This window comes from Zingiber officinale, chromosome 1B (genome assembly GCF_018446385.1).
Source record: "Zingiber officinale cultivar Zhangliang chromosome 1B, Zo_v1.1, whole genome shotgun sequence".
NCBI classification, from domain to species: domain Eukaryota; kingdom Viridiplantae; phylum Streptophyta; class Magnoliopsida; order Zingiberales; family Zingiberaceae; genus Zingiber; species Zingiber officinale.
Genome location: NC_055986.1, coordinates 139775243 through 139845311, shown reverse-complemented (window position 1 = coordinate 139845311; position 70069 = coordinate 139775243). Strand labels below are relative to the sequence as shown.

Below are 70069 nucleotides of genomic sequence, written 5' to 3'. Positions count from 1 at the left end.
ACTATAGAGTCGTTGAAACTACATGTAAAAGTGAAGCACCAGATAGAATTTGGAATTAACTGTGCTCAAGCACAATTATCTAGATTTTCTACTAGCGGAAATAGTGATTCTAGCTTATTTTTGTATTCTGATAATAAATTAAGAGAAACATTAGTTAGATTTGTTTATGTAAACCATCTTTCATTTACTTTTGAATCTAAATGCACTTTTGAAGATTTTTATAAAGAATCTCTTCATCCACCTGCTAAATGTATTCCTATTGTTGGTGCAGATTACACTAACGGTCTAACTCAGATTTTGATGAATGACAAAGTAAGTTAAGTTAGAATTAATGTGATCTAACGATTTACCTAAGTGTGCAAGAGAAGTCCAGATAGGCCAATGAGCTAACCAGATATCTGGTAAGAAATCCAGCTAGGTCGACGGGCTGACTAGATAGCTGGTACGAAGTCCAGCTTAACAGGCTGACCAGATAGCTGGCATGAAGTCCAAACATGTCGACGGGCTGACCGGATGTCTGACAAAGCGGTAATTTAAAGTAAGTCACTGGAGGAGAGTGACTTGATGAGGACGCGTTCCCCGTTTGAGGGAACAGTAGGTGTCGATCCAACTTAGATCCATTTGAAAAATCTAAGTTGAGATCTTGAATAGATTCTGGTCTCGAGGAGACATAATTTAATTACTACTCTTGACTATAATTGTGCTAACACTTGTTTTGCAGGGTAATATAAATTCTATTGTCTCAGACTAACTTCATTTTGCAGGAAATAAAGGCTACTGGAAAAGTTGGTCCGGACACCCAGAAGGGATCCAAGCGTCCGGAGTGGTCTGAGCGTCCGGAAGTGGTCCGAGCGTCCGGAATGCCTAAAATCTATCTTGTCGCTAGCTTAGAGCGTGTTGATTGGATGGCTGACGTCATGGTCCAAGCCCCCGGAAGGGATCTAAGCACCCGAAATTGTCTATATAAGCAGCCTTCTACCAGGAGCACAACAGATAACTTCTCTCTGTAACTGCTTTCTTGTGCACTGCTTCAAAAATGCTTCTGCGACGCTGTGAAGCTTCTTCGACAATCTGCGACTCAGTTTTTATTTTCCTTATTGTCGGTAACCTCATTTTATAGTGCTTGCACTTATTGTACAACTCTTTTGCTAACTATTAGTGGATTGCCCAACGAAAGCATTTTCACGTGCGGGCCTTGGAGTAGGAGTCAATGAAGGCTCCGAACCAAGTAAAACTTGATGTGTTAACATTGTTTTCGTTATTATTTTTCGTTGCGTACTTTGAATTGATAATGATTTTTCAACGATCGCTATTCACCCCCACCCCCCTAGCGTTCTTTTCTATTCAACCCATATAACTATATTTATAAAAATAATTAAAAGATTAGTAAAATAAGGGGGGGGATTAATTAAAAATTTTAGTAAATTAAATAATAAAGTTGCTTTATGCTCCAATATTTGGAATGATCATTGGCAAACATATTTATATATGGAGTGACTTGTCATTGAATCAATAACTCCTAGAATATCCAAAAAAGATTGTTCTTGATAAATCACATAATATTTACAATATCTTATAGTTATTATATTTAATTTAGAAGAATATAGATTAATTCATTAAATATTTTAAATATCATTTGATAATGCTAGTTTTAATACCACTAGTATTGAAGAATTTAAATTTATATGTCAACATGTTATTAGTGATTTATTTTTTTCATATTCATTGTATTTGTCATGTTTTAAATTTATATGTTCAAGATAAATTAAAAATTTTAACAAATCCTATTGAACCAATTAGAAATGTTATTTTCTATTTATGGCCGCATCCCTATATAATACAATAACAGAGTAAATTTTATAAAATTAATGGAATGTAGTGTATCACTACGTTGGAATTCAAGATATCAATTATTACAAGATTTATTTTAATATAGAGAATTATTATATTTATTTTTTACACAAAATATTTATAATGCTAATATATATTTATTTTCACAATAGTGAATGAATTTTTATCATCTTGTATATTAGCAATAAAAATGAAATGGAATTTTTTTTTCATATTCCTGAAAGTTATTTAGTTACAATTGCTTTAGAACCTAAATATAAATTAGAAGTTTTATAAGAAATATTATGTTTGTATTATGATGCTTTAATTCCATTTAAAAATTCTTCTTCTCCTCCTTATCTAAATAATATTATATATAGTATTATAAATTATTTATATAATATTTATAAAGAATATAATATAAAATATGAAATACAACCTAATATTTTTAAAATACAAAATACTAGTGAAAGCACAAATTTTATTAAAAGAATGGATGAAATGTCTATAAGGATCCTCAAGTCTCACACAGGAACTTAAGAATTATTTGACGATTTTTTTTTTTATTTTTAATGAAGCAGATAGCAAAGTAGATTTCAATATCCTAAAGTGGTGGTCACAGAAGACTCAAATGTTTTCCGTCCTCTCTATGGTTACCAAAGAATTTTTTATTTGTCCAGTGTTAATAGTTGTTATGGAATAAACGTTCTGTACCTATAGTAACATATTAGATGAACAACGATCAATTTTGTCTCCCGACTTGTTAGAAGCCTAATCATTACTTGATGATTTGTCCAAAGCCAAAAAAAGAATTCAATGCAACTTTCAGATAACGAAATAGAAGAATTTGATACCAAATGAACAAATTCTACGGGAATAGAAAATGGAAGTGAGTAACAACGTCACTTCATAAGGTGAAAGGGTAAAAAGATAAGAGAACTATATGGGTTTTGAATTCCCTATACCCTAAGGGGATACGTAAGTAACTTAAATAAGTGTAAGGCCTTTTTTTAATGAATTTTTAATTTTTTTAATATAATAATTTTGAATTGTAACGAACCGTGAACCGTGATAAACCATGAACCAGCAGTTCCAAACTGTAAGTCGTAACCATCTTAGACAGTTAAGGTTAAGGGTTAACCCCCAGAAACCGTCAACCGTCGATTACGAACCATCATAGATTACAAACTGAGGTCGGATCTAGATAGGTATAACCACCCTTGCTTGACTTCCGACATACTTGGACTCCGAGGTCGACGCCATTGCACGTAACCCTGACCTTAAACAAGCCCAACCCGCATTTCGAAATCACAGCCTCATGTAGGAACCAAGCTCAATCAGCACGTTAGAGATGGAGCTAGAGGCGGGGCACCTCAGCCACCCACTGCACCTCTTCATCCTTTAATTTGTAATACCAAATTATTTACTCTTTAATTTTTAATATAAATTTTAAATAATTTTTTCTTACAAATAAAAATAAAAAAGGTGAGATTGAACCAAAGTTGGAAACGCCAACCCATCCAACACTGAAGCCCCAAGCCCCAGCGGCGATTATGTTGGTTAAACCTAGGAAAATGTACCGGTTTCACTGTACAAAAATTTTTGTACAAGTGTCGAACCTTTCCTTAAATAACCTATTGTGTTCTTTAGAAGTTAAATAAGGAATCGCAGACGGAACTTAACATCATTGATTCCAAATTTAACTTATCTGTTCTTAATGGTTTAGATTTGAATCGCAAGCGGAACTTAACACTATTGATTCAAATCTACCTAGGTTATTAATTCCATAAATATTAATTTCCAAAATTGGCTTCCAGGACTGCATGGCGAGGCACATGGTCTTCTTGGATATGGGAGCAACCACCACCGCCTAGGCAAAGCCTTTTAAGGAAAGCTAATATTTATTTCCTTAAATAACTCTAGGTTAACCAAAAGGAACAATCGAATCACAAATTCGAAAAAGAAGAAAACACAAAATCGAAAAATAAATTCGATAAACTAGATCTAATTGTCTCTTGTATTTAGAATTCATACAAAGAAAAATAACTAGTATGATGCAAAAAAAAATACTAGTTATACCTTCTCTTTGTAAGCTGATGACCTCGAGATCTTCTGCCGTATTCCTCGCCTCGCCTTGGACGTCGTGTGGGCGACGATCCTCCAAGATGAACACCACCCAAAAGCTTCCTCCTTCTTCTTATAAAATCCGGCCATCACCACCACCAAGGAGAAGAGAGCAAAGGGAGAGGAAGAAGGGAGAGGGTCGGCCACACCAAGAGATCACTCAAGCAAAAGAATAAGAGTTGTATCTCATGAAGCCCCCTCATCCCTTCTTTTATATTACTTGCCCAAGGCAAATAAAGAAAAACCTTTTATAAAAAATAAAATCATCCAAGAGTTTTTCCTTTTCCTTTTTTATTTTTCCTTTTCTTTCCTCTTGATTGAATTAATCATCAATCAATAGTTGAGATCAATCCTATTTGGTTTAGGATTGAATTTGGTTTAATCCTATTGGCCGGCCCTTGCTTGGGCACCAAGCAAGGTGGCCGACCACAATTAAAAGGAAAGGAAAAATAATTTTTTTAAAATTTTACAAGAAGAAATCCTCTTATAAAATTTATAAGCTCTCTTTCCTAAAGTATGAGTTAAAAAAGAAAAGTTTCTAAAAATTAAAACCATGTTTTAAAATTTAAAAACTCTCTTATAAATTTTTTTTTTTTTTAACATGGTGATAGAAAATTTAAATTTTAAAACTTCTTTTTCTTTTTTTCTTAAACCATAAGGATGGTTAAAAAAGGAAAGTTTTAAAATCTTTTAAACTCTCTATTTAAACATGTGACCTAATTCAAATAAAGAAAGTTTTAAAAATTTAAATCTCTCTTTTAAAACTTATAGTTTTCTACAAAGAGACAACAATAACAACAACAACCAAGCCTTTTCCCACTAGGTGGGGTCGGCTGTATGAATCCTTTTACGCCATTGAGCTCTATCTCATATTATATCATCATCTATATTTAAATAAATTTTATCTTGTTTTATTGTTGCTAACCAAGTCTTTTTTGGTCTTCCTCTTCCTCGTTTGATATGCATGTTTATCATAGTTTCACATCGCCTAACTGGAGCATTTATTGGTCGTCTAAGTACATGTCCGTACCATCTTAAACGTGTCTCTCGGAGTTTTTCCTCAATAGATGCAACTCCGACTTTCTCTCTAATGCTCTCATTTCTTATTTTGTCCATCTTTGTATGCCCACACATCCACCTTAACATCCTCATCTCTGCAACTCTCATCTTCTGCTCGTGTGCTCGAGTCATAGCCCAACATTCAGCTCCATATAACATAGCAGGTCTAACTGCGGTTTTATAGAACTTACCTTTAAGTTTAAGAGGTACTTTGCGGTCACATAAAACACTCGACGCTCCCCTCCATTTCACCCATCCTGCTTGTATTCTATGTAAAACATCTCTCTCAATCCCTCCATCATTTTGTAAAAATAATCCTAAATATTTAAATCGCTCGGTTCCAGGCAACTCGTCCTCTCCTATCTTAACAATCGTTTCATTACTTCTAATATTGCTAAACTTAAATTCCATATATTCTATCTTTAATCTACTAATCTTAAAACCTTTCCCTTCTAGTGTTTCCCTCCAAGATTCTAGCTTAGCATTTACTCCTTCACGTGTCTCATCTACCAAAATAATATCATCTGCAAACAACATGCACCACGGTACTGTGTCTTGAATGTGTGCAGTGAGTTCGTCCATAATTAGTGTAAAAAGATAGGGACTTAGAGCTGATCCTTGATGTAACCCTATCTTTATTGGAAATGCTTCAGTTACTCCGCCTGAAGTCTTTACTCTGGTCGTTACATCCTCATACATATCCTTAATTAGTTCAATATATGTTACGCTAACACCTCTCTTTTCTAAAATTCGCCATATAATTTCTCTTGGGACTCTATCATACGCCTTTTCTAAGTCAATGAATACCATGTGTAGATCTTGTTTTTGCTCCCGATATTTTTCAATTAATTGTCTAAGAAGATGTATAGCTTCTATTGTCGACCTTCCAGGCATGAACCCAAATTGATTTTCTGTCACTGTTGTCTACTTCCTTAATCTTTTTTCTATTACTTTTTTCCAAAGTTTCATAGTATGACTCATTAGTTTAATACCCCTATAGTTTGCACAATTTTGTATGTCTCCCTTATTCTTATATAAGGGAACTAGAGTACTTATCCTCCATTGATCAGGCATTTTTTTCGTTTTCAATATCATGTTAAATAATTTTGTAAGTCATTCAATACCTTGTTTCCCTAAGCACTTCCATACCTCTATTGGAATATCATCTGGCCCAACGGCTTTTCCATTGTGCATCTCATTTAAAGTTTGTTTTACTTCTGAAGTTTGAATTCTACGATAAAAATTAAAATTTCGATGCTCATTTGACCTAATTAAATTACCCAAGTTAAGTTGGTCTCCTAAACCTTCATTAAAAAGTTGATGAAAATACCTCTTCCACCGCTCTTTTATTTCTCCATCGCTTACTAATACCCTATTACATTCATCTTTAATACATTTTATTTGGCTAAGATCTCTTGTTTTTCTTTCTCTCACTTTAGCTATTCTATAAATGTCTCTTTCCCCTTCTTTTGTATCCAATTTTTGATATAACCGTTCAAAAGTTTCATTTTTTGCTTCACTCACCACTTTTTTAGCTTCTTTCTTGGCTATTGTATATTTTTTTAAGTTTTCCTCATTCTTACAAATATATAATTCCTTATAAGCTATTCGTTTTTCCTTCACTTTCTCTTGTACTTTCTCATTCCACCACCAAGATTCTTTACTTAGCGGTGCATGCCCCTTTGACTCACCGAGGACACTCTTAGCTACTATTTTCAACTTTGATACCATCTTATCCCATGTTGTATTAGAGTCATCGTATATTTCACCTAATGCTTGTACTTCTACCTTCTCCTTAAATATATGTTGCTTCCCATCCTTTAACTTCCACCACTTAATTCTAGGAATTGTATATATTTTCTTTCTATTGATACTATGTTTAAGACATATATCCAACACTACTACCCTATGTTGGGTAGTTAAGTTTTCTCCATGGATGACTTTGCAATCTTTACAAATCTTTCTATCCTTCTTCCTAACCATAAGAAAGTCAATTTGTGATTTATTATTCCCACTTTTGAATGTGACTAAGTGTTCTTCTCTTTTCTTAAAAAACGTATTAGCTAATATAAGGTTATATGCTATCGCAAAATCTAATATAGTTTTCCCTTCCTCATTCCTCGTTCCAAACCCATAACTCCCATGTACTCTCTCATATTCCTCATTTTTCACTCCGACATGTCCATTTAGATCACCTCCTATTAAAATCCTTTCATTTGGTGAAATATTTTGTAATATTTCATCTAAGTCCTCCCAAAACCTTGATTTGGTAGCTTCATATAATCCTACTTGTGGTGCATATACGCTAATTATGTTCATAGTTTCTTTCGCCACTATTATCTTAAGGGCTATAATTCTATCCCCTTTTCTAACTACTCCTACAACTTCATCCTTTAACAAACTATTTACAATAATACCCACTCCATTTCTTGTTTTACTCTTTCCAGTGTACCATAATTTAAAACCCGTGTTCTCTATCATCTTTGCCTTCTCACCTGCCCATTTTGTCTCTTGTACACACAAAATATTAATTTTTCTCCTAATCATCATATCTACTACCTCCATTGATTTACCAGTGAGAGTTCTTATGTTCCAAGTTCCAAATCTTAGATTATTAGTTTTCCTATCATATTTGTTCTTATCTAACCTATGGTGTGAGAACTCTTACCTATTTAACACTACACCCAAGTTCTCATGGAGATGTAGCGGTCCTTGCTGAGACGTTACAGTCGGACCCTGTAACGCGAACTCTTGCATATTTATCACTACACCCGAGTTCTGGAGATGTAGCGGTCCTTGCCGAGACGTTACAGTCGGACCCTGCAACGCGTTCCTTCCGGGGAACAACCTAGCATTAGCACAATAGTTTAATGGATTCATTCATGAAATATTTGCCATAGTTTGACGCTGGCTGGCAACCTAACGCAACCCTCCTCCTTTATCCGGGCTTGGGACCGGCCATGACCGGTCTTAAAAATTCAAAACAACCCTCCCTTTTTGAATTATTATGGCCGACCCCTACAAGCTTGGTCACCAAGCTATAGGGGCGACCCTTTTCAAGAGGATGTGGCCGGCCATTGCTTGGTCACCAAGCAATGGTCCGGCCCCCTTCTTGGAAACCAAGAAGAGCCTTACATTTGGATGGACTTAAGGCTATAATGAGGCTATGATAGGGACCTAGAGGAGAAATTGATTTTGGCCTTCCGTTGAGCTTGAGTATCCCGTGTTCGCCCCGAACACACAACTCAAGTTCATCGATAATAACTCATTCCACTAGAGAGTTATTACTGCACTACCGCACCAATCCCAAATTACATTATGTGCTCCTTCTTATCATGAGTGTGTTAGTCTCCCTGTGTTTAAGATTATGAATGTCCACTAATTAAGTAAGTTACTGACAACTCACTTAATTAATATCTAGCTCCAAGAGTAGTACCACTCAACTTTATTGTCATGTTGGACTAGGTCCACCTGCAGGGTTTAACATGGCAATCCTTATGAGCTCCTCTTGGGGACATTCTCAACCTAGATAACTAGGACACAGATTCCTTCTATAATCAACAACACACACTATAAGTAATATCATTTCTCAACTTATCGGGCATATTGATTTATCGAGCTAAACCTCACCCTTTGATAAATCAAAGAAATAAATATTAAATATATGTGCTTATTATTATATTAGGATTAAGAGCACACACTTCCATAATAACTAAGGTTTAGTTCTTTTACTAAGTCAGTACAAAAAGAACATACCTAAATGATCCTACTCAATACACTTAAAGTGTATTAGTGTAATTTATTAGTCAAGATAAACTAATACTTAATTACACTACGACTATACTGATAGTTTGTTCCTTTCTATCTTAGTCGCGAGCAACTGTTTATAATTTATAGAGAACCGACAACATGATCTTCTGAGTGTGACACTACACTCCATGTTGTCTACTATATAAATTAATTGAACAATTACATTTAATAAATAAATGCAGATATTGACCAATATGATTCTTTTATTTTAACAAATAAATGTTTACAAAAGCTAGGCTTTTAGTATACACTCCAACATATTGAACTTTGAAGCTTTCATCCGAAACACCGAAGCCCCAAGTGTTCGATTGATGCTTCATCTGAAATGTCAAAGCCCTAAGCAGAGATTGAAGCTTCATCCGAAATGGTGAGGAGGAAAAAAAATTGGAAACCCTAGATCAATTTTTGTATCCATTTTTTTCGATTGGAGCTTCACTCAAAATAATAATTTTTATATCTATTTTTTGATCTTACAAATTATATTATAATGATTAAAGTAGTTTTTTTTTGTTATTTTTGTTGCAACCGAAGATGCTATTAAAACTTTTGAAATTGTACATGTTGTTTCTCTTCTGTGTGAGTTATTTTAAATTTCAGTTTTATTTTGGAATGGTAGGTAGTATTCTATTTTTATATAAGTTGTTTTATATTATAGTTTTATTTTAATATTTTTCATTATATTAAGTTAAATTATCATTATTTTTATTAAAAATTAGAATATATGTGTCTAAATAGAAATATTATTATTTCACATATTTATAAAATATATTGTTTTATACTTAGAGCATCCGCAACGCCGCGTTAAAGCCGCGTTATAACCGCACTGTAGCTTTAACGCGGCGTTGCAAGTTCTCGCGTTAAAATTAGAGCATCCACAATGCTCTAGTGTTATAACACCCACCCCTCATCAAAAAGCGTGGGGCCCATTGTCACATACTCGTTATAACAACATCCTTCTTTCACCCATATTCCTTTTAATGTTAATACTCATTATTCATGGGACACACCGTCCACTCATTTTAACATTATACAATATTAAATAAATATGTTTTAAAATATTTAAATTATTATTATTTTTTTAATAATAATCTTACATTTAAAAATATAATTTTATTATTTTTCAAAAATAATATTAATTTTTAAATATATTTATTAAATAAAATAAATGTTTGTGAGAAAACGAAATTACAATGTTAGGAAAACGAAATTATAAAGTTGGGAAAACGAAATTACAACTGAACACCTAAAATTATAAAGTTGGGAAAACGAAATTACAACTGAGCGGCTAAAATTACAAAGTTGGGAAAACAAAATTTATTTTAAATATTAATTCACGGACTGTTGTTGTATTGCCCCCAGATATGCTCAACTAAGTCGGCGTGAAGTTGGTGATGAACTTGAGTGTCACGTAGCTCAGAATTTGTTCGAAGATAATCCTGAAATCCTCGGTTTGAGCCATGGATAGGTTGTGCGAGTTCGTCATCTTCTTCATTGTACCAATTTGTCACGTGACCTCCCTCATCCTCAACAATCATATTATGCAAAATAATGCATGCTAACATGATTTGTTTTAACTTTTTCCTATACCAATACCGAGTTGGACCTCTGACAATCGCCCATCGAGATTGGAGCACCCCAAATGCCCGTTCAACATCTTTTCATGCAGACTCCTGTCTTTCCTTAAACAACTTCCTCTTGGGATCCTCCGGGCAAGGAAAAGCCTTAACAAAAGTAGCTCACTCGGGATATATTCCATCTGTTAGATAATAGCCCTTCGTATATGCAGTGTCGTTCACCGTGAAATTAATCTCCGGCATATTTCCTTGCTAGACGTCGTTGAATATGGGAGATTCATATAACACATTAATATCGTTACGTGAACCGGTGACCCCAAAAAATGCATGTCATATCCAGAAGTCATGAGACGCGACCGCTTCAAGTATGATTGTTGGTGACCCATGTCCCCTTGTAAATTGACCTTTCCAAGCAACTGGACAATTTTTCCATTTCCAGTGCATACAATCAAGGCTACCTAACATGCCAGGAAAGCCATGTCTCTCATCATGCATTTGAAGAAGACGTTGAACATCATCAGCATTTGGCCTTCTCAAGCACCTATCACCAAATATTTCAACAACGTATTCGCAGAACTTGAAAAGGCACCTGATGGCAGTTGATTCACCCATACGTAGGTACTCGTCAGGATGATCGGCGAGGATTCCATAAGCCAGTTGACGAATCGCAGCGGTGCATTTTTGTAGTGGTGACAACCCTTTTCTTCGTACAACATCATCCCTTTGTTCAAAAAATGCTGAATGATTCTCTAAAGCATTCACTATGTGGAGGAATAACTCTCTTCGCATTCAAAATCGTCTTCGAAATATTTCATCGTGATACACCGGGGTTATAGAGAAATAATCATTGACGAGTCTCTCATGCCCGGCTTCACGATTTCTTTGGACGAACCTTCTTCTGCGCGTGTCCCTCCTCTGATATGCTTTCATAAGTTGTTGGTGTAGGACCGTTGCGGACGGCTAGGAGGGGGTTGGATATCCTGCAAAAACAAAAAGACAAACCCTCCTCGAACTCTTTAAGGTACACTTGTATATATATAAGGTAAGCCAATAAATTGAAAGCATAAAAAACATGAGGTGCAAACTATTTACTTGGTTACAACCGATGTGGTTGTTAATCCAAGGAAGATCAAGCTCACTAAAAATCTCCTTCGGGCGGAGAAGCCTCGTACAGCAATGAAGCGCAGAAAACAGAAGCTTAACTCTAAACTAAAGCGCACAAGCGTTGGAATTACAAGTAATGAGTTCGTTGAAAAAGCTTATGGACCAAGGCTATATTTATAGTCTTGGTCGGGGCGCCTGGAAGGGTTTCGGGCGCCCTGGGGGGGATAAAACTTTATCCCCCAACTCCCCCAACGTCCAGATCGAGATTGACTCAATCTGGTCAAACTTCACGGTTCGGGCACCCAGAGGGGTTCCGGGCGCCTCGGAGCCCAAAGTCAATAGACGTTGACTTTTTGGTCTGGGACCTCTTCTCTGGTTCAGTCCCGCCTCGGTCCGGTTCTTCTCCTCCGGATCCGCTCGCTTAGGTGATCTCTGCCATCCGGAAAAGGGCTCACCCGAACCCAAGTTCCGGTCTTCTCGAGCGGGCTTCCCTCAGGCTTCTCGTCCCTCGGAATCACCGCGTGTTTCCTTCTCGTCCGCCGGCGTACTCATCCGCAGTCTTCGTCCCTCGGACGCACCGCGTGCCGTCCTTCTCGCTAGCTGCGTCTCTTGCTCCTGAGCAATCTTCTGCTCCGGCTTTCGTCCCTCGGAACCACCGCACGCTTCCTTCTCGTCTGCCGGTGTACTCTTCCGCAACACCTCGTCCCTCGGACTGCCATCCTTCTCGCTAGCTGCGTCTTCCGCTCGAGTACCTGTGCTCCTAAGCTCCTGCACACTTAGACACAAGGTTAGAAACAACGCAGGACCTAACTTAACTTGTTGATCACACCAAAACAACCTTGGGGTTCCAACAATCTCCCCCTTTTTGGTATGATCAACCCAAGTTAAGCTAGGGTCAAAACTAGACAAAAAATTAAAACAAGTTATTGCAATAATGTGCAACAAGATAGAAAAAATTAAATTTCAAAAATTTTCAATTTCTACCTCCCCCTAGACTTATACTTTCCTTCTCCCCCTTTGATCACACAAAAATGGGGTTCAAAGCAAGATCTAAAGGTTAATATAATGAAAATATATTTCAATGATTTTCAAGGAAAATATTTCTAAGTCAAAGAAAAAAAAAACTTTTGAAAAATTTCTTAGTTTTCGCCATAAAAATCTTTCTAAGCCCGAAACTTTATGCAAGAAAGTTTAAGAAAATTGATAACATTAAAAAATTTCTATGTATTTATTTATTTACTTTATTCTAATGCTTTTATCAGAAAGTTTTAAATTTCCATTTTAATTTATCATAATTTCTTAACTTTGAAGGAAGAAAATTTGAACATGTAGAAAAATGTAACAATTGTAACATGTCATTTTCTATTGTATTTTGAATTCCTAATTCGCAAAAATATTTTGATAGTATAAATTCTAACTTAATAAAAAATTTCGCCAATACTTCTGATTTGCAAACTTCGTTCGACAAAAAATTTTGTAATTTGCCAAAGTATTTTGACAACATAAATTTTAATTTGCAAAAATCTGTGGATAATAAATTTTCTACTCCGAAAAACTCTTTTAATATTATCTCTAATTTGCAAGCTTTGTTCGAAAAAATATTTCATAATTTGCAAGATTCTTTCGTCAAAACATTTTGAGGTTCGAAAAACTCTTTCGATAATATTTCTAGTTTGCAAGAATCTTTCGTCAAAACATTTTGTAATCCAAAAAATTCTTTAGATGATTCAAATTCTGGTTCGCAAATATCTTCAGGCAATTTTTTGATTGATTGAGCCAATTGATCAGAGGTTCGAGTCCATACCTTACTTACCTCGTCGGTCGTTGGTTCTCCCCCTGTTGAATTACTTTCTCCTGAAGATTCTCCCCCTTCATCGATCTCGGGATGTACTTCGGTTGTTGGAGTTGTCTCGGTAATTTCTTCCGTCTCGGATTCTGATGATGGCTCGATGCCTATTGAGGGGACGGCTTCAATCGGTTCTTCGTAGAGTTTTAAGAACTTTTCCCAAAGTTCTTTTGAGCTGTTGTATTCGCCGATTCTTTTGAGATCTTCATTTGGTATCATGGTTAGAAGATGAAATTTTGCCCGTCCGTTTGCCATCGATTCGTTACGTTGCTTTTTGTTCCAGAGGCGTAGATCGAGTCTTTCTCCGTTCATGTTCTTCGGTTCTTCATAACTAGATTTTAAAATTAAAGAAATACCAAGGTCTGAGTTAAGGTATACCTCCATTTGTTTCTTCCATGAAGAAAACTCCCCCTCGAATGCTGGTGGATATTCGCTAGCTCCGGCCATCGTTTTGTTGCTTCAAACGGCGGTTAGTCCTTCTGAGGCGTCTCGGCTCTGATACCACTTGTAGGACTATTGCGGCCGGCTAGGAGGGGGTTGGATATCCTGCAGACACAAAAAGACAAACCCTCCTCGAACTCTTTAAGCTAACACTTGTATATATAAGGTAAGCCGATAAATTGAAAGCATAAAAAAAAATGAGGCGCAAACTATTTACTTGGTTACAACCGATGTGGTTGTTAATCCAAGGAAGATCAAGCTCACTAAAAATTCCTTCGGGCGGAGAAGCCTCGTACAGCAATGAAGCGCAGAAAACAGAAGTTTAACTCTAAACTAAAGCGCACAAGCGTTGGAATTACAAGTAATGAGTTCGTTGAAAAAGCTTCTAGACCAAGGCTATATTTATAGCCTTGGTCGGGGCGCCTGGAAGGGTTCCGGGCGCCCTGAGCGGATAAACTTTATCCCTCAACGTCCAGATAGAGATTGACTCAATCTGGTCAAACTTCACGGTCCGGGCGCCCGGAGGGGTTATAGGCGCCCCGGACTGCTCCGAGCGCCCCGGAGTCCAAAGTCAATAGACGTTGACTTTTTCGTCCGGGACCTCTTCTCTGGTTCATTCCCGCCTCGGTCTGGTTCTTCTCCTCCAGATCCGCTCACTTGGGTGATCTCTGCCATCCGGAAAAGGGCTCACCCGAACCCAAGTTCCGGTCTTCTCGAGCGGGCTTCCCTCCGGCTTCAAGTATGATTGTTGGTGACCCATGTCCCCTTGTAAATTGACCTTTCCAAGCAACTGGACAATTTTTCCATTTCCAGTGCATACAATCAAGGCTACCTAACATGCCAGGAAAGCCATGTCTCTCATCATGCATTTGAAGAAAACATTGAACATCATTAGCATTTGACCTTCTCAAGTACCTATCACCAAATATTTCAACAACGTATTCGCAAAACTTGAAAAGGCACCTGATGGCAGTTGATTCACTCATACGTAGGTACTCATCAAGATGATCGGCGGGGACTCCGTAAGCCAGTTGACGAATCGCAGTGGTGCATTTTTGTAGTGGTGACAACCCTTTTCTTCGTACAGCGTCGTCCCTTTGTTGAAAAAATATTGAATGATTCTCTAATGCATTCACTATGCGGAGGAATAACTCTCTTCGCATTCAAAATCGTCTTCGAAATATTTCATCGTGATACACCGGGGTTATAGAGAAATAATCATTGACGAGTCTCTAATGCCTGGCTTCACGATTTTTTTGGACGAACCTTCTTCTGCGCGTGTCCCTCCTCTGATATGCCTCCATAAGTTGTTGGTGTTGTTGAAGAACCAATAACATCAGTTCTTCACTCGGATCATAAGCTTGCTCATCAATTTCAACATGGACTTTGTCTTCGCTTGTCGAGCTGGAACTTGAGCTAGAGCTGCTTGTAGAATGAGACATTTTTGGAGGAAACACGCTTTAGTATGTGTTTGAGAAATGGTATGATGGTCTATATATATTGTTTTTCTCATGCAACGACTAGTTTGTAATGACTAGTATGCAACGTCGCAATGCAACGACTAATTTGCAACGGTAAGTTTGTAACGCCTAATTTGCAACGGCTAGTTTCCAATGGCTAGTTGTAACAGCTAGTTTCCAACGGCTAGTTGTAACAGCTAGTTTCCAACGACTTGTTTATAACGACTATTTTACAAAATTATAATAATTAAAAATCACATTAATCGAAATGAGAAATACAATAATTAAAAATTACAATCACTCGAAAATATAATAATACTATAAAATGAACGTTAAGTAAACAATTTAGATATTCCATCTTGAACTAATATCTTTGCATAGACATTCATGTATGATAAACTGCTCCTTTGTCATCTACAAGGTGTCTTTGTTCAATATTTCGTACTCCTTCAACTTCAAGCGACGATTCTTAGCTTCAGATTTGGACAATGCAGCTTTTGCCTTAATCTCTACTTCGAGTTGTTTTTGTTTCAAATCGACTTCAGACTTTTTCACACTTGTTTATTCAGTGAACTTTGTGATAATATTGTTGTAGTTTACTGTCAGGTCCTCCATAGTCGATTTTACTTTTTCTTTTCCCTTTCTTTTTGCTGCCTTTTGCCCCATTGGATGAGTATCTTCATAATCCATGTCTATACTCACATCTTGGTTGGAGGAGGTGTTGCTTGCTCCCGACTCTGAGGTCCTCGTCTTCTTTGTGGCCACAAAGTGATCAGTGGACTGTGGAGTAAACATTGGACGATCTTTGACAATTCTCCACACATGTTCGAGATTGAATGCAACACCATTGTTTTCGGATAGATATTTTTCGTACGCAAACCTCAATATATCTTCATCACTGTGACCACTTCGATATGAACTATAAATACTATTGTAATTTGCGTTGAATCGATATACCTTCTTTTGGATTGTATTGTGCCAATGTGACCGTATAACATTTGCACTTCTGGTGTTTGAACCTAAGGAAAAATTCTCATTGTAGTAGCTTGCAACTCGTCCCCAAAAAGCATCCGCCTTTTGATCATTGCCGATTATTGGATCATCATTGATAGTGACAAAACTTCTCGCTAAGACCTTGTCTTCAACCTTTGTCCAACTTGAATGCTTTCTTATACCCTCAGCATTTGAAACCGTCTTTTCTAAATTGACCACCTCAATTGGGGATTCACGGTCGGAAAGTTGAGTCTCTGGGACAAAAGTTGGAGTTGCAGGTTCATTCGACATCGAAAGAGTGAAAGACATACCAGTTGTGTGCGGGGTACCAACCGACGGTGTGAAATATGGATGACTCATGTTTTGCCAATATTCGGCTGGAATCGGTTGATATGGATCTCGAGGGGCATAATTCAGATGATTCATAGAATTTCCAAAACCTTGGAAATTTTGAAGATTTTGTGGAGGAAACGACATATTGGGAAATGAATATGGGTATTGATAATTTGGTGGAATTTATGGATTTTGGGAAGATGAATATTCTTGCGAGTTATTTGTAGAATTCAAGAAATTTGTAAAAAATGTCCTATTATTTTCATCCATTTCGGATAGAAAATAAGATGGTAGGAATTTGAAAAAAATAGATGGTGAGAGAATTTAGAGAGTAAAATTGAAAGAGTAATGAGTGAGAATGAAAATATGTGCACATATGGATGAATATTTAAAGTCGAAATTTTAAACTAGCCGTTAAAAGTAACCGTTAAATAATTAACCGTTATTTAATTTTTAATTTAAAAATGTAAAACTGTTATTTTAAAAAGTCATTATTTAAACATTTATATTTTAAAAAGACCGTTGCACTAGCCGTTGTTAAAAAAAAAAAATTTCACATGGGATGGGCCTGCATGAACGCGTTCAAATATTTGAACGCGTTCAAGCGTTTTAACGCCGCGTTCAAGCGTTGTCATCTGCAACGCGGCGTTAAACGCACAGTTGCGTTATAACGCGACGTGAACGCCGCGTTGCAGATGGCCTAACACTAGAGCATCCACGATGCTCTTACGATCTAAAAAAATTTCGTCCTGATCGTATAAGATTTCCTGACTGTCCTTGAGCACGGAGTTATACCTCATCGGAGATCCGGCCAGTTCCTCCACAGCTTTCCAATACATAGCATCGAATGTTCACCAGCTTCAGTTTTGCGACGGGCGACGCCACATGCGGGAGGCACGGGAAGGAGGGGGAGGGGTAAGATCTAAAAAAATTTCGTCCCCATCGTATAAGATTTCCTGACTGTCCTTGAGCACGGAGTTATGCCTCATCGGAGATCCGGCCAGTTCCTCCACAGCTTTCCAATACACAGCATCGAATGTTCGCCAGCTTCAGTTTTGCGACGGGCGGCGCCACATGCGGGAGGCACGGGAAGGAGGGGGAGGGGGTGGAGTCTGAGAGAGAGAGACGAAGAGGGATGTGAGAGGAGGGATGGCGGCGGAGCCGGGGCATAGAAGGGATCATCTGCACAACACGGCCTCCGTTCATGGATCAAGGGAAAGACGATCCATTCCGGTTGCCAGAAATCACGATTAGGGTTTAAAGACACCTTTTTTTTTCAAACAATTAGACTAAATATTTTTGATAGTAATTTTAAAGGTCCACTGACTCTTAGCATGTCTGTATTCCACGATGCTGTCTGGGATCTCCTCGATACGAATCCACGAACACTCGATACATCTTGAAGTTTCAGGCTTCGGATTAGGTGAAAGGAAAATGAAGAACACACGTTGCTTATATATTCTGAATTTTCGCTGATTTTTTATGTATGTTCTGAGCAATTGTTCTGTTTTAGGAATTTGCATGTCGGTGACACTCTTTCTGGAAGTCGGGCTACGGTCGTTCTCTTGTTTGGAGATGCACGCACGGTGATCTGTAAGGAGAGAATGGGGATGGTATTTACACTTTGTAATGTATGTCATACACCATCTTCTTGGCATTATAAACTATGATAACCTTGATATGTATTGCTAATTTAGGGAAAAAAAAGTTCTCTTTGAGCGTTTATTTAGCCAGCCAAATGCTAAAGACAGGGATGTCTGTTGATTATGACATATGCAATGGCAAATGGAAGAATGGGATGGATTCCGCCATCGTCATAAATAGCCTTCTGAAAACAGGAATATACGAAATGCAATTAGGCTTCAGCAGAGGGAATCTATACCGTCGATCCTTATGTCGCAAGGTCAAGCTTGAGTGATGTATTGTCCATTGATGGCAAAAACAGAACTTAGGGGGCGTTTGGTTCTTTCCTAGGAATAGGAATCGAAATGGGAATCATTATATTGTGGAATGGGAATGAATATGAGTATGGATATCACTCTTAAAAGTAATGTTTGGTTAGTTGTATATCTTCTATCGGAATAAATCAAAGTTTCCTTTTTTACCCTTAAAGGAAAATAAGAGAAAAAATTAGATGTGAGAGAAAGATGAATGTGAGAAAAAAATATGATAAAAGAGAATTATGAGAGAGAAAGTATTATGAGAGAGAAAGCGTGATAAGAAAGAATGAAGAGAGAGAAAGTGTGATGAGAGAAAATGAAAAAAAAATGTGATTGGAGAGAGCATGATGAGAGAAAATATGATGTAAGAGAAAGTATGATAGGAGAGGATGAATAGAGAAAAAATATAGTGAGAAAAAATGAGGAGAGAGAGAGTGTGATGAGAGAGATTGAGGAGAGAGAAAGTATGGTGAGAGAAAAAAGAACAGTTAATATGATGGGAGAGATTGAGGAGAGAGAAAGTATGATGAGAGAGAAAGTATGTTGAGGAAAAAAGGAGTAAGTGTGATAAGAGAGATTGAGAAGAGAGAAAGTATGATGAGAGAGAAAGTGTGATGAGAGAGAAAGTGTGTTGAGGAAAAAAGGAGGAAGTGTGATAAGAGAGATTGAGGAGAAAGAAAGTATGATGAGAGAGAAAGTGTGTTGAGGAAAAAAGGAGGAAGTGTGATAAGAAAGATTGAGGAGAAAGAAAGTATGATGAGAGAGAAAGTGTGTTGAGGAAAAAAGGAGGAAGTGTGATAAGAAAGATTGAGGAGAAAGAAAGTATGATGAGAGAGAAAGTGTGATGAGAAAAAAGAGAAAAGATAGTGTGATGGGAGAGATTGAGGAGAAAGAAAGTGTGATGAGAGAAAAAGTGTGATGAGGAACAAAAGAAGGAAGAGAGTGCGATGGAAGAGATTGAGGAGAGAGAAAGTGTAATGAGAAAAAAAAAGAGGAAAGAGTGTGATAGGAGAGATTAAGGAGAGAGAAAGTGTGTGATAAAATGATGAAAGAGAAAATATAATGAGAGAGAATAAGGAGAGATAAGTGATATGAAAGAAAAAATAAATAAATATATTTTGATATTTGATATTAATGGAGAAAAATTTAGTTTTAAGTCAAGGGTATTTTTGGAATAAGAGAATATTTTGATTGATGAAAATAGGGTAATGGCTCATTGAAGGGGAGGTATATGGGAATGAGTCATTACCCAATTTTAAGGATTCATTCCCTTATTTGTATTCCTATTCCTATAATCCAAACATTAACAATGGGAATTAATGATTCTCATTCCCATTCCCCACTCCTATTACCCTAAACCAAACGCCCCCTTACATCATTCATTAAAAAATTTATACCTCCTAGAAACGCATCAAGTTATTTTCATACACATTATTTCGTCACCGGAAATTGATATGTTTAGACTCCATTGTCTCATATGATTAACTGCGTAGGCACAACACTAGCATACTTACTTTTTTTAGTTCACACTAAATTCGTGATACCTCGAGGGGGAAATGATTTTGTAATCAATCCTAAACTACACTAACTCAAGTTCAGTCAATGATCCAGTTCAACGCCTGGTTTAATATACACTGCTAGGTTGTATCAATCGGTCCAATTTAAGGGGAAAAAACAATCGGAGAACCTAAAACAGTTCCTGATATAAAATCCAGTCTGTTGGCAATTATTTAGTTTCAATCATCATATGACACTATCATTGAGAATGTAAAGTCTTTGGGCATTCAGTTTCAATCGTCCTAGAACCCAACACTACAAGAAAATTCAAAATAAACATTACCAGTACCACAGTCATAAAAGAGTTCAATTGAGGATCAAAACGTCTTACGAAATAAGATTGCCTGTCATTCAAAGGCCCACTGATTCTCCCTTCGAACTTCTTCCTCTTCCTCTGGAGTAAAGTCATTTTTTATGTTAAATGTTTTGCGGATTTCTTCAGGAGTCTTTCCCTTGATCATATCAGCCACAGTTTGGCAAGTCAAATCGAGAAGCCCTTTTATATTCAGGTAGTTTGCAGCCTGAAAATACAGAACACAATTAAAATCAGAAAAAAAAAATACAGAGAGAATAGCCAAGGTGGTTGCTTGGCGACCTACTCACCAAGTCATTGTGAAGCAGTTAATTGGGAGAGAAAAATTTACAAAAGGTTTCATCTTAGGATGCAGTTAAATAAAAGAATAAATTCAGGTGTGTGCATCTTCACATGAATCCAAATAAACAATCAAAGCCAACACCTTTGCATACTATATAAAAGGAGAAGAATAGCTACGTTCATAGAAGACAAAATTGTACCTCATTACTTGTTTGGCCAGTAATGCTTAAAAGTACTCAAATTGAGTCACTCCATCGCAAAATCCTATCAGGTGGAACTCTAACAGCAATTGTACCTCATACTTGTTTGGTAAGTGATGCTTAAAAGTAGGAACTACTATAATTTATTGATGTATGAATCGTGTTTGATTTTCTTTTAATTTGAATTTATCATAGTTCAACATACCCAGGCCGCTCTTGATTTCATTAATGATCTGCAAGTAAATTTAGACAAGCTGGATACTATGAACAGCCCCTCAAACTGAACAAGCATGAGAAAGTGAAACAGCAGGAGACTAATGAGATGCTGGACCTAAATGGAAAAAAAATGCAACTAATACAGATGGCAAATGAACAATTATGGAGGGCATCTATCAAACATCCAAAGTGATCAAGGTTGATAAGAATGGAAAATTATGCACGAGACAAATGTGAAAAAAGAACATTTTTCAAGAACGCCAACAAAAACAACTTCACAAAAACAAAATGATTGGCAATCATTTGAACATCATTTAAAGGCTCAAGCCATGTGCTGATCAAGAAGGGTGAAACACTTTGTTCCACCTGCTGACTGGCATACAAAATCTAGAAATTGTCAACATCTTCCTTAACACTCAAACATTTCTCCGCTTCCATTGCGGCTTCCTCCTCCGCATCAAAACCAAAATCCTAACTTCGTCAACTCCAATGTTGGCTCCATTGCAAGTAGGCTTCCTCACCTCCTATTCCTCATCTTCCTTTTCCTCCAACACCAGCATTCTTCCTCCTCTCCTTCATCTTCCTTTAACACTAGCACCATCTTTCTCCTCCTTGGCACACCTCCAACACCAATCTGACTCCAACTCTTCTTCCTCTTCCTAAGGCATAGGTGTCCCTTTTCCTCCTTCGGCACACCTCTGACCCTCCTACTCTCCTTCCTCTTCCTCCAACTTCGGTGCCCCCTACACCTTCAGCACAACTCCAACACCAATATCGGCATATTGGCGACATTGTCTTCAGCCATTTGGGGATTGAAATCCTGGCTTGGTTCAAGAATTCAATCCTTACATTAAACCTTTAAATTGAATATGAATAACTAAGAGATCATCATTAAGTAATTCAGGCACGGCTAAAATTGTTGGCCAATACCAAGTGATATATCCTAGTAGGTAATATGCCCACCGCTGCCAACAAGCATAAAACAATGTATACTTAAAATGATAGATTATTAAAAGCCATATTAAGAAATTCAATTTGTTGTTAAAAAATATGACAAACCGATGCTCAACAAAAAAATTACCAGGATCTCTTGAATAAATTTTTCTTTATTTTTTAAATTCAATTCAGTTTAGGCCATATTACATTGAGTTAGCTTTTAAAACATTTTTCAATATAATTTTTTGAAAAAAATATATTCAGTTAAATATTTGAATTTTATTTATTAAAAATACATTTGGATTGACCAGACATGACCAAGTCTGAAACTCAACATAAAACATGGGGTATAATCTATGTTACTTGAAGTATTAAGTGATTCAACAGGGAAAAGGTCACATTGCTTGAGGAAATCACAAGAGCCTTGTTAGTGTGAATGTGTTGTAATTACTAAAGTAAGATCCTGTTTAGTTATTTTAGAATAATGGAAATCACTAGTCAAGACTACAAACAAACAGGTATAGATCAAACAAGATGATAAAAAAATAGAGCAACCTGTATTTTCAAATCTCTCAGTCCAAACATAGAAAAACTAAAGCTAAATAACAATGAAACTATATTTTAATTTGGTAATAAGGGTTGCAGACTCAAATAAAAAAATAAAACAAGAAAGACCAATTACAATGAAACACCTATATATTAAGTCAAATCTCAGAATGAAAAAAAAACATATTGTATGACCTAGGTGACACACTATCTCAGTAGAAAACTAATTTATGCAGGCATGTCAAATTTCCTAGAATTGGCTTTTTTTTTAATCTAACATCCTAGCATGTACTGCCTATTATATTACTCTTGGAACTGTTATTGTACAATAACCTCGTTTTCACATAGTTAATTGCAATGAATTATTCCCTCGACAATCACAAACCAAATTTTGTATTAAATACATTACAGCTACAGCCAGTATAAACAGGTTGTCAAGGCAAAGAAACTCTCTCAACCTTTGTTTTGTGTACTAATGTTTTGGTCTACTTGGAAACTTTTTAATACTGCTTCTGTATAGGAGGTTAAGGCATTTAACTATATTAGATTCCAACTAATTACATTTTTCATTGATTCCCCAACAGTGCATTATGTTTGAGGTTTAAAATGACAATGCATGCAATTGCAATAGATCTAGTGAACTGTGCACATGCAGTATTTGAGTACACATGCTTAGGCATATAAGCATGAGATATCATATTTGATTATGGTTGTATAGTAGTTAGGTATTTCAATCTAAATGTAGCATACGTTCAACAATTTCAAATTTTATATAGCAGTTACTTAACCTCCTCAAGTCTTAACATAAACATGTAAGGGTGAGCCACTAGTGTTACAAATGCAGCAGCATAATCTTAGATATCAAAACATGTCAGAAACACATTTCAAATGATCATGTTATTCTAATTGAAGGCAACAGTTGTATCCATAAGAAATAATTACAAAGCCTCTAGAACTATCAAACTTTATAACCAGACGTGAAAAAAAATAAAACTAATTGTCACATTCACTTCTCTGTTCATATCATTAGGATGCTAGATTAAACAAAAACATTGTATATAATGAAGATAAAATTACATCAATCATTAGTGAGAGATATGCATGAAATGGACTTCAAAACTAACAAATCTTAGCTGTCACTGTTTCATAGTAGTGACCTCGTTCTCATCTAAAATTTAAAAGGACCAAGTATCACAACATAAGTCTATAGAGCACAGAAAAAGTTCAATTTCATGCAGCAAATACTTGGCCTCCTTCAAGTAATATATTACAGACGGGTGAACCACTAGTGGTACAGAAGCAGCAAAAAAATAAGCCCTCAAGAACTATTAAACTTCATAAATATTCAGAAATTAAAAAAAAAACAAATTACATATAAAGGAACGCTTGCACTCACTTTTCCATTCATATCATATCTCATGCAGTTATTCACATTCATCACATTTATTTTTCTAAATAAATCTATTTCACTAAGATGCTGGATTAAACAAAAATATAGTATATAAAATTTCCTGCATCGTTATTGAAAGACATGGATGAAATGGATTTCAAAATTAAGAAAGTCTTGCTACCATAATTTATCAAGGTTATATAATTTATCAAGGTTATGTAGTCATATATCATAGTTGGTTTATTTGGCTGATAATTAATGCTCTTGAAACTATTATTTCCATCAAAATTACGGATCACAAGAGATCAATAAGTATACGCAAACGCAGGTAACAGAGGTGCATCTCTGAGTTCATCAATTAACGAGCGACACGTATCTATCAATGAATGCAATAAGAAGCAATGAAGAAGAGGAAACGACCAGAGATCTCACCAGTATAAGATCAAATAGGGTGGCCTGATCGACCTTAACAAACTCTGAATCCCAGGACTTGAGATCTTCGTCAAGCCGGGAGGCGTCATCGGTTGTCTTCGAGGCAGTAGCGACGGAGACTTCGACGTGCTTCTTGCAATACTCGATAACTTTCGATAGGATTTTCGAGGTGACGTTTGGAAGAGGAATGCCGTTGTCGGCGCAATCGTCCTCGATCATGTGCTTGATGGTCTGCGATTCCATGGCTACCGCCTCGTCGACCTCGAATACCTCACCGTCGGAGCTCCTCAGCGTGATCGCCTTCGCCATGGAGGTAGCGATGAGGCGCCTGTCCCGCAAAGTAAGGGGAAAGGAAGAGCCGATGAAACCCTAGACGCGGAGTACCGTGGTTTAATAAGCTTTCTTACACAATTAGGTGTCCTTATAAACTTTTATGGAAATTTTTCATTTTGCTCAACCACGTGTAGGTTTATTTGTTAAGAGACCATCCAAATTTTAAAATAATCTAAAAGTAACTTTAAACTAGTTTATTTTTTAAGAGACCATTCGAATTTTAAAATAATCAAAAGTAACTTCAAACTTTACACTGCTGTTTATTTGACAGAATACTCATCTTCTAACCAAAAATAATAATATTGTAGTTAAATGAAAAGAGTAACAATTTTTCTATTTGCGATTACAAAATTTTATTTCTTCTAAAAGGACGCTTCATCTCACCTCTCTTTTTTTTAAAAAAAAAATCTAAAATATTATCAAAGTATTTTTTTTTGAAGTCTAAAATTTTATTATTTTAACAAATAAAAACAAAAATAAAATAAAATTGTTCAAGCGAGATTGAGTCGGGCTCCACTGAACAGAGATTCAGATGCTCAACCAGTGTATTTGCAACATTGAGAAACATTTACAAATTCAGCAAATAAAAGCATATAATCCCTTTAGTGGATCTCATCTGGAATTCCCTTTCTGTCGAAGAGAACCGTCACAAAACCATGCATGTGCGTCTCTGGTTCCAAGCACGTGAACGGTCTATCTTTCCAATCCTTTAAAAACTAACCCTTAATCTTAATATTTTTCTTATCATTAATTATAAGAGAGTTAACTCTATGTTTCCAATTAAATTGAGGATGAATATGATTGAAATTTGAGAATTAAAATATAAAAGTAAATGAGAAATGATGTAGAAAAAAAATAAAATGGATTAAAATATTCACAGATTTAAGGAATAATAGTCATTAATAAAAAGAGTCAAATAATTCATAATACCGCATATAATTCATAATTTATATCTCGATTAATACTAGATAAAATTCATAATAATTTTGATATTATACATCACAATTAATGATGCATATAATATATAAATTATTCTATCACAACACACGCATGAACTGCGACCGCAGAGCTGTAATGATGATCCGGAATGCTCTTTCCGTCGGATGAAAACCATCCCAAAACAAATACTTATGCGTCTCTGATTCTGGGCACGTACACGGGCTAAACTCATTACAAAAAATTGAAGCTTCCAATTCTCCAGTCCCACAACATCCTCTTGTCGTTTCCTCAAACCCTAAGAATTATTAATATTACCAAAAACAAAAAACAAAAAACAAAAGAACACAAATCATAAAGTAAAATTAAGATGATAATAAAAGTCATCCATGCAGTTACTCTTACCATAATCCGAGCCATGTTGAATGAGATCCATCACGGTATCGTAGATGTTCAAGTAAATGATCCGAGCTCCGAAAAGATCCACATTGAGTTGCTCTAAGCTCCTGGATAGCTCAAGGTTGAACAAGGTGGCCGCTTGATTGTAAGTCTCGACACAGTCTCTATTCTCTCCTCCGCCGACGGTCCTCGCCGCCGGCACACAGCCCAGGGGAGGCACTCCTGCTACGACAATCCTTCGAGCTCCCAATTTGTATAATTCCTGAATCAATATTGATAAATACAACGTCATTAATTATATTCATAGAGCTAATTAACTGGCAATTACTCGTACTGTGTCAAATATATATATAGACAGATACGTTTACGAAGCTGCCGGCGGCATTAACCAGGTAGTTGATGTAGGAAGGCAGATCGAAGGTCCTTTGTCTAATAGTGGTAAAGAAGTATGTGGTCAAGATATCGTTGTTCCCAGAGAATATCGCATGAGCACTTTCTCTTATTATGGCATCTGCCGCTGCTTCACCTGCAATGGCTATCAACTTTCTCTTATACTCTTTGTACATCTCCAGTTGATCCCACAACGAGAAGACTTTCTATGTATATAAGATGAAAATGATGTTAAAATGCATGTCTTTGGTTTTTGTTTTTGGCGATCGATATATATGATCTTGTCTTCTGTGTAAGTTGAATATATGTAGTGCAGCATGCACCTACCGGCACTGTAGCTGTGAGATTATCGAAGCCTGAAGCAGCAGATGCAAAGCTTACTCCAGTGAGCAGCTCTTGGTTCTCCAAGTCAGGAGCACGGTAAGGGGGCAAAAGATCTTTAATTCTGAGCAATGAAACTGCGATAGAATAGAGATGATGGAGATGATAAGGAGAGATCGGAGCAGTGGCGGATGGAAATTAATGCAGAGTGAATTGATGATCTCCCGATCACCTATGATATCTGGAGGGATTCTTCCATTGCTGAACCTTCCTGTTGGTTCGTGTCCTGGGAAGTCCCTGCCGTAAGGAGGGAAGTTGGCCCTGGCCGGTGTGATGAGCATGTTGTTGTTTCCTGGATCGACGATGGAGTCGCCGAAGACGAGCACGGCAGGGATTGGTGGACGTTCTTGAGATATAGTGATTGGAATTCGAAACAGAATTAGGAACAGAATGACAACAATAATGCTGGGGAGTACGTAATTCGTTTGATACATGGATGATGAATCACTAGGGGAGATGGGTTCATGAAGGCTCTAGTGCATATATGATAAGGTTGATTGGACTAGTAGCCTTGATTTAAGGAGCTTGAAAATAACAAACGTAGATGAATTTTAGTTGGTCGTCATTTAATGTGAAAGAGAAGTCACGGGCATTAATATGCACACACTGTTAGGTGGAAGTTGAAGTGTTCGTATTTTCTTATTAATTAGTGATTAGTAGTGACCACTTCAGTTTCTGATCCGTGTCCAACACTGGATCACAATTTCGAGTTTGAGATGCTCTACTTCCAATTATTGCTCTCGACAATATGTAGTGTTGCGGTCCCTCTCACGTTTTATATACATCGAGCACCCGAATGTCCTATCTAGACATCTTGATTCACTTTTTATTTGAATTGAGACCCTCAGATAGGCATCTGGATGTCCAGATATGTGAGGGGCGTACTCCTGTTCAGGAGTACGTAGGATAAGGATGTGCAAATTAAAAAATTCGTATATATAGAGAGAAAGATTTGATACTCTGCACACCTTTACTTTATACACTCCTAGGTGTCTTTCACATGTCCAACGATGCCTTGCCTAGGCGTCCCGATTCCCTTTTTTGAGTCGGGGCGTCCGGGCGCCTAGACACGGATGTTTGGATCTGTGAGGGTTGTCCATGAGTATTTTTTTGACGTCCCGATTCACTTTTGTGAATAGGGATGTTGGACTGTCGGATGTCCAAACCGTAAAATGTTGTATATGAATTTGCATGATAAAGATATATATATATATATATATATATATATATTATATTATATTGAATTCAAGATATTTTCTCTGATTATTTTTTGGAGAAGGATCTATACTAATTAAGTTTGATCAGTAGATCAGGTCCCATAATTTCTCTCGAGTTGAGACTTTTTTACATTAAAAATATGTGTTGTTATATATTTTTCTCTATTTCTGTGATTTATTATTGTTTAGTTATTTTGTTAGGTTTATTTTACCTATTTGATTGTAAAAACAAGGGAAAAAATAATTTATTTATTTTAGTGTGTGATTTTTTAATGAAAGATTTCTTAGATTTCCGGAGATAGAGTTAACTTGTTAAATTGTAATTATATGAAATTAATTTTAAATTTACTTGTTAAAATGACTTACTTTGATAATCTAAGACAATCAAGTATAGAAGGATGAATTATTTGGAATAACTGATATATTTGAAAGACTGCACTGTCTTATATGACAAAGTTTAATTTCTTGATATGGTTGAGTTACCTTGGGTGAGCTATCGAGTTGTAGAGTACCGAGGTGGTCGAGTGTTAGAGTTGCCGAGTCACTGATTATGACATAATTTTGTTGTGAATTGGAAATCATACAATGAAGCATCAAACCCCTCCTACGCTAATGTAGCATAGAAATAACTTGAGTCGTCCGCTAACGAATGTAACGGTAATTGATAAACTTAGGATCGTATGTTATTCTTATTTTTAGGGTTTTCAATATAGAAATGTGGGTTTTAGATTTTGATTCTAAATCTAACAAATGAAAAACAAAGTAAGTAAGAAATTAATCTAGTGCTGGAATGAAATCTAACTAAGTGTCAACAATTAATTCACAATGCATTGTCACTCTACGTTATGGTTTAACCATTAACACAATTAAACTAAGGAAGAAAATAACAAAGCATTAAATGAAACCTAATCTAATAAATGAAAGACAATGCAAGTAATAAAGCTAAATCTAACCTAACTACAATTATAGAAAATAAAAGGCAACATGAAATAAAGTAAGCATTTAACGAACCCTAAAGCATTAAAGAAATCTAATCTAACCTAACCTAATTGCATTCAATCAAAACTAGAACTTAATGAAATTGGAAGAACAAGACAAGCAAGAATTAAATAAAGTAAAATATATCAAATTGAACATAACTAATGGTTGAAGCAATTCATCGAACACTTTGTAGACATGAATTAAGTTGAACCAAATAAGTGCAAAGTAAACATGGAAGATTAAATTTGCTACAAGCATTCAACAAAATAAAATGATTAACCAGGTTAGGTAACGTCAAGCCTGGGATGATCGGCTCAACCCCACGGAAGTTTTCCACTGGCTACTAGGGTAAATCGGGAAGCGCTCGCAGTGGGCAGCCCAAGAGCTCAGCATCCTTTAGTTGCGTACCCCATTTGGAGGAAAATTTCCTGCAAATTCGTCATAGTTGGGGCTCGAACAGCGAGTGTCTGGGTGCCAATCTAGATGCTCTGCCACTGCACCATAGCCCCGGGGGCTACAAGCATTCAACACGAAGCATCAACACAAGCAAATTGACAAAATTAATTAACATTAACATGAATAAAACTAATTTAACTAAACCACAATCCACACTTCCACTTCGATACCAAGGATTACCCTCGTCGTCACACGAAGTCCCGAAGATTGAACCCTGAACTCCGGTGAACAATAGTTCACTGTCGGACTTGCTGCTAGCTTCGACACGATGAGGATGAAACTAATCCTCCACCGAAGAACCCCCTCGGATGGAAGTTGATTGGCTATGAGAAGGCGCTGTGAATTGGAATGAACCGCTGCCGCTGCTCTGCCTCTGCCGCCTGAACCCCAGTAGGAAGAAGTGAACGAAGAACGCCGGAAGGTGAAGGATCTTGCCGGATAACCCCTCCGGCAAGGTGGATGCTCGTTGCCGTCGCTCACAGCTTCTAGCAAGGATTCTCGCTGTCGTCGCCGATTGAAATCTAGAAGAGGAAGTGGTGGGCTATGGATGGCCGGCCGGTGGCAGTGAAGAAAGTAAAGAAGGGCCACCGAACGGTGGTGAGGAAGAGAGAAGAAGAGGGAGGCGTTGAGGATCGCGAGCCCTAGCCGCGCGAGGAAGAAACACGAAGCCTAGAACGGATCGGGACTGTGTCGTCCGCATGAGAAAAGGTAAGGTTTCTTAATGGGTTTCAGGCTTGGTTTTGGTTGATGGGATCTGGATTCATTAAGAGGATGAAATTAGGCTTTTGGAATTGGGCTTTAAGAGTGGTCTAAGGATTGGGTTGGGTTTTTGAAATTTGACTTGGAATTACATTGAATTGGAGCCCTACTTCTTGATGAACCCTTGGATTATTTGATCTTGATTAATGGTCTAGATGCTTCCCTACAAAACAAGTTGCACCTTTTAGATAAAATCCTAGAAAATATAAGAAAAATTATATCAAAACTTTAAATAGATATCAACTCGCAAAACATGATATAAATGCGGAATTAAACATACGAAAGGGTAAAAATGCTAAGTATAAGAGCCAAAATAGTGCATCAAAATGCTAGTTATCAACTCCCCCACATTTATTCTTGCTCGTCTCGAGCAAATCAACAAAAAAAAGAAAATAACTAAATTACATTCCCCTAGCAATTCTCAATCATGCTTTAGAACATAGTGAAAAGAAAGTTACCTAGGATTGTCAAATCTCAAAGACTCAAATATTCATGGATTCAATTCATACACTAATTGACAAACATGATAATTTCAATACATACTAGATAAACTAAAAATGATAACGAAATAACCTCACAAGGTAAGTAATGGTGGCTCTCCTCTCATGTACATGCAATAGTAGAGCTCACTGAAGCTACTCATGATTTATGCACTACCATAAGCTTGCTTTGCTTCTAATCCCTATCACTATATACATAAGAGTGCACAATAAAATAATGAAGACATTATTTGAAATGCAAGGGAAACATGAATCAAAGCAAATGATAGTGTAAGAAAAACAATAAAAAAGATTAAGCAAGGTAATGGTGGAAGACATGGATATATTGGAATGTTACATAGATGAGTACAAGTAAACAATGCCCAAAAAGTAGTACATCCAAACTCCCAAGCTATCTTTTCACAACTCATAAAATGTGAACAACCTCTACTATAACTTTTCAATAAACATCCACTCATAATATTCAATAATATCTCAATGTTGTTAAAGTAAAAATTGTCACTCACAAAAATTTTTACAACAAAGGCGTATGAAATGACACAATATCAAAGCACCAAACTAGCTTTTCACAAATCCAATAAATATACAGACAACTTCTATTATAGTGTTTCAATAAAAATCATTCATAATATACAATGGAATCTAAATGTTGCTACAATCAAGATTGTCACTTCCAAAAAACTCTATCATACATGAATACAAAAATGACACAACATGTCAAAAGCATTTTCTTTTTTTTCTTTTCCATTTCTATTCGACTTTTTTCACTTTTTTTTTATTTCTATTTTTTTAACATGTTATGCACTTCCTTACACATCAATAATAGCTCAAATAAAAAGATACAAAACATAGTTCACCTATGATGATCCAATATGGTTCACCTATGCTTCCCCTAAATTCTACTAAGCTATTTCTCTCCCCCAACACTTAAATTTTTGTCCGTCTCAGGCAAAACACTTATCATGTAACATCCAAAAATATTCACATCCTAAGAGAGTAAGAGTGAAATAAATGGAAATAAATGAAGAGAGAAAATAATGATATCAGAAATGATATGGATTTTATTCAAGAAACATGTGATAACAAAAGAAATGGATAAAAAAAAGTGAGATAACCTTCATAAAAATTATGCAAACATATGATAATGTGGTTTTAAAAGAATTAAGCAAGTTCTAGAGTAACATTAACCACGAATGCAACACACATCAATAGGAACTACTGGCTTAAAAATATCCTCACTAAGTATATCAAAAATCATCATCTCAATTTACCAACATAGAATCCATTATCAAGTTGTAACCACATGCAATCTAAGAATCCAATCATGACAATAAATCATCAAATTCGATAATCAAATTTAACTAACTTTCACAATTTCTAAGATGCACGCATAGGAAATTTATTATGACAAACTAAAAAAATGAACTACTAAGTAAAAGCAAATAAAGCAATAAAGTAAAAAAATATATACAAACAGAAAGACAAAGAGAAAGTAAGATGGAACAGACTCCCCTGATTTTCTGGCGGTCGGAGTCGATTCAGTTCCAGAAGTCATTCTGGAAGTGGAATGAATGTAAGTGAAGCGAGGACTACACCCTCCACCAACGTCTCCTTAAAAATTTTCTCCAGTGGTTGAAGACGGTTCAGATGGAATGTCCACTCCAAAAACTTCATTATTGCATAGAGAGTTAGAGCTTTCTTCAAGTGATAGAATGCATGCTTATGTGATGCAAATGAAATGTCTGAAGAAATCCTATGCACTAAAAAGATGATGCAATTCCTGCATGCATACTGTGTGAGATGGGCTATAAACAATATCAAAATCAACAGAACATAAATCAAGAGATATATCACATCCACTACAATCAAAATGAATTACCTCCATGAAATTTGCTAAAGATTCAGAAGAAATATTATCCTTACCATATTCAAAGGTACTTGGAGGCTCTAGGACAATGAATGTGACATCATCTTGATCAGGTAAAAGATCTAGCTCTGGATCAAGAACAATCAACGAAAGTGATTCTTGAGTTTCCCTTATACTTCCATTGTCACTAAGTAAAATAACATACTCAACTAGCTCAAATGGTAAAATAGTCATTGGAAGCGATTCTTGGGTCTCCCCTACACTTCCATCATCATCTCCTATACCTGCAACATCAAGACTATCTGGAACAACAATATCATCAACAAAAATAATATCAAAATCAACTACAACATCATGATATAAAAAACTAGAAGAGCCATGTAAAGTAGTAGAATTAAAGTCAGGAATATCACAAACTCTATAATTCATCTCCTCAGGAATTAATGCAGTAGGTTGATCTGATAGTAACTGTAACTGTGTCGATAAATGTGTTCTTTCCTAAAATTATGTTTCTTGAAGTTACCAAAATAGTTGTGACTGCCCCCTAAAATGCTGTTCAGGCTAATGGTGCTGAAAGTAAGGCTAGTAATACTGGGGCCACTTAGAAGTCCCTTGTTGTGTGTTCCCAAACCCTAATCCTGCAAATAATTATACATGTCCTGCTAATGAGTCTGATAATACTGAGGATCAGGCTGGTGACACTGGATCCTGGTCCAGAATACACTGGCAAAGGAATTAACATCTTTAACAATCATCGATCTAGTCTCATACTGCTGATAATTTACAGTCATAATCTCAATAAGTTCTCTGGCCTGAGTAGATGTCTTGTTAACTAGAGCTGCTCACTTGGCTACCAGGATTCATAAACTCTAATACTTAAGCCTGGAGGTTTAGAGTTCGAATCCTGGGGGAGGCAAAAATCCACTGGCCAGGGGTGGAAAGTCCTAGTGAGTAACGGCACGGCCAAAAGGGTCGTCGGTCGACGACATGAGAGGTCGCCAAATGGGCCGACGACATAAGGGCCGCCACAAGGGCCGCCCAAGATGCCAAAAAAGGGTCGGGTCGTTACAATAAAACCACTAGCTGCATCAACCATACTCCTGTCCATGGGATACAATCCCTCATAGAAGTACATAATCAGTAGTTGATCGTTTATTTAGTGTTGAGGGCAACTAGCAACATGTCATTTAAATCTCTCCCAATATTCTTGAAATGATTCTCTTGTGAATTGTTGGATTCCACAAATACTCCTCCGAATAGCTACAATCCTAGAAGCAGGAAAGAACCTCGCTAAAAATAATTTCTTCATCTCGATTCAGCTGGTGATAGAGTTGGGTGGGAGACAATACAACTAATCTTTTGTTGAATTTACTACTGAGAAAGGAAATGCTTTAAGTCTAACATCATCTTCTGATATGCCAAGTAGGTTCTATGAAGAACAAACCATCTCCAAATCTTACAGATGTCTGTTGGGATTTTCACTAGATAGTCCATGAAACTTCAATAATAATTTATGTCTTTAATAAATTTATCATGTTACATAATTGTCACCCCACTCTTAATAATCATATTTTATTAAGTATTTATTTTTTAAAATAATGTTTTATATTTTTTATATATATTAGATTTCTAGAATTGTTTATACATATTTTATGTATTTATATAAATTTTGTCATTTTTATGTTTTTATTTTTATTAATTTTATACAATTTTTTCGACATTCATGTTATAAAAAAATAATTTTGATATAATATTCAAAATATAATAATTATTATATAAACACATTATTATTATTATTATTATTGATGTATCAAAATTATATTTAGATAATTAAAAAAAATTAATTTATATAATTTAAGGATGTTATTATCATTTAATTAAAAATTTAATTTAAAAATAATTATTCATCAAACACTCAAACTTTATCTTATATTAATTTTTGACTTATATTTCCAAACACTTTATATTTTAACTTCTAACTAATTTAAAAATAATTTTTATAAGAATCAATTTTAAATAAGTAAGCGTTCTCTCAAACACTACTTAATAAAAAAATATTTGATGCTCGGGATAGAAACAGGCACTCATGTCATTGGACAGGTACGATCTCAGCCGTAGGTGTTTCCCTCCCTTGCACCCACGTAACTCTTCAATGAAGATGATATTAGTTGCAAAAGATCAATTTTGTTTTTTTATTGATAATTTAGGTATCTATTTTTATGATTTAATTAATCCAGGTAGATTTGATTTTATGAAAATATTCATCGGAATAAATTAAAAAGCATAGATGGGACGAATATCAAAAGTTTTTAAATTCACTAAATATAAAAAAAAAATGATATAATCTCAATGAAATATTTAAAGATAGATATATAAAATGATGAAATAAAAAAAATGATAAATTATGAATTTATATATCTATCCTTCATTCCTTGATTGAGATTTTTTTTAAACGTATCATAAGCTCTTAAATATAATATATCCGAAATTTCTATTTTAGGAAGTAGTGCTAATCCCTAGCTGGACTCGGGTCAACGGGCAAGCCCATGTTTAATTGCCGAATAGAAGGTTAATTGTCGGTTCAAACTGTCGGTTCGATGGATTTATTTGATTTTTTTATATATGAAAATTTGTAAAAAAGAAAAAAGTGCTGCCGCAAGGATTAAGTTTCCATATAAAAGTCACATGGCCTAACCAACAAGACTACTTTTATGTTAATATATATAGGTTACTTTATTAATAACTAATTAGTAGTTCTTATTCTTAATAACGGGAAGAATAATAGGTGAGCAAATAATTATCAGAACCGTTGATCGACCGACGCGCGGACAAATGATCGACCGACGCGCGGACTACGTTTTTGTAGCGGCAAAATGCAAGCGAAAACACAAGATTTGTGGCCATTCCTCGTTTGCTTCATCGTCTCCCCCGCGAAGTTCTCTGAAGCCATGCGTCCGATTAAGCTTCTTCTCCCCCTTCGTCCTCCCTCCCCCGTCCTTGATTCATTGCGCCTCCGCCTGATCCCTACCCTGATCTTTTGGCCATGGAGAAGACCCCCGTCCCAGGGGTTGATCAAGGAGGAAGAGTCCTCGACGAGGAGGCTGCAGGTCCACGAGAGCACGATGTGGACGACCTGATCCAGGAGCTACTGGAGATGATCCAATCCGCCTCCTCCTTCGGGGACTATCGCCGGTTGCAGCGGAAGGAGTGCTTCAACCTCGTGCGCCGGATGAAGCTGGTCGTCCCATTCTTAGAGGAGATTAAGGAGCTCCAAGATCCGATCCCCGACGCGGCATACGATCGGCTCTGTTGCCTCCACAAGGCCTTTACTTCCGCTCGGAAGCTGCTTCGGTGCTGCCATGACGGCAGCAAGATCTATCTGGTTCGATCACTGCTTGCCCTAATTCCTACTTGTTCCCCCCTTTTCCTAATTCTTCGTATTCGCTCTTAGGCGTTGGAGAGCGAGGCTATGATGGGACGATTTCACATGGTTTACGAAAAAATCAAGCAATCGCTGGATGACATGCCGTACGAGCAGCTTGGCATTACAGATGAAGTGAAGGAACAAGTAGGATTGCCTGTCCTGTTCCTTTCTCTATTTCTTCATCTTCGTGACAAAATCCCATTTTTTATTCTTAATTTTATTTACAGGTTGAGCTAATGAGCGTGCAATTGAAGAGGGCCAAGAGGAAAACAGACACACAAGACATGGAATTAGCGATGGATCTAATGGTGTTACTCCCCCAGGAGCAAAATCGAAATGCCGATGGTGCCATACTTGAAAGACTCGCCAAGAATCTAGAGCTGCAGACCCTCCCAGATTTGAGGGCAGAAACGATGGCCATCAAGAAGCTCATCAAAGAAAGAGGCGGGCAGAGCGGTGAAAACACCCAACAGATCATCAATCTGCTCAACAAATTTAAGCAAATTTCTGGAATCGAAGACAGCAATGGCTTGGATGATGTCACCTTGCCCAAGTACCTGGAGAAGTGCCCTTCCTTGATGATTCCCAGTGATTTCCTCTGTCCCATTACTTTGGAGATCATGATGGATCCGGTGATAGTCGCAACAGGACAGGTACTGCTGCTGCATTCTCGTTGGAGTTCGAATCGAATTCAAAAACTTGTTTTTGGCTTGTAGACGTACGAACGACGAAGCATACAGAAATGGCTGGACGCAGGCCATCGAGCATGCCCCAAGACCAGGCAAAATTTGGCTCATCTTTCACTAACTTCCAACTACGCTCTTCGGAACGTGATTATCAATTGGTGCGAGAAGAACAAGATCGAGCTGTTGAAGCGCGAACAGATCGAGGACTCCGATTGCTTGGAGGGCAAGGATGATGTCCCTTCCCTGGTCGAGCAATTGTCAAGCATTCATCTCGATGTGCAACGCAAGGCGGTGAAGCGGATCCGTTCGTTGGCCAAAGAGAACCCCGACAACAGAGTTGCGATCGCCAAACATGGCGGAATACCTGCCCTCGTCAGCCTCCTAAATTACCCCGACTCAAAGTTGAAAGAACACGCGGTCACGGCCCTGCTAAACTTGTCCATCGACGAGTTGAACAAGAGACTAATAGCCAAAGAAGACGCGATCCCACTGATAGTAGAGGTTCTCAAGATTGGCACGGTGGGGGGGAAGGAGAACTCGGCCGCGGCCTTGTTCAGTTTGTCAATGCTCGACGAGAACAAGGAGTTGATAGGAAGCATGAACGGCATCCCTCCGTTGGTGGACCTGCTACAGAATGGCACCATTAGAGGGAAGAAAGATGCTGCCACCGCACTCTTTAACTTGCTTCTGAACTGCAAAAACAAAGTCAGAGCCATTGAAGCGGGAATAATGACTCCGTTACGTACGCTGCTGGACGACAAGAACCTCAGCATGGAGGACGAAGCGCTCTCGATTTTTCTTCTTCTCGCATCGCGTCCTGAAGGGCGCGGCGTGATAGAGAAGCGTTCGTTCATTCAGAAACTTGTGCAGTTGATCAAGGAGGGCAACTCGAAGACCAAGGAATGTGCAGTCGCGGTGCTGCTCGAGTTGGGTTCACACGATTCTTCCTTCACGTCGACGTTGATGCAATTTGGTGCGTACGAGCATATCTGTGAGATAGAGAGAAGTGGAACTAACAGAGCGCAGAGAAAGGCCAAGTCCCTGTTGCAGCTCATGCGTCAGTGCCAATTGCCAAGAAGTTTAGCCAGGCCCAAGGGTTAATTGATTAATTTTACAGTGCGGTCATCCCCATCCCAAAAGCTATTCAAGGTTTTGGGATGCTACATTGGTTAGCAGTGACTCGGTGTCCAGTGACTTTGTATCCATTGGTTTTCGAACTCGCGCACGATGTCCGTCTAGTTAGATGTCTACCTTCTGGTTTCGAAAAAAGAGACCACTAACAACAATTGTCTTGTGTGTTGAGGCTGTTGAAGTATTCTCTACTTTGATCAGTAATCTGTATTATCGCTCTATTTTTGAGATCACCATTAGTGATTTTGGCACTCGTCATCCTGTTCTAGCTCATTTGGGACTTCATATTTCCCCTGTTATTTTTTGACAATTTGACTTACAATGGTGGAATGGTTAGGGTTCTCCGGTAAATAATCAAGGGATTTAAAGTTTGGATCACCACTATAGTACATTGTAGGAAATTTTTTCTTTAGTGAAAAATGGATTAAAGAACGTTCATCGTTCGGATGGTTTTTCATGAGCATTTTTCAATTTGCCAATGGTCGGTGAGAAATTTTTGTAAGACTGGATCCGTTATGATACTTAATGCCAATTAAAAAAACTTAAAATAAAAAGATAATAGCATTCATCCTAAATGTCTCAATATTCCTAACCCGGTTAGATATAGATAAATTTTGAAAGATATTTTATCTTATAATCATTTATATGAAGAAGATTATACAAAATCACGGTTTTGAAGAGTTTGAGTAATTTCCTAGGTTATATATTAGTAATTTTTGACAAAGGAAGAAAGAATTATGATCACGAAAGCAGAAGATTTTGTGATTTCCGTTGTCCTGTGAATAAAAAGCTATCACAACTAAAATGTATCATCCTTCTTGTCCTTGTTCATTAATCCACTGTGTGCTAATTAATAATTGTTTTTATACAATTGCTTGATTGTTTTCTGTTGAAAAAAAAAACAAAGAACGCCTAATGTTCTAATAATTGTACTGAGGTAAAACTACAATTGTAGATTCCGGAGACCTCTTGAGCATTGTCATCCCGCATGCATCATGGCATGGAAATTCGCCTTGGCATATCAAAGGGACCTGTATGCCCAAGTTTCATCTAGAATAGCCATCTTACTTTGTTGGGGCCAAATTTGCCTAATCAGTCTGTCTGTCTGAAAACTCAATTTTGTTATTTGAATTGCCTCTTGTTTCTAATATTATTGGACTGTTTCTACATCAAGAAAAGGACTTGTTTTTTCTCTCACTGGGAATGGCGTCTTAAAGTTGGATATATAGATTATGGAATACGACCCTATGGTCATTTTTGTTGTCGATATCAATAACAAAATTTAATTGATTTTTTTTTAATAAGATTTCCCGCACGCATATCAACATTTCCCTTACGTGGAGAAACCGCCTTCAGCAGGGGTCGCCACCGCCCCGCGCAGCTCGACGGCAGCTCACACCGCTTCACACGTGTGCAAGCGACCAACCGCCCACGTAGCCCCGCTCTAGTATTTATAGCACCATCTCTATAGAGCAAATCTCTCACGCACAGGCACAAGAGGAATTAAATACAGACGTGTTTGTTCAGCTCGATCGCCGATGGAGTACAAGAGGGACAGGGCCGGCCCTGAATTTTTGGGGCCCTTGGGCGAAAAGAGAAAAGGGTTCTCTATAGGAAAAAAAATATATACTAACGTACAATTTGAATACAGTTTAATAGAAAAACTTGAAATTAATATATTTTATTTAAAATATGATAAACTCCATACAAAATATATTTCTCAAGATTCTTCAAAAAGTACAACATCGTACAAAATATATTTCCTATATTTCTCCAAAAAGTATAATACCTATGAATATAAAAAAATAATTATGAAATAATCATTGAAAAATCTATATCTTCTAGCATTTTGAGAAGTAAAATCGTCAATAAGATTTTCAAAATCAAATTTTTCTAACACTTCATTTTCGATACATAAAATTGTCAACCAATTTATATGCAAATCATTATCATCATCTTCTCTCAATTCTTCTTGCTCATTCGTTGCATGTTTATAATCATCATTTTCTCTCGATTCTTCTCGTTCATTGATTGTATTATCATTTAATTCTTCTTGATTATTCAATTGTTGTTCATTTGTTGTATAATCATTTAGTTCTTTTTAACTTTTTTCTTGTAATTCATCAATTGAATCTTCAATTGAAGAGTTAGCTTTATAAAACTTACAAAGAATACCTTTGTGAGTTTTAATAATTTGTTCCACTCTTTATCTTTTGTTTCTTTTTTGACTCCAAGGTTAATATTTCTTTGAAAACATGTTTATACTACCAATTTCAAATGTAAAAATAAAACACACAAAACCAGCAATAAAGCTAATAATGAAACAAACATAAGTAGTGAAAATAATAGTTAAAGAACAATAAAACTTGGTTTATGCTTGAAGCAATCGATATAATCTATTCTATGATAATTAAAATTGAGATGATTTATTTTAAGTCTTTCAAATTTATAAGAAAAATCATAAAATATTGGCTCTAGTACAATATTAAAAATCAATATTGAATATCGATAATAAGAAAAAAAAATATAGATAAGTAGGTAACTTACGTTGTAAGTTTATATATTGATCAGTGATGATATTGATAAAACTAAAATTTCAATTGGAGAATAAACTTTTCTAATTTAATTAGAAGAGATTCAAAGGAGAAGAAAAGAGAAAATTAACATTTATGATTCATACTTTACTCTTTGGAGTCTTATGACTTCTATAAACAAATTAATGAAGAAAGAATTGTAAAAATCTTGGAAAGAGAAAAAAATGATCATTTACCTTTCTTCTTTTTTTTCTTAGACCTTTATTAAAATAATCCAATAATTTTTTTGGGGTTATTAAAACAATCTAATTATATATAATATATATTATATGTGTATATCAAATTCAGGGCCCCTAAAAATCGAGGGCCCTTGGCCGTCGCCCCCGGTGACATGCCTCAGGGCCGGCCCTGAAGAGGGACGAGCACGGCTACTTAATCCCGCAGACCGACTCATACGGTAACCCCATCCGCATCGACGAGTACGGAAACCCCCTCCCCGTCAACCAAGGCTACGGCATCGGCGCCGGAAAGGAGAAGCACCACCGCGGCGCCGGACTCACCGGCATACTCCACCGCTCCGGTAGCTCCAGCTCCAGCTCAGTAAGCACATATTTGTTATTTAACTATTTCCATTGATTAAAGATTAATGTGTAGGAATTTGACACGCTTGCGTGCGTGAGTGCAGTCTGAGGATGATGGGATGGGAGGACGGCGGAAGAAGAAGAAGGGGCTGAAGGAGAAGATCAAAGAGAAGTTACCGGGTGCTCACAAGAGCGGAGAGGAGAAGGAGAAGCAGGAGGAGGGAGAGCACGAGCACGAGAAGAAGGGATTCATGGAGAAGATTAAGGAGAAGTTGCCTGGCCACCACAAAGACTAGGATCTTGAAGCCAAGCTAAGATGATCTACTAGATATGTTCATGTTATTGTCAATAAACAAGACTGTTTCTGCGTTTGATTTTGCATGTATTAGCTGTTAACTTTGCTGTTTATGAACTCAAATAAGGAAACGCTTAGTTTTAATTAAAAATGGTTTATGAGAAAACGAATACCTGATAAATTGCTTGTGTTCGCCCGTTTGAGACAGATTTAGACTAACTTGAACCGAGTGATCAGTGCTAAGACTTTGTCATTCAAGTTAACAGAATCTGGTCAACTCGGTTAAACAACTCATTCAAGTTCGCTCAATGCTGACGATGAATTGATTTGCGTCAAACTTGATTTGGCTGATTAAGTGTTTTTTTATCAATCAAATAAATCTAATTGCTTGTCTAATTTCCTTTCTAACTTCTCCATTTTCATTAAAAAGGGGCACTTTAAGATCTATGTGCCTAAAGTTGCCAGATATTTGTTAATATAAGGGGAAAAAAACTATTTTATTGCTTCTGGATCCAGCATCGAACAAGACATCAAACTCCAATTAAACTTGATTCGTTCGTTCACTCGAACTCAATTACTTGCACAAGAATTAGAACAAGAAAAAAAAAAGATAAACAAACTGCTGGAAAGTTGTTAAAATCTAAGGCTTCACAACTAAAGGAGTTCTGACATAATGTTTCCCGTCGGACCAAGTGAGACTGCCAAACACATAGTCTGTGAATGATATACCATCCTTCAAAGCGAAAGAAACCTCAAAGCTTTTCTCATCACCAACTTCCTTAAATGTGAGGGTTCTAGGGTTTATACTGACTGAAATACCTCTTGGTTCCACTAGTTGAACCGAGTACGTTCCAGGCGATCCAACATTCTTCACCACTCTAGTCACCTTACTGGAGTTAGACAATTTAGGAATGGTGATTGAAGGATAATTCAGATCTTTGATATCAAGTGGTGTTGACGGGCATGAGTATGATCCGTTGCTGAACAATGCTATTTGGGTGTAGTTGTAGCGAAGGGAGCACAAGAAGTTCAAGTAATCCTGAGTTGTTAGATCATAAACCAATCCAGGATCCATAGCGTGGTTTGGTTGCACATGACCGGACCCATAGGCAAATGGCGTAGCCTTGACGAAGGACGAGTTCAACAATGGCTCTTCCATGTTATCTCGTGTTCTTGCTGCAACATGAGAAACATATAAAGCTAGTGAGCAACGTGTTTCCATTGATATCTTTGGCTTACAAGTAGATAGTTTTCAGAACAATCAATAGCTGAAATTAACCGACTACATTTTTAGCCATTCATGCTTTCATGTAACCATTTATCTAGATAACAATTTCTTGAAGAAACTTCATGACAACATTACCTGTAGTCATGATTGCCGACTTGATTGCAGCAGGACTCCAATCGGGGTGTAGAGTTCTCAGAAGACCTACGACTCCAGATACATGAGGACATGACATCGAAGTGCCAGACACCGAATTGAAGGAAACACGGCGCTTATCAAAAACAAGACCAGTAGGACTAGCTGCTTTCGAGTAGGCGGCAATGACACTCACCCCTGGTGCAGTAATATCAGGCTGCAAGCAATGTGGAAAGATTTCAGCTAAACGATGGAGCAAATTGTATATTGTTAATGACTACGAAGATTGCAATTTTCCAGTGGACCTTAAGGATCTCAGGGGTGATAACATTTGGTCCTTGAGAAGAGAAAGCGGCCATGAACGGTGCTGGTTTCGTTCCAAGTTTTGTCTTTGGACTCGTAATGTAACCAAGTACCGACCTAAGACTTTGTTCATATTAGTTCATTTCATACAACTAATCCAAAATATACTTACATTTTAAACTAGGCAACTCAAGTGTTCTTGTTAAAATGAATACCCAATGACACACATTAAGCAAAAATGCTAACAAAAGAAATCCTAAATAATTCAAGTAAGATCAACAATAAGGCATGGAACTAGGTATTTAAAGTTGCTTTACCAAACAACTGGAAAGACATTAGCAAGAATGACATTTGTCTTTAAAAATGTGACAATTGCATGAAATTTGATTTTGCCTTCCCTAAACTTTATAATTGGAGATGTTTTCTATTCATAGTTATCAAAAAGATAGATAGTGTGAGAACCAAATTCTAAAAGTGTGATCCCTATTCCAATTGCTCTACCACAAATCAAGCAGCAGTATTTGGGCAATCAACAAGTGTTCTCAGCTTCCACGGAATCTCAATTCAAACTAGTGTAGCCTGACAATGATTACCTTTTGCTAGAAAATAAACATCACTACCTTAGCTGAGGCAAACTAAACTCTTGTTCACTCTTCTGTTTCTTCACTTTTTCCTGAACTCTTGTTTATTTTTATTTTTCAAAAAAGAGAATATAGTCGATCCCAATAGTTCAATTCCCAAAATTGATAGTGATGGACATCATTGTGTCAAATTTTTTTTAATATCCTAGATTATGGAGACCAGAAGGATAGAACGTAACAATTCTAGGTGGTTCTTTGGTATATGGTAATTAGCTAGCCATGTACCACTAGTAGTGACAAAAGGAATGCCTACTCATAACTTCTTAGAGTATGAATCAAATCTATTTAAAAGTTTCTCCTGAAGGAAGATAATATTCGTTAACTGTTTCAAATATCAAGTGCTCTCCCTTGGCATGCTTGAAAAACAATAAGCACTGAACAATACGTCTTTAATCATCTCTTTTTTCATCTACTTATATCTACATATCATTTCAGTTAAGTTCAGAAAAAGGTCATGCCAATGAAGAGAATTGTAACTTTGTGAAGTCAACTAGGATGATGGAATGCACCACAAAAACTCAATATAGGTTCGATACAGAGATCATTTACTTAAAAAAAGGACATTGATGAAAAGTGCACTTACCGGGTAGAATTGAGGTAAGAAAAGAGAAAACGACCATCAGTATAGTTGATGTGAGTTGCAGGAAGGACATGTGCATCTGCTATTATTTCATTGCCGTTGTCTGCATCATTTGCAAGAACCATCCCAACGCCACCAGCCTGGTAAACTGCCTCCCCCTTCTCTGCTCTTGCTGTGATGCCACGAAGGCACACGACAATCTTCCCCTTAGCTTTGCCTGGGTCTAGTGAACCCAAGTAGCATAAGCTACTGCAATATCAAAGGTAAAAACATTAATTCTCTTCAAAAGGTCATTTTACTGAATTCATGAGTTACAATTTTAGATATGAAAAGAAACTAAAATCAGCTTAGATCACTGTGTTATTCAAATCAATATCATGACATCATTAATGAACATGCTCAAAAGTCATGAAGGAAACTTATAAGGGCATCCAAGAAGATTGAATTGTGTTGTGTTCACTTACGCAAGTAGGTCTGATGCATTGGCCATTTTAGCATCTTTGGAGCTGATTAGTGGGTATAGTCTTTTCCTTGGCAATTTCTTGGGAGATAAACTCTCTCCCTGCAAAATGAATGAGAGGAAGAGATGTATTCAAGAAGATATGATCAGGTTGTGAAAACGATATGGTTTTGTCCCTAAACAATATGCAAAGAGATAAAAAATTCAAGTGTAATATGAAATGAACAATAGCAGCATGAAGCTCATGTGGACAGTAAATCAAAGTTTCAGCCAAAAAATGATAGTAAGTTGAAGTAGATAAACAAAAAGGAAATTGAACCAATCTTGATACAATAACAACAACCAAATCTTTATCCCACTAAATGAGGTCAACTATATGGATCCTCCTAGGTTATTGAGCTCAATCTCCTACTATATCATTATCTATATTTAAATAAATTTAAAAGTGACAGTAAAAAAAATAAATCCATCAGATTAAAAGGAAGAAACATCTAATTGGCCATGGGCCAGTTAGCCCGTAATCATTGACCACAGACGTGATGAATTTAATAGCAGTTCCTGAGATAGTTAGTTCACATTCTAACAGATAATGATCATCCTAAACAATTTTTAAATCGACAGAACAGAAAAGAAAAAGTGGAGGTGGGGGTACACAAATATACATTTTCAAGAAATGCATAAAGCTAACTTGGTGAAAGAGTAGCAGATAATCTCCCTCCAGATGCAAAATTGTGAGAATAAAACCTTAAAAACAGAAAATGTAAGCTAACCTTAATTCTCTTGTCTCCAAAGGAAAGAAATGTGGGAAATTGGCGGTCCATCGTGCTAGCTCCCACGGTGAGCATCCAAGGCGACAAATTGGACACGGTGGAAAGCTTTGGGCCGGAATTTCCGGCAGAGCAAACAACGACGATCCCATTCTTAACGGCATGGAACGCACCAATGGCCAATCCATCCTGAAAGTAATCGACGGGGTCCCCGCCGAGCGACACCGATAGGACGTCGACGCCATCACCGATGGCGGCGTCAAACGCAGCGAGGATGTCGGCGTCAGCGCACTCGCTGCCGTTGACGGGCGGCCAGCAGACTTTATAGGCGGCGACGCGGGCGCGGGGAGAGCCGCCCTTGGCGGTGCCGTTTCCGAAGCCGAAGATGTTGGCACCTGGGACGAAGGCGCCGGCGGCGGTGCTAAGCGTGTGGGTGCCGTGGCCGTCGTAATCCCGCGGCGATTGGAAGGTGGCGTTGAGCCGGCCGACGAGGGCTTCGTAACCTTTGTTGAAGTACCGGGCGCCGATCAGCTTCCTTTGGATCATTAAGAGAAACACACATTTACAAAAATCAATCTTTCAAATCCTAATAAAATGAAATATTTAAATACACATTAATTTTGAAATTAAACGTCTATGAACTTAATGTTTATATAATTTGATCAAATATAATTTCAGCGACTTGAAATTTGGAATGATCTTTTTCATGTGAATTTATTATTATTATTTTAAATATTTCAGTAATTTATAATATATATATATATATATATATATATATATAAAAGATGAATCTATCATTTCAACTGTTTTTAAAGCCGGCTTAACAAATATAAAAAGAGATAAATTCAGATAGAGATATATAGTGGGGTGAATGTAAGTTCATGAGTTTCTATAAAATTTGACTCCTGATTATTATATCAGAAATATCATCGTCTAGAGCCGGCTGATAAATTTAAATACAAATTACTATTTGATATTGAAAAAAACAAAGTATTTTATAGAACTTTGACTACATATTTGACTTCCTGAGAATATATCAAATTTAGTAACAAGTATCTAATTTGTATAATTACTTAGCAATTTTCAAGTCAGAATCTAGTAAGATTACTAGGATAAGGTTAGTTTCAATAGATCATTTCGTGGATCTATATTTAGGGCTTTAAATGAATCATGCGTTCGTGAACAAGTTTGGTGTTCGGCTTGTTAAGAGCTTTTTTATGTTCGTTCAATATACATAAGATTAATTAAACAAACAAGCTTGAACACATATGTGTTCAACTAGTTAACGTTCGTGAATAACGTTCGTGAACAATGTTCGTGAACAATGTTCACGAATCATATTTATTAATAAAGCACTTTCATTATGCTAAATAAATAATAAAATAAAATAAAATAAATAAATTTAAATTATCAATCTTAATAACCAATCAAACAATTAAAAGTTTCAAACAATCAAACAAGCTTGAATTGAGAGCTTGATAACATATAAACGAACCAAGCTCAAACCAAGCACAAGCCAAGCTCAAACCAAGCCCAAGCCCAGCTTGAATTGAGAGCTTGATAACATCTAAACTAACAAAGCTCAAGCCAAGCTTCAAACAAGCTCAAGCTCATAAAAAATAAACCAAGTCAAGCTTGAACATTCATTTTAAAAGCTTGGTTCATTTTAAGCTCGGCTCGGTTATCTTATCAAACAAGCTTGAACAATCCAAAACTCGACTCGGCTCGACTCGACTCGTTTACAGCCCTATCTGTATTGACAGAAATTTCATGTACCGATTAATTTTTTTTATGCTTTTTGTTTTCCCCGCGCAGAGCTAGTTGACCACAATAGCTATAGATAACCACAACTGCGTTTATGTACCAAGAGAATCCCACAATTGTATATTATCCACTCATGTTCTCTGTTCTTGAAATCTACAAAATTATACACGGGGATTTAAGCTGCGTTTAAATCTTGGCATCCTTGAATTATTTTACTGTGCCATCAGATATGGAAGAGATCTGAAGTTAAGGTGCAATGGATCTTGAATTGCGGCTAAAGCAACCTTAGTTTTCTGATCACAGAGTTGACTTGTAAAGCAGGGGTATCCTATCAACTTGTTTTAACAAGTGTTTCAATCGATCGAAAACAGTTTGGAATTTAGGGTTTATAGTCTTTCTTTCTATTAGGCCATATATATTCAACTCTATCATTTTCTCTTTTGCAAGAAATTCTTGATGTGGATATAATAAAATCATGCCCTTGCATCAGGATGTTTGGCCCTTTGCGGAGACTTTGAAGAAAGGAAACAAAAATGATGCAATGAGAAAACACCTAAAGCTTGCCGCAATTAGTGAATCTTAATTGCCCGGTGTGCATCTAGTGGAAACAAAGTGCCTTTGCCCATTATTGTTCTAGAATGCAAGTCAAAGGACTAAAGAGATAATAAACAAACCTGTTGCATGAAAAGCTTTGATCAGTGCCATTCTGACAGATTCCTTTCCACTTTGATGGAATTGGTCCCGAGCCATAATCCTTGAAACTTTGGGCCTCAGGCCACACACCTAAACGCCACTCACAAGGATAAGAAGCTTCATCATTAGCCAGCACAAGTTAACATTGGTCAATGAAGCAATATTTAAGTAGGTTAGTCAATGAAAGTGTCTGAGACTAGAAAGAACACTAAATAGCTTATTTACCAGTATCAAGGTTTCCAATGATGGTGTCTTCTCCAAATCTGGCTTGCATCCACAATGACTCAGCTAGGATTTCGCCATTTCTCTCCAGGCCAAGGAATTCCCATGAATGAGTGGTGTGCAGCTTGTAGTTTCTATTAGGGAACACTGATACGACTCCAGGATGTTCTGTCACGAGAACAGATTCGGTAGAAGATTTAGAGAAATGGGAGAAGGGAGAAGGGGAAATGAGGACCTACTTGATAGCTCGATTGCTTCTTCCTCCTCGAGGAAGGCTGCAAAGCCATTGATATTGTGGGTGTAAGAATACAAGACTGCATCTTTAGCCTTCTCCTTGCTGTTCTCGATCAAATTTATGTCAAACATTAGCAGTTTAAAAAGAGATCAAACAAAGTTCTGATTCTTACTCTTGCAGCACTGTGCCTAATAGCTGATGGTGAGATTGCCTTGCTCGCTCAGAAGCTTCCCAAGGTGATAAATTGGAGCCATGCGAGTGCTCGCCAAGGTAAACTACATAGACCTATGATCAAGAGGAAAATAAATAAATAAATAAAAAGGACAGAGAAGTTATCAAGTTGAAGGAACAAAACAAAAGAGAGATTAAAAGAAGCAGTTAAAGAAATGCCTTGCTTGTTGCAGCAAGAACTGATTTCTGCAGCATAAAAGAGTGGAGGAAGGCAATCAGAAGAAGCAGAGAGGACCTCCTCATCTCTTTTGTTTTGCCCCAAGTTGCCTCTTTGCTCGATCCGGAGTTCGGAATTGCGAGCTGAGATTTATAGCTTCAGCTCTTCTTGAGACCAGAAAGAGATTAAAATAAACTCCTCCTAGTTCATAGACAACGTAACATACTGAAGCTACTAACCTGCTAACCTCCCCAGTTACAGAGGGCCGGTTCAACCAGTTAAGCTGAACAACAATTTAATCAGAAATCTACAGTTGGGACGGCCCCATTGGTCCACTGGTCAGCCAGTGAAGCTATCTCTATAAGATTCTGGAACAGCTAGCATCTCAAAATACGTTCCTTTTTCTTTTATCGCTTGAAGTGAATACTACTTGTCTCAAATGTCCATCCTGGTTTTCAAGGTCTTCACAAGTCTTCTCCGACGTGTGTTGGCCGTGAAGTTGTCGCAGACCGTAGGCTACTGCTCATTTGTAAACTCAGTTCATAAAAGATGATGGTGAATCCGCCAGCTCTGACGCCTCCATGTCATTCCCTCGTGTGCATGAGGAAAAACTAAAGCGCTCTCATGTCACTGGACCTCATTGTACATCCTCTAGTACTGGTTCAGTAATTTTTCTTTTCTTTAGGTGCACTCACTTAAAACGAAGAAGGAGAGATTCAACCGATTAAACCAAAAAATAAAATAAAATGACTTTAAGTAAAGCTCTTGTGTCACTTCTGTGTGTGTGTGTGGATCATTAAAGCTGTGGAAATGATATAAAGCAATGCTCACAATCATTTCTTTTGCTTCCTGTTTACTGTATGTTTCTTCAATCATACATAGAAAAGACTTCATATGGTGAGACACCAAAGTTACAAGGACGAGTGTAGTGGAACTTTGGATTCAAAGTGGCAAATCTTATACCATACATACCAGTCCAAATCATTTAACATTAAGTTATATGGTTTAAGGTTGTCCTCTCTAGTACCCTCCGATCCCTCCTCAGCCCCATTTCGGTGGACGAAGATCATAGAGCTAAATTGTAATTCAAACATATCATCCTGACTTTTCTACTTGTCATATATGATAAATACAAGGAATAAATATAATGAACAGGAAACCAATTGATGTAGATTAATACCTCCAAACACTTGAAGTTATGGGGATTTAATCAGTTCCTTGGAAAGAAGGCTTAGTGTATCGTTGACAATAAGAGTTAGAATATTTTGAAGACAATTTTTTTTTTTCTAGTAACAATCATTCATATGGTCCCAATTATCATATAGGACCGTGAGAATAGGGACAAGAGCACCACTAACACTACAGTCCACAGTCTACCTACAAGAAGATGAGTTTGAAGTCGTTATAAGCCTCTCCATTTTTAACTAAATCAAATGTGTTTTATTATTTGTAAGTTGACCAGTGGCTTTCGATCCGGTTCTGAGCATACTAACATTTGGATGATATTTTTTAGGCTTTATTTATCAATTTTTTACTAATCAACGCGAAGAAGACTACGATAAAGTCGGACAGGATGATGAATCATGCTGCAATCATGGAAGTGAAGAAGGTCCAGGCTGCAGTGCAGGGCATGGCCAATCAGATCACAACTATTAAATACCTTTTTCATTGACAAACCTAATGCATGTTTTCGTCGACAGGGCATGGCCAATCAGTTCATGCTGCATGTTTTATTACCATTACTCATGTTTTATTACTATTACTAGTCCCTTCGGAGCGTGCTGTCGATAAGAGATGAAATATTATCATATGAAATTTCAGAATGCTGCATGTTTTATTATTATTACCAGTCCCTTTGGACCGTACGGTCGTTAAAATATAAAATATTACAAATTTTAGAGTTAAAATTCAGCATGTCTAAATATGTTTTTTATCTATACTAATAGTTTAGTAATCATCTATAATTTACTTTCTTTATATTGATCTAAAAATAGATTAATGAAAATACTAAGACTAACGAATCATCTTTTTTTTATTAGTTATCATGTAAATAATTATGTGAATTTCTCTTTGTCTGACGATGTATTTATTCAAAGAAGGAAAAATAGATAGAGTCAGTAATTTTTTAATATTGAATTATTTAAATTGAATTAACTTAATTTTTTTAACCAATTAAATCAATCAAATTTTATTATTAAAATAAAAAAAATCAAATGGATATAAAATTAATTAATTTTTAAATAAAAATTCTTAAAAAAATTTAATCAGTTTAATGAAAAAATCAAGAATCTTAATATTTTTATTATTTAATAAAAAATTAAATTAATCCATTTAAATGGATTTAATCAAAAAATAATCAATATTTTTAAAAATTAACTTTTTAAATATATAAAAGTGAAATTTTAAATCAGATTCAATCAATCATGTTAATCTAATCAAAGTTTTATTTACCTTTAAATGGTTGGATACTGGTAAAAAGAGATGATAAATGGTAATTTACTAAAACATCACATTGTCTTGTAGAATCTATCCAAAAACCATTTTCTAAATTACTCTTTTAGCTTAATTTTTTGCTTTGTTAACCAAAAGTTTTTAATGATTATAATATAATATTAAAAAACAAACATAGATAAATTAGGAAAATACTAGGAATATAATAATTCTCACTTGACATGAATTATCTTTAAGACTATAAATATTTTGGATAGACCACTAAAGTCACATCACTTGTTTTTTAATGAAATAAAGTCACATCACTCCTGTGTGACAAAAGGTTATTTACTTGTCCAACATCCTATCAATCTATTCTTAGATTAATAGGAAAGAGATAAATTATGAATAACTATTACCCATTAGTGTCAGTGGCCAAGGCATAGGAGAGAATATGTTTGAACATGCCGAATTTCAATTTCAAAACTTTATGTAGTAATACCCTATACCTCAATCAACGCACTGTCCCGAGAGGACAAAGCATTTAAAGTCACATCACTTATAATTATTTGAACAGAAGAAATATAATGAGAAAAAAGGGGAAAGGATGAATCGATTTTGCGGTTATAAATAAATCGAATGTCCGTGAATAAATTTAATATTTATCTTAATACAAATTTATTTATTTTAGTTTAATATACATAACACTAATTAAATAAATAAATTTAAATAACTAGATAAACTAAACAAATGAACCTAAACATATATGTGTTCAGCTCTTTAATGTTCGAGAACAATGTGTTGAACAATCTGTTGCCGAATATAGAGCTGAATTGAAATTACACAAATAATTTCAAGTTATCTGTCAAGATGATCTGAGCAAATAATCTCAGGCTGTCGGTCTAGAAAGTTATGTCGAGCTACTAGGTTGTTTGAAAGATAATTGCTTTGTATCGCTAAGTCTGAGAGCAATCACCGAGTAGGAAGTTGGGAAGCAGAATCGTTGAGTCGGGAGTCAGGAAGTAGAGTTGGGAGTTGGAGTCGTCGAGTTAGGAGTTGGAGTCACTGAGTCGGGAGTTGGAATCGCAGAGTCAAGAAGCAGAGGGAGATGCTGAGGCCTACGTTCAACATAATTTCTTTGAAATAGATTCGTTCTACCTCTAGCTGTACTTCAAGGTTATCTCGAATTATCTGTTTCTCAGGATACAATGACATACCATGATCACCACCGAACACTGATGGATCACAACGAACTGAATATGTATCAGAATGCTCTCACAAAGACTCTACCGAGTGGAATTGCCCAATAGAGAAGAAAGGTTGAGGAACAAAAGACGGAGGAATTTCTATTACTTTATCCCTCTTCGTTATGCTTATCATGATATTTGTTCTACCTCTTCGTCTATTAACAAAAGACGGAGGAATTTCCATCATCTTCATCCTCATTTATCAATTAATTTTCATCCTCATTTCATATCCTTTCAATTCATCTTCATCCTCATTTGAAGCCATGAATATTTATCAAATTCTTAGAAAAAAAATAAAAAAGATTAAAAATAAAAATTAGCAAATTAAACATCATAGAGGAGATAATAAAATATTAAAAATAATTTATCCCAACACCATGATCCAATAAAAACATCTTTTAATATTTTATTATCTCCTCTATGATGTTTAATTTGCTAATTTTTATTTTTAATCTTGTCTATTTTTTTCTAAGAATTTGATACATATTCATGGCTTCAAATGAGGATGAAGATGAATTGACAAATTCATGAGAAAGACGGTCAACCTTTAAAATTAGTTGGGCAAAGGTTATTAAAAAAATTAAATAAAAGTTCGTTAAGGAGACAAACGACTAATCTACCACTCTCTAAACAAACTTACATCGCATGCTTTTTATAAACCTTGACTTCCATATTAACCATTTAAAATACACCTTGCATTGGAAGCTTGAAATGCTGCCAAAGATTGATTACATGAGTACAAAGAAGTCTCAATTGAAATTAGCTCAGCATCCTCATGCCTCATGTAAACTACTCATGAAGGAAATAAGACAGATAAAACAATTGGACGTAAAGTAGCTTATGTTTTTTTTTTTTTTGGTTTAGCAATTTATTTGAATGGAAACACTGACAAAAAGTCAATGGAAAATTGTCAACTTTTATCTTAATTTTGATTCCTTTCAAATGTGGGCTGAAATAAAAGTTGTTAAGTAGACAAACGGCTAATCCATTAAAAAAAAAAACTTACCTCACATACTTCTTTATAAACCTTGACTTCTATATTAACCACTTAAAACATACTTATCAACATTCACACTGCTTATTCTCAATTTTTGTTATCCCCAAAGAATATCAAATCTGCAATTACATATTCGAAATTGCAACATCCCAAAGATATTTGTCATTTTAGCATATGTAACTTCCCACCCTTCTAGTTAAATAAAGAAAATAACTACAAAAAAACACTGAATAAAATTTTTCACCTCCTCTGATAAATAGCTAAAGAACATTTAAGTCTCATCCATTCTTCGTATGTTTTCTATCTATTCCCATCTTAATTTCTACCTTCACCAGCAAACAAAGCAGTTGACATCAAATATGGACTGCATTGGAAGCTTGAAATGCTGCCAAAGATTGATTACATGAGTACAAATAAGTCTCAATTGAAATTAGCTCAGTATCCTCATGTAAACTAGTCATGAAGGAAATAAGACAGAAAACAATCGGATGTAAAGTAGCATATGCTTTTTTTTTCGTAATTTATTTGGATGGAAACACTAACAAAAAGCCAATAAATTGTCAAATTTTATCTCAATTTGGATTCCTTTCAAATGTGGGCAGAAATAATTGTTAAGAAGACAAACGGCTAATCCATCCCTCCCGAAAAAACACTTACCTCACATACTTCTTATAAACCTTGACTTCTATATTAACCACTCAAAACATACCATATCAACATTCACACTGTTTATTCTCAATTTTTGTTATCCCCAATGAATATCAAATCTGCAATTACATATTCGAAATTGCAACCTCTCAGAGACATTTATGCCATTTTAGCATATATTTAACTTCCCACCCTTCTACTTTTCCTCCCAAATAAATAAAATAACTAAATAAACTTTTCCATCTCCTCCAATAAATAACTCAAGAAACATTTAAGTTTCATCCATTCTTCGTATGTTTTCTATCCATTCCCATCTTATATTCTACCTTTACCAGCAAACAAAGCTGTTGACATCAAATATGGACTGCATTGGAAGCTTGAAATGCTGCCAAAGATTGATTACATGAGTACAAAGAAGTCTCAATTGAAATTAGCTCAGTATCCTCATGTAAACTAGTCATGAAGGAAATAAGACAGATAAAACAATTGGACGTAAAGTATCTTATGTTTTTTTTTTGTTTAGTAATTTATTTGAATGGAAACACTGACAACAAGTCAATGGAAAATTGTCAAATTTTATCTTAATTTTGATTCCTTTCAAATGTGGGCTGAAATTAAAGTTGTTAAGTAGACAAACGGCTAATCCATTCCTACCTAAAAAAAAACTTACCTCACATACTTCTTATAAACCTTGACTTCTATATTAACCACTTAAAACATACCTTATCAACATTCACACTGCTTAATTCTCAATTTTTGTTATCCCCAAAGAATATCAAATCTGTAATTACATATTCGAAATTGCAACATCCCAAAGATATTTATGTCATTTTAGCATATGTAACTTCCCACCCTTCTAGTTAAATAAAGAAAATAACTAAAAAAAACACTGAATAAAATTTTTCATCTCCTCTGATAAATAACTAAAGAAACATTTAAGTCTCATCCATTCTTCGTATGTTTTCTATCTATTCCCATCTTAATTTCTACCTTCACCAGCAAACAAAGCAGTTGACATCAAATAAGGATTGCATTGGAAGCTTGAAATGCTGCCAAAGATTGATTACATGAGTACAAAGAAGTCTCAATTGAAATTAGCTCAGTATCCTCATATAAACTAGTCATGAAGGAAATAAGATAAAACAATTGGATGTAAAGTAGCATATGTTTTTTTTTTGTTTCGTAATTTATTTGGATGGAAACACTAACAAAAAGCCAATGGAAAATTGCCAAATTTTATCTCAATTTGGATTCCTTTCAAATGTGGGCAGAAATAAAAGTTGTTAATAAGACAAACGGCTAATCCATCCCTCCCTAAAAAAAAATACTTACCTCACATACTTCTTATAAACCTTGACTTCTATATTAACCACTTAAAGCATACCTTATCAACATTCACACTGTTTATTCTCAATTTTTGTTATCCCCAATGAATATCAAATCCGTAATTACATATGCGAAATTGCAACCTCTCAAAGACATTTATGTCATTTTAGCATATTTAACTTTCCCACCCTTCTATCCACCTCAAGAAGAGGTGACTAGTCCAAGGATCCACATACTCACGCACCCTCCACTATGAAAACACTCCTTTACGGTAACTACCGTAGGCGGAGAAGCCTTACAAGCTCACAATACAACAATAAGAAAGAAAGAAGCAAAATACAAGTAAATCTTACAATATTACAATAAAACTCTAGCTTCTTCTTCTTCTTCTTGTTGCAACTCGCCTCTTGACTTGGATGTGCCTCCAAGAACCTTCAAGAACTGGCGGTGAGGAAGAAAGGATCATTGTGTGGAGTTTCTATGATCGCCCGTGGAGAAGCGATGAAGAATTTTCCGAAGACACACTCGCCAACGGCTTTATCTGTGCCAACGGTCGAATCCCAATCGATTGGGGAGGCTTTGGGTCGATCGGCCAATCGATCCAGAGCACCCCTGTGCTCTCTGGAATCGCTCTGAATTGATTATCCGATCGATTCAAGGCTTCTCGAGTGATTTCCAGCGCTCCAATCAATCGGCCGATCGATTGGAAATTTCAATCGATCAACTGATCGATTCAGAAGCTTACTATTCGCTCAGAAACTCTCCCAATCGATTGATCAATCGATTGGGGAAGTTTTGATCGATTACCCAATCGATCCAGACGTTTTCTGCGCGAAATCGCGTCAACCAATCGATTGACCAATCGATTGAACCCCCCAATCGATTGAAACCCAGAAAACTGTGTAGAGCTTGAAATTAGCTTCGTTTCACATCCGAGATCACCTCATTCCGATATCCGAGTCAAAAGTTATGACCTTCGGAAATTCACTACGTCCGAACTTCCTAGTTCCATGCCAACTCCCTATTGGACTTACGATCGCTAAGTGCTCGATCAACTTTTAACACATCTGGACATTTTCTCCTTGCGCCAAGTGTTCGGTCAACCTTGACCCACTTGGACTTACCATCTCATGCCAAGTGTCCGGTCCTCCATGACCCACTTGAACTTCCTTCCACCAGATGTCCGGTCATCCTTGACCCATCTGGATTTCCTCTTGCCAAGTATCCGGTCAATCCTTTGACCTTCTTGGATTTCCAAACACCAGGTGTCCGGTCAACCTTAACCCACCTAGTTTTCCACATGTCTGGCTTCACTCACCAGGTCTTTCAATCTGCCTAGCTTCACTCATTAGGACTTCTCATCTGCCTGGCTTCACTCACCAGGACTTTCACTTAACTTCAACCACTAGGATTTTCACCTGGCTTCACTCACCAGGATTTTTCCACTGCTCGGCTTCACTCACCGGGACTTTCACCTGCCTGGCTTCACTCACCAGGACTTTCACCTAGCTTCACTCATTAGGATTTTCCAACTACCTAGCTTCACTCACTAGGTCTTTCACCTGGCTTTACTCACCAGGATTTTTCCTTCTGCCTAGCTTCACTCACTAGAACTTCCCAGTCAAGTATCCGGTCAATCTTGACCTACTTGACTCTTCTTCAAACTCAGACTGGTCAAACCCTAACCAGAGGGGAATTGCTCCAGCAATCTCCCTAATCGGATGATTACACCTGTAATCTCCACGTATTATCTGTATTGTCAAACATCGAAACTCAAACATAGAGACTCAAGCTTGAGTCAACTCAAGCTTAGTCAACCAGGTCAACCTTGATCCAGGAATATTGCACCAACAATCTCCCCCTTTTTGATGTTTGACAATACCTTTAAGTTAGGCTAATCCCATAGCCTCAACTTCCTTTATGCCAATGTATGAATGAGGGTTTCCTTCATTCTCCCCCTTTCCTAGAGGGCAAACTCCCTCTTAGGTAATGAAGGCCTAACTTAACCACACATTATCCCCCTATTGGCACACATAAAAAACTCTCTCCCTGAAGAGTCACTCACCATTGTTCACAACTTCACTCGTTGTGTTCAACACGATAATGAAAGTCTCATACCCTTCATTCATCATCAATGCTCATCCTTGAGCACGAACACCCAAACAATGAAGTTATCCACTCCTCATTGTATTCAAAATGCTCAACCTTGAGCATTTACGCTAAGGAAGGTTAACCACTTTCCAAAGTGTATGAAAAATATATTTTCATGTCCTTAAAGAGTAACTCCCCCTAAAGACATGCATGTAACTTCTGTCATTGCACCAACAATGACTTGGAATCCCTAAACATATAGGAAACTCAAATTTAGAAGTTTTGAGGTTCAAAAATTCAATATTGAAACCAAACCTCAACCTAAACCTCTACTTAGTCTTCCTTAACCAATCCATCCTTGTTTTCATCATGAGAACTCCCTCTAAATATATACAAATGTGTTTTGAGGGATAAGGAGGGGTTATATCGACTAAAAAATGCTGAACTCTAGCTTACCCAGCCAAAATAAGCATTTCAATCGATTAGAGTTGGGTCCCAATCGATTGAAGCTGAATCGATCCACTGATCGATTCAGACTGCGTGGATCGATCAAACTAATGATGGAGCTCTAAGTCATGCCCAGATCCAAGCAATTTAGACATATTATCCATTATTTTAAGATATGTTAATTATAATTTGGTTTCCACCTAATTAATGAATTTGATCAAAAGATTATTCTTTTACCTCCATTGTGTTAGAAAACCTTTGTGATTCACAACTTCAGAATGTATAATATAAATTTTTAACATTATCATCGTTATTCTAGTTCATTTACTTAGTGTATGCAACAGGATAAGAGTCAACAGTTTCATTGACAATTTAAAAAACACCTTTCAGGAGGAGATATTAATCATTACAAAAAATTACAGTGGAATTAAACAAAATATAAACCAGTCAAAGGAACTGTAATGTTAATACCTACAAACACCAATTTAGTTAAGCTTACAGGTTCTCTGAGATTACCTTATGCAATTCCCTGGTCACAACCTGTTGTCTGAATAATAGTTTGGTTCTCACAGCACCTTCAAGAGCTGAACCTCAAAAACCAATGGCTCGCTTGCATGAGACAAGAGACTTCTCCGGGGACCAAACTTCAATGAAATAATGTACGCTATGATTATTGTTGATTGGTTGACATCTGAAAAGATTTATTTAACACTTCAACAAGTGCAAAGAGCAAGGAAAAAAGCATACCTCATCAGGTATTGGTTTTAGGTTTTCATTTATATAACCAACATTTGGGGGAATCAAAGCTCTACGTTTCCCTAGAGAAAATCATGAATCCATTAGGAAATTGCACAAGGAGATAACTAGAGTGCCCATATTAATTAAAAGAAAAAGATTTAACAAATCTCAGGGTAAGTAACTAAAGTTTCAGTTGTAGATGACATTTTGACAAACTTGAAACTCTGAGAGGCACTATACAAACAAGGAGTAAAGCCAAGGAGACAAAACAAAACAATCTTATAATCTATTACCTAAAGAGACATAGGCATTGCTCCTCAGTAATTTACGAGCAGAGGATATATTAACATCACAGAGGGAACAGTTACATCTGCATGAAGAGAAAGGATAATATATGCAAGGCACTGCTTGCAACTATCTAGCTCATAGTTCAACATGATCGTCATCTTGTCTATGTAAATAACCCAAGCAGCTATACTTGGATGATGTTCTCACTCAACAAAGTTTCAGCATCAGGGTAGCACTCAATTGAAGCTATACATTAAAATCTAGTTGACATAATTGTTATGCTTCAAATATGAACAGCATACCTCCAGCTTTCATGCCAACTATAACATCTTTAAGGCCCTCTATAATCTGTAAAAGTGTAGAGAGACATCAGGAATTTTCCAATAAAAAATTAGTAAATATGTTAAAACTTATGAATAAAAAAGATAGCCGAGTGCCCGGTGCACGAAGCTCATGACAATGTGGGATCCCAGAGAAGGGTAGGGTCACATTGGGTCTATTGTTAAAACTTATGAATGATATGATATTTTTCTAAGAGAACCCCATTTAGTGAATTTGTTAACATATATGTCCATGGTCATATGTAACTATTACTAATGCTAATTGGGAATAAAGTAACTATTAGCTAAACAAATGTTAATCTTATTTCAAAGAGTAGTTGATATGATACTAGCTAACCTGTTTCCCATCGAGGGGAAGCACCACAGGACTGCTCTCCCCACTGAATTGGTCAACTGTGCTGTAGTTTAAATTCAGAAAGGGGAGAAAACACATGTACAAGTCATGAAAAGTGAAATTGAAATAAAACTATAAAAGCAATATTCTAGAAGCAAAGATCAAAAATAGGTAGCACAATGAGGCATGTAAAGGAGGAAAAGAAAGCATAATTCCTAATTCCAAATTCTTGGGATATAGTGCCCAGGATCTTAATCTCAAAAAAAGTATAACATGATCTTAAGCTCAAAAAATGTAACTTGATATCTTGAATTGCTCGCCGGTTGTGAATTTAATGTTTTTGTCCAAGGCATACGATAGCTACTGTATAATATTACCACAAAAATATTAGATAGTCACTGATATTTAAACCTAGCCCAATTTACTGCTATACATGGATGCATAACCTGAATTTGGGGAAAAAATAAATTGGTTACTATTACCTGTGCACAAAGTACCCGTTTGATCTTCGGCAAACATAATTAAATTCAACAAGATCTCCTTCATGTGCTTCTGGACCTTCCCCTTCAATGATATCTAAAAATAAAACAAATCAAGCTTAAAACTAATTGGCATGTTAACTAGGACAAGAAAATCAATTTGATGCTAATAAATAGAATCATATGTTGTGCATATATGTTACCTTGGATTTTCACACCACTCTCTAGCTTCCGGTACCTAGAGATTCTTATAGAATATAACATGGATACATACTAAGAGAAAACCAAGAAATACAAGTAGAAAAAGTAGTTAGGAATCCCAATTTAAAGAACCATTTCAATTACTATCTACAATTACCGGATGTTCTCAGAGTCCTTTGCCTCTTGCAGCGGCAATGAAAGAGCAGGGTTAGAGAAAATCAAAGCAGCAACACCAACAACTTCCCTTCTTGATACTCCACGTGTAAACTGAGACACAAGAGATCTCATCCGAATTGTTCTTGCATCCCGTCTGCACAAACTGGATTGACTTAGGGATTGCATTCTTTTATTTTTCATTGTATAAAAATATATGTTTATCTAAAATTCTCTAGATACCAAAACCACATTTAGCATTGCACAAGAAGACCGAAATCAATGAAGAAGGGCTATTTCCTGCACGGCTGAATTAGGATTGACCTACCAAGAATTTGCCAATGCAACCCTAATGTTTTATAGTCAGTCCAAGGATTTCATTTGACCTCAATATAAAGTTCATTCTTCAAGAACAGTGGGGAACAAATGATGAGAAAGCTTTAAAACAAAGCAAGATAAACAAACGAATAAGGATCAACCATCAAGCAGCAGCGAATGGTACCTTAGAGCGTGAGGGGCGGAAATCTTCATCGTAACCATCGACGTCCTGAACATGGAGGTGCAAAGAGCGCAAGCTTGCATTTTTGATCTGCTTCTTCCCCTTCTATTCCCTCTTCTCTTCTGGATCCACGGAGGGCTGGCAGGAAGCCTCGAAGCCACGCGGCCCACGCCATCGACAGAGAATATGTCTGCCCTTCCTGGGACCAGTAATTTACGGACCAGATTATTTACCCTAATTGGGGGAATCTTAAATAAAGGGCTCACAAATTTCGGAATTATTTTTAAAAAGGGGCTCAATGTTTAGCAATTTACTCGAACACTGCAAGAGAACCCCTAAAACCCCTGTTGCAGCCTTTTCTGTCATTGCTTCAATTCTATTTCCATGCCATGGATCTCTAATTCCCCTTCTCCCTCTGCCGCTGCCCGAGCCGTTAGCCGCCGTCGTCGCCCATTCGCCCGAGCCGTTAAGCCATCTCCCCATGTCATCCAAAAATTCCTTCCTCCCCCACCTTCTCCAGAACTCTCCTCCGACGCCAAGGTCTCCGCTTTCTGCGCCGCGGTCGCTGAATTCTCCCGATGCCGCCCTGCTTCCCCTCTCCCCTCCCCTGGCTCCAGTCCCTCCCGCCGCCACCCCTCAGCCTACAACGCCCTCATGACATCCTTCTCCCGCTCCGGCGACGCTGACGAGGTCATCCGTCTCTTTCGCGAGCTCATGCTCTGGCACCCCACCCCCAACGCTCTCTGCTACAACACCCTTATCAATTCCCTAGCGGTCGCCAACCGCTACGACCATGTTGATAAGTTGTTCGACGAAATGGTAGCATCCGGAGTCGCACCCACCACTGCCTCTTACACCATCCTCTTAAAGTCACGGTCTTTCGACCCCAATTTCATCGAATATGCCTACAGGCTCATTCCTTTGATGGTTCAGTCCGGCTGCCAGCCGGATACATCCACCTACACGATGCTCATAGCAGGGCTCTGCCGTGCAAGGAGAATGGATGAGGCTTGGGGCGTCTTGGATCAAATGGTGGAGGATAAGCTGCTTCCCACTGTGCAGTCATACACTTGTATTGTTCAGGGGTATTGCTCGGAAGGTAGGATCAAGGAGGCCAAAAGGCTAGTCGCCAGGATGGAGGGAATCGGTTGCCCACCTGACGTCGTAACTCATGGCATCTTGATAGAAGCTCTTTGTGAGGCTGGGGAATTCCATGAGGTGGAGAAGCTTTTGATGGAAAGTGAGAAGAAAGGCTGGAAGCCGAATGAGGTGATTTATAACATATACATGAATGGTTTCTGCAAGGCTGGTAAAATTGATGAATCATTTCGGTTGTTGGAAGTTATGCTAACAAATGAGTTGCATCCTACAATTGTTACTCTCAATATTCTTTTTGAGTGTCTCTGCCGTGATTCAAAAGTTTGGGAAGCCAAATGCTTATTGGAGAGAAGTGCTCAGTTGGGATGGGATCCTGATGTCTTCTTTTACAACTCCTTAATGAGTAGATTTTGTAAGATGAATGAATTGGTTTGTGTTCTAAAGCTATTCAATGACTTGTTTAAGAAAGGGATCAGTCCCGACTCTTGCACATTTACCATTGTGATCCGAAGCCTTTGCAAAGCCGGGATGCTTCAACGAGCTAAATGTTTATTCAGCAATAGCAGTTTTGCTGCTGATGTTGTAGCCTTTAACACTTTGCTTCATGAGTTTTACAGGGCACAAGAGTTTAACGAGGTGCGAGCACTTTATATAAAGATGATCTCTGAAAACATCATTCCAAATAAATTCACGTATTGCATGATGATTGATACTCTTTGTCGAGAAAGACGTTATATGGATGCTATTGATTGCTTTCTTAGATCGTTGATGATTGGATTCTTCCCGGATCTTGTTATTCGACTAAATAATTGGTTGGTGAAGGATGGAAAGCTTAGAGAAATACTAAACCTTGCTGAAGGACTATTATGCAGAGGCTTGGTCATAGATGTTTCTGTATTCAGTGCATTGATCAGGGCATTATGCAAAGAGGGTTATTGCAAAAGCAACGATCTGGACAGAGTTTGTCTATTACTTGAAAGAATGTTGGGAATGAAATAGCTCATGTCTTGATGATCATCTTTGGTTATGGTTTTTCTCATTGTGTTGATGTTAGCCATCAGAAGGTACTTTGTATGCTTCATGCATGCTTTGCTATCTCTTTCTTAATTCTTATTCCTTTTTTTTTAGATGATTAGTGTCTCTTTTTTGATAGATCTCAAGATCCAAAATTATACAATTTTCCACTGCTATTGATCTTATTGACTTAATAGGGCAGTTATAGAGAAATATCAAGAAATGAAGAAAAATGTGTTTATTGCAAGTCCGTGTTAGGCTGACTAGAGGGGTGAACAACCTGAAATAAGAGTTAGAAAAATATCTTGTTTTTCGAACTAACAGGGTAAACAGTTAAACAATTATAAATAAATTAATCAACAACATAAAAGAAAAGAGATAGAATTTACTTGGTTACAATTTATGTGGTTATTAATTCAAGACAAATGAAAGCTCTTAAGAATCTCCTTCGTGGAAGGCGGAAAAGTCTCTTACAGACTTGAAATGCTCACAAATGAATAAGGAAATACAACATCATTATTATTGTAATTCCTAGTTCCAGGGGTTTTTTTATAGCCTCCTGGGTTGATGTTACCATTAGTTTTCGTTGCTTAGAGGCGCCGCCAGCAGGATCCAAGGCGCCTCTAAGAGGATAAAATTTATCTCTTCTCAACGGTAGCCAATGGCAACTATTCGCTCTAGGCCGCCTCCAAAAGATGTGCGAGGGTGCCTCCAGCTTTGTCCAGGGTGCCTCCAAGAAAGGCACGAGGACACCTCTAGCTTCGTCCAGGACACCTCTAGCTTCGTCCAGGATGCCTCTAGCTTCATCTAGGGCAACTCCAACAGAAGGTGCGAGGGTGCCTCTAGCTTCGTCCAGGACGCCTCTAACAGGAGGTGCGAGAGCGTCTCCAACTTCATCCATGGCGCCTCCAACAGGAGGTGTGAGGGCAACTCTAAGTTGCTTAGAGCCACCTCCAGTTCATCTAGCTAACTTTCAAAAGTTTTATTTTTTTTTGCGCTCGCTTGGGTGACCATCCAGCCATCCTGAGTTGAATTCACCTGAACTCAACTCCGACCTTTTCCTTAAGCAGACTTCCTCCTTGACTTCTCGTCACTCGAATGCGCAATGCGCTTCCTTCTTGTCTGTCGGTATACTCTTCCGCAGCACATCATCCCTTGGATATACCGAGCCCGTCGATTTCCTTCCCATGACATCTTTCTTGTTAGCTGTATCTTCCACTCTATTTCTTGTGTTCCTAAGTTCATGCACATTTAGACACAAAGATCAAACACAATAGGACCTAACTTAACTCAGTTGACCACATCAAAACTATCTTGCGTACTTACAAGCTCCCCTTTTTAATGTGCATCAACCCGAATTAAAGTTAGGGTTAAACCAAACATAGAATTTATTTTGAAAAATAAATTTACAATTTATAACATGAATATTGCAATAATTAAAACATAAATTTTGAATTTTGCAATATAGTCCTCCTCTAAATTTAATCCTTATTTCTTCCCTTTTAATCACATCAAAAAATAGGAATAATAATATGAAAAAATAGATAAAAATCTAAAAAAATTTATTGGGGTGGTAACAAGTGGATCAAATAGTTATGTGATTTTATTGAAATTATTTTGCCATGAAAATAATATTTTAAGATTTAAACTTGTAAAAATAATTTAAAAATTATTTTTAATCTTCAAAAATTCCTGAAAATTTTTGTGGAGAATCATAAATCTAATCTTAGAAAAACTATAAAAACATATTTATTTTAATCAAAATAAATATTTTTTTGAACAGAAGTAATATTTTTGAAAATTAAATTTTAAAAATATTATTTTTTGGTAAAAAATTTGCAAATTTTTCTAAATTTTTAGAATATAACCATCATTCTTCGAAAAACTAATTTTTCTAAATTAAGTTTTTGAGAATTTTTAAAATTGAAAAATATGATTTTCAATAAAATATTTAAAAAATATTAATAATGATAAAAAAATTTTGAATTTTTTTTTTGTCAATAGATAGCATTTATGTCTATCTAGAAAAAATTGAAAAGAGGAAAATTCGAACATTATACTTGCAAACATAATATTTTAAAAATAATGACAATTCCAAGTAACTTTAGCAAAGAATTATAGGAAAAAGAAAATTTAGCTAACAGGTTAAAATTGATTTTAGAATCTAATATAAATTTATCAACTGTTTTCTTGAAATATCATTTTTGAATATTTTTATAATTTGACCATTTCTTAAATATCAATTAAGTTTTCTATAACTTTTATAACTTAAAAAATTCAAATTTGAGCATGGATTTTTTTTTTCAATAACTCTATTTATTCTTTTAATCTTTTATTCACATCTTTAAGTTTGGTAAACTCTTCTTATATATCTATATTTCTTCTTTTCATCTATATATTTAGATCTTAATTTGCATAAAATCTAGACATCAATTTAATACTTTTATATAATTTGTCAAAAGGTAGAATGCATACCTTGCTTACCATATCGATTTCGAAGTTTGACTCTCCCCTTTCATCGCTGCTTTCCTATGAAGTAGTCATCGATTCTCTCCTCTTGGTAACTTGCCATTAGTGTTAATGCGGCATACTCCTCCAACTCGAACTCTTTTGATGATGACTCGTCTCATGTTGCTTTGAGGTTTCTTTGTTCAGGCTTTCTTGGCCCTTTATCTTTGACTTTTAGTTTTGAATAGGTGTCTTTTAGATGCCCCTCCTCATTGCAATTGTAGCATCGTATTTTTCTTTTATTCCGTAGAAACTTCTTAGCATGAGATTTGTTGAATTTGTTAGTTTGAAAAACCTTTGAAAATTTTCTTAACATGTAAGTTTTTTCATCTTCATCAAGGGATGTGTCGGAGTCCGGTTCGATCTTCTCAGCTTTGAATGCTTGGTTCTGGGTCGACTCCTTTTCTTTTCTTGAGTCTACACATCTAGATTCGTGTAACTCAAAAGAAGAAAATAGTTCTTCTAAAGTACTTACCTTTAAGTCCTTGAATATGTAGTAGCCATCGACAATCGACGTCCATTCTATTGGTCTCAAGAATGCATTTAGAGTATACCTTATTGAATTCTAGTTCGTTACAGTTTCTCTAAGGTTGTTGAGTCCGGTGATTAGCTCCTTAATCTTCGCGTGCAGATGAGCTACTGTTTCCCCTTTTTCTATCCGGAGGTTGCTTAGTTGGTTTCGAAGTAGGTTTCGTCTTGCCAGCTTAGCCTCCTATGTACCTTCGTGCAAGTCCAGAAACTTCTTCCAAAGTTCTTTTGTTGAGTCATAGGTTCCAATCCGGTTGGCTTCTTAAGGCAATAGGATGGTAAGAAGATGGAATTCTATTTTGTCGTTGGCTACGAAGTCGGCCTACTCCTTATTCTAAAGATACTCTTCTCTATTCCGTGTTGATCTTTGGATACTACAAAAATATATTTAATTATTAACAGAATTTCAAAATTTATTTTAAAAAAAACTTCCATCCGACTTTTCTATTGCATGAAATCTCCCTCAAACTTCGGTGAATGAATGATTGAATAGGCTATCATCTTATTGCTTCAGTTAGTGGTTAGTCCTTTTGAGACAATTGGGCTCTGGTACCAAATATATGTCCGCGTTAGGCCGGTTAGAGGAGAGTGAATAATCTAAAATAAGAATTAGAAAATTTTCTTACTTTTAGAACTAACAAGGATAAACAGTTAAATAATTATTAATAAATTAATCAACAATATAAAAGAAAAGATGAAGGATTTATTTGGTTATAACATAGGTGATTGTTAATCCAAGACAAGTGAAAGTTCTTAAGAATCTCCTTCATGCAAGGCGAAGAAGCTTCTAACCGACTTGAAAAGCTCGCAAATGAATAAGGAAATGCAATAGTCATTGTTATTGTAATTCCTAACTCCAGGAGGCTTTTTATAGCCTCCTGGGTTTATGTTACCGTTGGCTTCCGTTGCTTAAAGGTGCTTCCAACGGGATCCAGGACGCCTCCAAGAGGATACAGTTTATCCTCTTTTCAATGGTAGCCAACAACTACTGTTCCCGTCAGGGCGCCTCCAACAGGAGGTGCAAGGGTGCCTCGAGCTTCATCTAGGGCGCCTCCAACAAGAAGCGGAGGGTGCCTCTAAATCGCTTCGAGGCGCCTCTAGTCCATCTAGTTAAGCTTCAAAAAGTTAACTCTTCCTTGCGTTCGCTTGGGTGATCATCTGGTCGTTCGGAGTTGAGCTCATCTAAATCCAACTCCGATCTTCTCCTCGAGCAGACTTCCTCCCTGACTTCTCGTCCCTCGGATGTGCCGCGTGTTTCCTTCTCGTCTGTCGATGTACTCTTCGTAACATCTTGTCCCTCGGATGTACGAAGTTTGTCGACTCCCTTCCCATGTCATCCTTATCGTTAGCTGTGTTTTCCGCTCGACTTTTTATATTCCTAAATTACTTCACACTTATACATAACGATTAAATATAATAGGATATAACTTAACTCGACTGACCATATTAAAATTATTTTAAAATTTTTACATTTATGACTTTCATTAATCCAAAAACTTATGACTAATGCTCTGTTATACCTAGCAAAATGGGGCTCTCTCCTCATAATCAAAGCCAGGAGTCTTGGTTTCCCTATATTTTGCTTGGCCATAAGGTTCGATTATCTTAGGGATCGGGCAAAGGGTGGCGGGTGAGATCAAGGATCAACAAAGCAAGCAATGGACTATGGAATGCAAGGTCGAGGAAACACTGTTTGACAAATCGGTAAAAATCAAAACGGTCTTCCTCATTTGACATATTGGTAGATGGGTGTTTTTTACGGTCTTCCTCATTTGACATATTGGTAGATGGGTGTTTTTTTTTTCAATTAACGTCAAATGAGTGTCCATTTAAAGTAAACCCCTAATAAAATAAAAAACAGGATTACAATGGAATATTCTAGTTTTACGATGAAAAATCATTTATCGGGATATATAATTCATCGGAAACGATTTTATTGATAGAATTTATCGGTAATTCTATCATAATTATCTCAGTGCAATGGTTTAGTAATAAAATTACGATGAAAAATCATTTGTCGAAAGACAATTCGTCAGAAATGATTTTATCGATGGAACTTAAATTCCGTCAGTATACAACGACAGAATCTAAAATTGATAAGTAAAATTTCCAAACAAAAATTAAATTCCGTAGTAAGTTTTACTAATGTCGACGAAACACTATTTCCATTAGGCAATGTCAAAATGACATTCTCGAAGAAAATAATGTTTTCGTCGGTGTTTATTGACGGAAACAACGCGTTTACATTGGCAATTCTTCAGGGGTTTATCAACAAAAACAATATTTTCATCGGCAAACTATTTTGATATTTACCGACAGAATATTAATTCAATCGGTATTTCATTGGTAAAGAAAAAAAAATCTAGAAATTATTTATATTCAAGATCTACTATGTTTATAATTTTCATATATACAAGAAATAACATTTCATACATATAAATAATCATATTCATACAATCATATTTCACAATCCACACATACAAATATATTTAATACATCTTAACAATCCATACATACATTTCATACCATCCACAATATCATAAACACAAATTTAACATCCATACAAACTAACTAATAGAAAGTATATAAATATCCAACAATCACAATCATCTAAAATAAACAAAATCTAAACAAATCACAATAATAACAAAAAATATTAAATTATCTAAATATTCATATCTAAATACATACCATGATAGAAAATATTCTAAATAATATATTCATATATAAGATAGTAATAGAAAAACCTACAAAAATAATTAAAAATTATATATATATGTATAACTAATTTTGGTACCTAGATAAAAATGAATAGATGATGATAATCATCAATACGTCAATAAGTTAGGACTTCTGAACATATAGTAATACAATAGTTAGAAATAAACAAATTAGAATATTATGTTGGACCCCGTGAGTATTTTGATGTGATCAACCAAGTTAAGTTAGGTCCTACTTGTTATTTGATCTCTATGTCTAAGTGTGCAGGAACTTAGGAGCGCAGGAAGTCGAGCAGAAGACGCAGCTAGCGAAAAGGACAGCACGGGAAGGAAGTCGACGGGCTCGGTGCGTCCGAAGGACGAAAGAGCTGCGGAAGAGTACATCGGTGAACGAGAAGAACGTGCACGCCGTTCGAGGGACGAGAAGCCAGGTCGGAAGCCTGCTCGAGGAGAAGGCTGGAAATTGGGTTCGAGTGAGTCCTATTTTGGTTGGCCACAATTACCCAAGCAATCGGAGCTTCGGAAGATGAATAGAAGTAAAAAGGAGCTAAAAAGCTAGCTGGAGGCGCCTTCAACAAAGAGCTGAAGGCGCCTGCGCTGCCTGCAGGCTTGGAGGCGCCTCCATTCCCTTTGAGGCACCTCAAACCCAGTCCGAGGCGCCCTCAAGGGCAATGGAAGCGCCTCAGACTCAGTCAAGATGAACGTTTGTAATCGGATAAAGCTTTATCCGGTCAAACTTCTTGGAGGCGCCCTCAACCCTCTTGGAGGCGCCTTCAACACTCGAGATAGACTTTCTATGAGCTATATAAAGGCCCCTGGAGCTAGGAAATAATCAATCAACTCAGTATTCAATTCCTAGCAATAGTTTAGAGCTTTCAGTATGTAAAAAGTTTCTCCGCCTTCAGAGAAGGAAATCTTTCTGAGCTTTTTCATCGCCTTGGATTAACAACCTCATGGGTTGTAACCAAGTTAAATTCTCTGCCTCCTCTTTATTTCTGTTAGTTTATTTCTTTATTATTATTGTATTTTTTGAGTTGAAAGAAACGAGAAGGGTATTCTTATTGTGCAGGCAATTCACCCCCTCTTACCGGCCCCGCTGCACCAACAAGTGGTATAAGAGCCCGACAACCTCAGAAGGACTAACCGCCGACTGAAGCACGAAGATCAAGATAATGACCGGAACAAGTATTCATCCTCCGAAATTTGACAGAGACTTCGCTACATGGAAGCGAAGAATGGAGGTATTTTTTAAGACTGAGTTTGATATTCTTCTTATTATGAAATATGGTTTTGTAGCCCCCAAAGACAAGGAA

At 36.6% G+C, this 70069-nt stretch overlaps 9 protein-coding genes across 17 annotated transcripts; 3 read left to right on the top strand and 6 right to left on the bottom strand.

Moving 5' to 3' along the window:
• Positions 1-10727: 10727 nt before the first annotated feature.
• Positions 10728-11186, bottom strand: LOC122042757. The gene has a single exon (XM_042603058.1). The coding sequence runs from the start codon at positions 11184-11186 to the stop codon at positions 10728-10730; it is 459 nt and encodes a 152-aa protein (XP_042458992.1).
• Positions 11187-15662: 4476 nt separating this feature from the next.
• Positions 15663-16718, bottom strand: LOC122042747 (glutathione S-transferase T3-like). Its single transcript, XM_042603049.1, has 2 exons — positions 15849-16718; positions 15663-15794 (listed from the first exon to the last, which is right to left on the bottom strand). The coding sequence occupies exons 1-2, from the start codon at positions 16716-16718 to the stop codon at positions 15663-15665; spliced, it is 1002 nt and encodes a 333-aa protein (XP_042458983.1).
• A 3496-nt stretch (positions 16719-20214) lies between these two features.
• LOC121982216 (SKP1-like protein 1) lies at positions 20215-24792 on the bottom strand. Its single transcript, XM_042535183.1, has 2 exons — positions 24387-24792; positions 20215-20592 (listed from the first exon to the last, which is right to left on the bottom strand). The coding sequence occupies exons 1-2, from the start codon at positions 24693-24695 to the stop codon at positions 20419-20421; spliced, it is 483 nt and encodes a 160-aa protein (XP_042391117.1). The 5' UTR covers positions 24696-24792; the 3' UTR covers positions 20215-20418.
• An 854-nt stretch (positions 24793-25646) lies between these two features.
• LOC121982208 (GDSL esterase/lipase At5g42170-like) lies at positions 25647-27301 on the bottom strand. Its single transcript, XM_042535172.1, has 5 exons — positions 26998-27301; positions 26772-26902; positions 26417-26650; positions 26061-26316; positions 25647-25953 (listed from the first exon to the last, which is right to left on the bottom strand). Exons 1-5 carry the CDS (start codon positions 27257-27259, stop codon positions 25757-25759), a joined length of 1080 nt encoding a protein of 359 aa, XP_042391106.1. The 5' UTR covers positions 27260-27301; the 3' UTR covers positions 25647-25756.
• Positions 27302-35487: 8186 nt separating this feature from the next.
• LOC121982198 (U-box domain-containing protein 15-like) lies at positions 35488-38097 on the top strand. Its single transcript, XM_042535160.1, has 4 exons — positions 35488-35987; positions 36057-36173; positions 36257-36682; positions 36746-38097. Exons 1-4 carry the CDS (start codon positions 35649-35651, stop codon positions 37814-37816), a joined length of 1953 nt encoding a protein of 650 aa, XP_042391094.1. The 5' UTR covers positions 35488-35648; the 3' UTR covers positions 37817-38097.
• Positions 38098-38167: 70 nt separating this feature from the next.
• On the top strand, positions 38168-41407 carry LOC122042738 (dehydrin Xero 1-like). The gene is made up of 3 exons (XM_042603038.1): positions 38168-38192; positions 40781-40980; positions 41066-41407. The coding sequence occupies exons 1-3, from the start codon at positions 38168-38170 to the stop codon at positions 41255-41257; spliced, it is 417 nt and encodes a 138-aa protein (XP_042458972.1). The 3' UTR covers positions 41258-41407.
• A 315-nt stretch (positions 41408-41722) lies between these two features.
• Positions 41723-49341, bottom strand: LOC121982179 (subtilisin-like protease SBT5.3). Of its 3 annotated transcripts, none has more exons than XM_042535147.1 (12): positions 48909-49341; positions 48672-48833; positions 48454-48566; positions 48286-48383; positions 48050-48214; positions 47806-47914; positions 45371-45902; positions 44605-44702; positions 44144-44389; positions 42922-43036; positions 42620-42833; positions 41723-42432 (listed from the first exon to the last, which is right to left on the bottom strand). In XM_042535147.1, the coding sequence occupies exons 2-12, from the start codon at positions 48753-48755 to the stop codon at positions 41897-41899; spliced, it is 2310 nt and encodes a 769-aa protein (XP_042391081.1). In that variant the 5' UTR covers positions 48756-48833; positions 48909-49341; the 3' UTR covers positions 41723-41896. The 3 variants fall into 3 exon arrangements, with proteins under 3 accessions (XP_042391081.1, XP_042391072.1, XP_042391064.1); XM_042535138.1 differs by having other exon boundaries at positions 48672-48812; XM_042535130.1 differs by having other exon boundaries at positions 48672-49340.
• Positions 49342-53424: 4083 nt separating this feature from the next.
• On the bottom strand, positions 53425-61598 carry LOC121982160 (peptidyl-prolyl cis-trans isomerase FKBP16-1, chloroplastic-like). Of its 7 annotated transcripts, none has more exons than XR_006112015.1 (10): positions 61203-61589; positions 60892-61087; positions 60394-60555; positions 60239-60282; positions 60039-60132; positions 59560-59620; positions 59184-59229; positions 58603-58673; positions 58372-58499; positions 53425-53728 (listed from the first exon to the last, which is right to left on the bottom strand). XR_006112015.1 is itself a non-coding variant. In XM_042535097.1 (9 exons), exons 1-9 carry the CDS (start codon positions 61369-61371, stop codon positions 58422-58424), a joined length of 921 nt encoding a protein of 306 aa, XP_042391031.1. In that variant the 5' UTR covers positions 61372-61590; the 3' UTR covers positions 58202-58421. The 7 variants fall into 7 exon arrangements, 2 of the variants coding, with proteins under 2 accessions (XP_042391031.1, XP_042391050.1); XR_006112018.1 differs by lacking the exon at positions 53425-53728 and adding an exon at positions 53770-54376 and having other exon boundaries at positions 61203-61590; XR_006112023.1 differs by lacking the exon at positions 53425-53728 and adding an exon at positions 54488-55040 and having other exon boundaries at positions 60239-60273; positions 61203-61583.
• LOC122042730 (pentatricopeptide repeat-containing protein At5g65560-like) lies at positions 61543-62985 on the top strand. Its single transcript, XM_042603028.1, has one exon. It carries the CDS (start codon positions 61543-61545, stop codon positions 62983-62985), a length of 1443 nt encoding a protein of 480 aa, XP_042458962.1.
• Positions 62986-70069: the final 7084 nt, after the last annotated feature.

Excerpts from the sequence above, each read along its gene's own strand:
- LOC122042738 (XM_042603038.1), top strand. The coding sequence starts at position 38,168 with ATGGTGGAATGGTTAGGGTTCTCCG. Across the intron at positions 38,193-40,780 it reads GGAATGGTTAGGGTTCTCCG|GGCCGGCCCTGAAGAGGGAC; the intron begins GTAAATAATCAA and ends GACATGCCTCAG. Across the intron at positions 40,981-41,065 it reads GTAGCTCCAGCTCCAGCTCA|TCTGAGGATGATGGGATGGG; the intron begins GTAAGCACATAT and ends GCGTGAGTGCAG.
- LOC121982208 (XM_042535172.1), bottom strand. The coding sequence starts at position 27,259 with ATGTATCAAACGAATTACGTACTCCCCAGCATTATTGTTGTCATTCTG. Across the intron at positions 26,903-26,997 it reads AATCCCTCCAGATATCATAG|TTTCATTGCTCAGAATTAAA; the intron begins GTGATCGGGAGA and ends ATTCTATCGCAG. Across the intron at positions 25,954-26,060 it reads TCAACATGGCTCGGATTATG|GGTTTGAGGAAACGACAAGA; the intron begins GTAAGAGTAACT and ends AATAATTCTTAG.
- LOC121982160 (XM_042535097.1), bottom strand. The coding sequence starts at position 61,371 with ATGGGGAGATGGCTTAACGGCTCGGGCGAATGGGCGACGACGGCGGCT. Across the intron at positions 59,230-59,559 it reads TTCCCCTCGATGGGAAACAG|ATTATAGAGGGCCTTAAAGA; the intron begins GTTAGCTAGTAT and ends ACACTTTTACAG. Across the intron at positions 58,674-59,183 it reads AGTTGGCATGAAAGCTGGAG|GGAAACGTAGAGCTTTGATT; the intron begins GTATGCTGTTCA and ends GATTTTCTCTAG.
- LOC122042757 (XM_042603058.1), bottom strand. The coding sequence starts at position 11,186 with ATGCGAAGAGAGTTATTCCTCCACATAGTGAATGCTTTAGAGAATCAT.
- LOC121982179 (XM_042535147.1), bottom strand. The coding sequence starts at position 48,755 with ATGAGGAGGTCCTCTCTGCTTCTTCTGATTGCCTTCCTCCACTCTTTT. Across the intron at positions 48,567-48,671 it reads TTCTTGCTGCAACAAGCAAG|GTCTATGTAGTTTACCTTGG; the intron begins GCATTTCTTTAA and ends TCTTGATCATAG. Across the intron at positions 48,384-48,453 it reads TTAGGCACAGTGCTGCAAGA|CAAGGAGAAGGCTAAAGATG; the intron begins GTAAGAATCAGA and ends GATCGAGAACAG.
- LOC122042730 (XM_042603028.1), top strand. The coding sequence starts at position 61,543 with ATGACATCCTTCTCCCGCTCCGGCGACGCTGACGAGGTCATCCGTCTC.
- LOC121982216 (XM_042535183.1), bottom strand. The coding sequence starts at position 24,695 with ATGGCGAAGGCGATCACGCTGAGGAGCTCCGACGGTGAGGTATTCGAG. Across the intron at positions 20,593-24,386 it reads CCCTATTTGATCTTATACTG|GCTGCAAACTACCTGAATAT; the intron begins GTGAGATCTCTG and ends CTGTATTTTCAG.
- LOC121982198 (XM_042535160.1), top strand. The coding sequence starts at position 35,649 with ATGGAGAAGACCCCCGTCCCAGGGGTTGATCAAGGAGGAAGAGTCCTC. Across the intron at positions 35,988-36,056 it reads ACGGCAGCAAGATCTATCTG|GCGTTGGAGAGCGAGGCTAT; the intron begins GTTCGATCACTG and ends ATTCGCTCTTAG. Across the intron at positions 36,174-36,256 it reads CAGATGAAGTGAAGGAACAA|GTTGAGCTAATGAGCGTGCA; the intron begins GTAGGATTGCCT and ends TTTTATTTACAG.
- LOC122042747 (XM_042603049.1), bottom strand. The coding sequence starts at position 16,718 with ATGTCGTTTCCTCCACAAAATCTTCAAAATTTCCAAGGTTTTGGAAAT. Across the intron at positions 15,795-15,848 it reads CGACTATGGAGGACCTGACA|TCTGAAGTCGATTTGAAACA; the intron begins GTAAACTACAAC and ends AGTGTGAAAAAG.